A 66,424-nucleotide genomic window follows, 5' to 3' on the forward strand; every position below is an offset into this window, starting at 1 on the left:
ATTGGGAATGCCCAGTAGTGTTCAAAGAACAGAACGACGCTAACATGTTTATTGTTCATTTTCTCTTATTTATACTCAATTTCCTGGCTAAGCCGTACGATAATAACACAGGATGTGTTTATTTATTTAATTGAAGCTCTCCTTTTAAAATCTCGACCTTCAGCCAAAAGAGGCTCCCAGAGCGGCTTACAGGTATTAATGATAATTCTAACTCTGCCTGCAAGTTTACAACATGGAAAAAAAAAACACTCCACAAGAAGTAAAGTGGTTGTGAGGGAGAAGGGAAAAAACAAAACCCCATTCTTGTAGTGAACAGCTAGAAATGGAAACAGTTCCAGGAGAGGAGGAGCCAAAGGTCTTTGGTCTCTCGACGAATCCAGTTGAGCGGCTCTGCTTCCCTTCTCTCCCTCGTCTGCACAGCTTCATGGTATTCCTGTTGCTAGGCGACAGTTGCGGGATGAGCCGGATGGAATTGGACTCTCAGCAGAACCAATTGAGAGGCTTTGCAGTCCCATCTCTCACTCCGCTATAGTCTGATAGAGGAGCAAGAGATTGGGACCACAAGGCCTCGCCATTGGCTCTGCTGAGAGTCTAGACCCATCAGTCTCATCCCGTAATTGTCACCTGGCAGCAGCGTAATGTGAACAATAAAATAAAGGAAGTAAAAAATATCAGTTAAAAACAGCAAGAAGAATGAAACTCCACCATCCCTTATTAAAACAGGCAAGCACTAAATCTTGGTAGCGAAATAATAAGACAGCTTATTTAAAGGGAAGGTCTTTACCCAAGGGCAGGGGTCTGCAACCCGTGGCTCTGGAGCCGCATGTGGCTCTTTTACACCTTTGCTGCAGCTCCGGGGCGGATACTAGCAAGGGGAGGAGGCGCATTGTGCGCCCCGACACTTCCCACTGTGGCGGGCACTGTACTGGCTGTGACGTCGCATGGGGGCAGTGCGTGCATTAGTCACGCACCGTCCCGACGTCACCTTCCCGCCCGCCCGCTACATTGTAAGGGGCGTGTACGCTGGTCACTGCATTGAAAGGGGGCATGTACGCTGGTCACTGTTTTGAAGGGGAGTGAAGAACACACACACACACACACACAAAAAGGTAACTTGTTAATTTAACGTTTATTTCTATGAGGAGGAGTAATTCTGAGGGGTCAAACGAAGAAATAATAAAAAGTGACAAAAAAGTTATTTTTATAATGACGAGTTTTGCGGCTCCCAGGTTTTTTTCCCTTCGGAAACGGGTCCAAGTGGCTCTATTTGTCTTAAAGGTTGCAGACCCCTGCCCAAGGGTCTTACTACACACAAAGTAGTTCTTAAGTCTGGCAACCACCTGCAAGGCTTCCCAACAGATTTTTAGCCCTAGGAGGGAGAACACAGGATAATTAAATTACTCCTGAATTTATTTCCCATCAGCCAGCACTCGGTTGACTCTGCCGAGAGACTACATTTGACATCTTCTCTCTCTGGAACTGTAGCTATTTCAACTGGTCATTATAAGAACCACATCACTTTAGAAACTGGTGATTGAGTTTGCTTTTCCCCACCCCCTTGGGGGTTGTAGCCTTTAGGTTGTAAGCCTGTAAGGAGACACTGTTTTAACTGACTTTATGTAAGTCACTCAGGCTGAAAAGAGGGATAATGTTCTTTATTTTTTTAAAAAATTATTATAATGAGTTTGTGCATCTACAGTCGTACCTCGGAAGTTGAACAGAATCCGTTCTGGAAGTCCGTTAGACTTCCAAAACATTCGGAAACCAAGGTGCAGCTTCTGAGTGCCTGCAAGAAGCTCCTGAAGCCAATCGGAACCCGTGGAATCTGCGTCAGAAGTTCAGGTTCCAAAGAACGTTCACAAACTGGAACACTCACTTCTGGGTTTGCGGCGTTTGGGAGCCAAAATGTTCGACTGGCAAGGCGTTTGACTTCCAAGGTATGACTGTAATTTCAAATAATGCAACCATACCAGCATGCAAACCTCATCCTTTGCAAAGGCATAATTCAGCAAAAGATGGTCACAAGTAAGTCCTACTGAGATGGGATTTTGTCATACCCAATTTTGTGCTGGAGTGGGCACCTAGCTTGTATTTTTTTATTTTTTATTTTTGTATACATGCGTGCGTGGGTATGTATGTGTACACTATACCATGAAGTCTTGAGTAAGTGGACAAATACAAGTTTGAAAAGTGGTGGAGATTCTCCATCAACACAGATAATAATAATAATAATAATAATAATAATAATAATAATAATAATAATAAATTTATTTGTACCCCGCCCATCTGGCTGGGTTTCCCCAGCCACTCTGGGCGGCTTCCACAGAGACAAAAAATACACTAAGATGTCGCACATTAAAAACTTCCCTTAAGATGTCTTCTGAATGTCAGGTAGTTGTTTATCGCTTTGACATCTGATGGGAGGGCGTTCCACAGGGCGGGTGCCACTACCAAGAAGGCCCTCTGCCTGGTTCCCTATAGCTTTGCTTCTCGCAATGAGGGAACCACCAGAAGGCCCTTGGCGCTGGACCTCAGCTTCCGGGCAGGACGATGGGGGTGGAGACGCTCCTTCAGGTATACTGGGCCGATGCCCTTTAGGGCTTTAAAGGTCAACACCAACACTTTGAATTGTGCTCGGAAACGTACTGGGAGATACTTCTGAAACACGATGGGGGTGGGGTAGATGGTAAGACTGACAGCTGAAGAAGTATACGCTTCGTGAGTAAGCACATCTGTCATACGAATGTGGGCTCCTGCCTGAGGAAAGAAACCTGCTATGACTCCTTTCTTTGCATTGTATCCACTTCAGATAATTTTTCCTTACCACACTGCTGAACTCAGATTCTAGTGCCATTGCAGTCATTTATTTGTAATCTTGGTCTTTCCTTCTTTTCAACATAAAACATAATCAGAAGGCTCAACTGCATGTGTGTACAATAGAGTGGGGATTTGTTTACAGGGAAGGTCATTTTAAATCAAAAATTAATGCAAATATGCTCACCATAGGGGTTTGACATATTGTAACTTTGCTACAGGGCCTGCAGGATGTTGTCATGTGAAGATTTTTGTTGGCGCTGTTCCTTCGAATTCTTTTGGAGGATACTGTTATTCTGCTCATGAGGGACACAGCTTTGCACAAATGTGCACCCACCCCCCTCCCTGACCTTGTCAGCCTATATAAATAATTAAACTCTAGCAGACAATTGAATGGGCAATGCCAATGACCAAAAAGTGAAGTGGCAGCTATCAAAATTTAAAAGATCACTTTGAGCAGCTTCATCATCCACAGAAGAGAAAGAACAACAATATGTTTGATGTGAGATTTTTTTAAAAAAAATGTTTACTGGTCATGTGCATGTGTGTGAATGCACATTATTTGCACAGAGATTGCTCTTAGAGATTGCTGTCACAGAAATCCCCAAAAGTGAGGTCTAAACTGGATTACTGGCCCTCTCCTGAGGCTCAGGCACTTCTTGGATCCCAATTTGATCTGCCCCGTACCACTAGGATCCCCGCCCCCAGGGTCATTCAGCTCTTCCAACTTCCTGAGATCCTCCCATTTTTCCTCAGGATCTGACCATCCCCTCTATGACATCTCCACCGGACACATGACGACCCTCACATTTCCCTGGCTGAAGCAAACATTGGGTTTTTATTTTCAAACATAGCCAGATGAGAAGTGTGGTTAGGCCTGACTGCAATACTGTAAAGACTATAAAATGCTGTAAAAACTACTGCATAGTTTTGATAGTCCCTGTTCTGTACGAACCTCCTCTTGAAAGATGCTTTCACTTCCATTGATGTTGACAGGAGGGCCCAGCGGTTTGGCAATTTTTTAAAAAGTATTTTTTTTATTAATTTTTCATTAATAGCAGTCCAGTGGCGGCCACATTAATACAATACCAAATCATACCAAATCATAGTACAATCAAAATAGCCAATTAATCAATTCTGAATTAAACATTTTTGGATGCCTCCCCGTGTTCCGGTTATCAGGAGTTAATGTTATTCCTTGGTCCTGCTCCAGTTCTCTTAATTAGTCCAAATACAACAATTCCGATCTTAATCCTTTATTTCAGCAGCCACTGGCGTGATGACTTTCGTTCGCATTTTACAAATCCATATCCATTAACTTGCAAAGGGAATTTATATCTTGTAGTTTTCTGTGTGAAATATTTGTTTACATTCATCCTTCATGTTGTAATCAATCAGTCCTCTTCAACATTGCCCCTCCTTCGAGGACTCAATTCTCCTTATGCCACAACTTCTCCATTTTGCCTTTCCCAAAATGAAAGTATTCCAGTGTCCAGCTGTGACTCCTGGCATACTTCCAGCATTTGTCTTCTTTTGTTTCTTTCCAATCTTCTAACAAGCTGGTGTCTCGCCAAAACCACAATACAATCAGAGTTAGCAGCCCAACAAGACAATGACAAAAATCTACTAACGGCATACAAATCAATATAGCTAACCTGATCCAAAACACCCACCCACCCCACTCACACATGAAAACAAAAACCACCACAGCCAACCACAAATGAACAACCACACCCTAGGCCAATCCCAGCCTCCCTCACCACCAAAGGAACACAAGTGAACAGCAAAGAACCTGCACAAGCAACGCTGACACCAAACCCTACATATAGTAAGCAAACTAGTAACACCATCGCGCAACCCCACCCCACCCATCTTCCCCCCCACCTCTTTCCCCCTTTTCTTCCCAATGTCTCAACAAATGAAACTGATTTGTAAAAATGTTACACGGAAAAAAATACATACGAGAGAGAGACATTGCACACACTTTTGTAAATCAAGAAAATATTTAATAAAAAAATAAATAAATCAGAGCTAGAGCCCTCTTTAGTAGGCAAGGTCACAAATCATCACAGTATTTCACAGTATTTCAAGTACTCTGTAAAGAAAATTACAAAGTTCTTGTTGACTCTGTTGACTCCCTCTTGCATTCCATATATAGTTGTAATCCATTAATAATTTCATTCCATTAGTAATTAATTAATCAATTTGTTAGTTCTTCAAGTGAAGGCTTGCCAAATCATATTGGCAAAACCTATTTGGTGTTTCGCAACTTTCCGACTAGTTGCAGGACCTTAGCCAGGCATAGCAGAGTAAACGCAGAATCCACAGAAGCAATTGGCGACTTGGCTGCAGACAGGATAGATGAAGCAGGAACCAGGAACTTGTAGTTAGGTGTTTATTATATACAGTGGACTATTTACAGGAACAAAACAGAACACAGATCTTTAGCTAGCTCTCTCATACACGACTCACAACTCCAACACTGACACTCGTACTAACGCACATTCCAGTTAGTAGGCCATTAATCATTATTCCTCTCCTTCATCCAGAGCACGTCTATTTCTTAAGTCCAAATTCAGATCCATGTTAAAAGAAACAGAAGTACCTCTGCTCATGGCAACTGCGTTGGGGAGTTTCCAATACGCGCAGTGCTATGCACTCTGTGTCCCTGCCCTGCATTCCATCGTAGCGAGAGGCAGTTATCAGACGATCTGCGAGTGAAAGCTCTCTCCCCCGACCCGGGGGGGGGGGGCTTGCAAAGATAATTACTCCCAGATTATCTTTTATTAACTGCATGGCTGGCACCTGCTATAGTGGGATCTGCTGTTTGCCATGGTGGCAGTGCCGGAAATTGCAGTTTGGCAAATTAAGGCTGAAAGTTGCTATGTTACAGAAAGAACGAGAGGGAGAAAAACATTTCTCTCTGACAAGCGAAGGACTTGATCCAGGACCTCTCCTAAGAAGTTCTGCTGGGAAGGATTCCTAAGAAGTTCTGCTGGAAAGGATTTCTGCCTAGGTTTCAACGCTGCCTTTGTGTTGCCAAGTCTATCAGTGTTACTGCAAGTCTCACAGCATATGGAATTTTGTTTTGATTCCTCTTCAGGCTTCAGACCTAGGCTGCAATCCTACTGAATTCTAGAGGTCTTATTTTGTGGGTAAATATGTAACACAAGTCGTTCACAGCCACTGGAATTCAGATTCTAACCTCACCCACTCACTCAAGCCCCACTGAGGATTAAACTGCCTGTGATGCCTGCCTCTCAGACATATTTCGCATCCGCACTACACATTTAAAACATTGTTACACTACTTTAATGTTCATGGCTTCCCTTTACGAATCTCCTCAAAGCCCAAATATTGAAGGAGGCGCCAAGCTGGCCACAGGACAACCCATGTAATATAACTGAAGGCAAGAAAAGAAAGGCTTCTCTGACTGTCCACAGTTCAAACCCTTAATAATGGAAGAACCTAACATCTGCTTCTGTATTGAAATATGGACAGAAAAGGTCAGATAATGGGGGGGGAGGAGGCCGACACCACAGTTGAATTTTGAGACACTGCAGGACAGAATGACTAGAGTGGCAAGAGATCTTATGTGGGTGGCACTGATATAGCTAAAAATATGAAAATTCGTTAGCAGTTAATTTTTCAAAATTCAGACCCTTGGAGCTCTGATGCTTGGGGACAGGTGACCTAGATTTGTTAATCAGGCTTGCCTGGGGCCCAGCTGCTGGGGATCTGCAATGCTCAAGCAGCCAAAACATTGATTCTTACTTGGCTGACCCAGAAAGATACCAGATTGGCTCAAGCACAGAAAATGGGATTCCAAGACCCTAGAAACCGGTGCCTCACTGAACATTCACACCCTCAATTACACTTTGGTGGCTGGTGATTCTTCGGCAGTGTACGAATAAAAACGTACTCTGAGTAGCAGGGTTGGTCTGAAAATGTGTGCACTGTGTTCTTCTTGGAGAACTTTTTCCAAAGTTGGCATCCATAAAAAAATAAGGATGGGCGGGAAATCTCCTTTGGTTTTAATTTTAATGCAACACTGCCTAATTTGAACTTTCAGCCATGTCTGCATAAGTGTGCATTAACATGGCAGGGTGAAAATATAATGTTGAAAATGCATTTTTATGGGGAAATCGCTTGTGAAAATGTGCACCAAGAATCCCTATTCCTGCTCATTCAAGCGAAAGCACCACAGCACAGGTTTTTTCCCCCCTTTTTTCTTTTTAAAAAAGTTTTTAAGAGTCAATTTCTAGACAAACAGAAGATATACCATTCCTGAACCAGAGCAGATCAGCCAGATGAGTGACGGAGAATGGGAAATATTAGCTGAAGTCATTTTACCTCCTCTTTGTTCCTGTAAGCTATTTTAAGAGCAGACAAATTCACGCAAATGCCTAGAAGTCTCCTAGCTGTCTGCCCTGAAAGCATTCTGCACTAATGGTTTTCAGCCATGAAATAAGTGGCATTTTTATTCTATCAAAACGCGCCATTATTTAATCACCCTGATCTGTTAGTGTCGCTGGTGTCCCCAAAGTCACAAAAGGGCTCTCTCCTCTCTTGCAATTGCATCCCCCAGATTTTACTGCTGGGGTGTATTCTTAAAGCTGAACAAAAGGGCACACACTTTGTACAGATACAGACACACACAGAAACAGAGAGAGAGAGAGAGAAAGGCAAGGTAGTTTTGTACATTTCCCCCTTGGAATGTGCATTCAGTTCTGTTTCCAAGCAGTAAAGAGAAATGCTTGGGAAGGGAGAAGAAAGAACAGATAGGAAAGCTAGGTTTGGGAACCAGTAGAGATCTAGTAGGTTCTCACTGTCAACACTGGGGGTGCTTCAACTGCCCACTTTTTCTGTTCTTTTCTTTTCTTTTTTGCTGTTGCTGTAATGTACTGAAGTTCTCACCCTGGGCCAGCAGGGGGATACTGTAGATAGTTTTCACTCAGGTCCACATATGCAAATAAGGGATTGAAAGTGACGCTCAGTGATTGGATAGTTACAGAAAATGGTTACTGTTGCGTTCTAGTGGAGCTCTATATAAGCAGGCTGGCTGAACCCTTCAGCTCAGTTCTGTTCTGGCCTGTGAATAAACAAGAGCTGTTTGAAGAATCGCTGTGTCGTCTGATATGTTCGCCCACAACTTAACAATTGCCACTATTGCTGCTGCAGTTCCTGAGAAAAGAAGACTCTTCTAGCCAAAAGAAATGTTAAGTCAATGCACGGTGTTTGGTTTTGTTTCAACGTGGAATCGACAACCCCGGACTGCCCGCCCCCTTCAGTTACCAAATCAGGGGTGAGGAAACTGCGGCCCTCAAGATGTCAGACTATAAATCCTACCATTCCCAGCCAGCATTGCCAATGATCAGGGATGAGGGAACTGTATAATTGTCTGCAGAGACAGCAGCAAAAGCGAAAGAGGTGGCTCTCCACCTGCCTCACCACTTCCACCACCATGAGGGAGGTGTTCCAGCACGTGGATCTGCCACTGGTGTTCCTGTGCAGTGCACCATTTTCTGCTTGGCTCCCCCCATCCCCTTTGGTTTGGCAAGAGCTGGGGTGCGGCAGTGGCAGCAGAAGTGGGGCACAGTGCAGCAGGTCAGGAGATGGCAATTCCTGTTTTGCCTCAGGTGGTGAAACGGGCTGGGCTACCCCTACTTACCTGGGAGTGAGCCCCCTGAAGTCAATGCGATTTGAGCAGTTGTGTATAGGATTGCACTGGAAATCTCTGAGTGAGGATGGCAGTGTGGGCATCTTGTCCTGGCCAAATGTGAGTATAACAGTGCTATTTTTGTAGAAAAAGAGGTGCCGGAACTGAGTTCCAGCAAGTTCTGGCTGCAGGGAACCAGGCAGAGGGCCTTCTCGGTAGTGGCGCCCTCTCTGTGGAATGCCCTCCCACCAGATGTCAAAGAGAACAACAACTACCAGACTTTTAGAAGACATCTGAAGGCAGCCCTGTTTAGGGAAGCTTTTAATGTCTGATGTATTATAGTATTTTAATATTTTTTTGGAAGCCGCCCAGAGTGGCTGGGGAAGCCCAGCCAGATGGGCGGGGTATAAATAAATTATTATTATTATTATTATTATTATTATTATTATTATTATTATTATTATTAAAATGGCTATGAAGCCCTGCGTATAAATGGCTACGAACACCCAAGCACTGTACGTTATACAGCCTGCTATTACAGCTGTAGTTGCTGCTACAACTTTTGAACAGATCATATTTTTCTACTACATCTTTAACCAAAAGAACAAGCACTGCTTTCCCTTTTAAATTACCAGAGATGAGACTGTTGCAGGGTAAATGAATACAGTATACAAGAGGCAGGGGAGGTTCAGCAATGTGTAACAGTGCTGGCTGTTTTGGTGGTTCAGACAGTGATGCTTAAGAGAGTTACAAGCAAGTCCCTGTTTTCATTTCCGAAATGCTGTGTCGTTCGTATGCAATCAGGACCCTGCTCACATCAAGGTTCTCTTTGAAATCTCTTAAGTCTTTGATGCAAAGCTCCAGAAGAGGAAAGTCAGCCCAGACGTTGTGCTAATTGGAGTCTCTGCAGAGTAATCACCTTGGATGTGGAAATAAAAACTAAGGATGTGATCAAGGTAGACAAGAGGGTAGTAAATGAAAGAATGAATGAATATTACCTGTCATTTCTTTATAGGTGGGTGACTGTCGATTCATACGCATATCTCTCTTAATTTGTATACAGGCAATATGCATAGGAATATAAACTGTATTATACATACATCACACCTCCTGTAGTTTTCCTATAAATATTATCCTGCCTCCAAAAACCTCTCTTGGGAACTGAGATAATTAGGAAAACATTTGTTTTACGTTGAGTAGATTAATGAGACAATTGTATTCTGAAGCCTATTCGGTTCTTCTACAAGCATGAAAACCTGTATTCATGCAAATAGCCTGTAATTAGGAATGAATAAAGCATGGAAATCAGTTGCAGCCAGAGCCAGCCTTAAGCAGCTCAATGGCCAAAGTGAAAATATTGGCACTGCACACATTACAGAGGTTTTGCAGCAGATCCTGACCATCAACCACAACACAAACAATGAAAAAGTATGTAATGTGTAAAGAAACTCTGGCTAATGGAAGTTCCTCACTGCATTGTAATTTGCAGCAGTAGAGAGCCACTGAACTCAGGACCATTTTGTAGTTCCTGGACCAGATTGCTTATATATTAGTCCTTTGGTCTAGAATTGTGCCTTTAAACAAAAACCTCCTTCTTGCAGGTTCAGCTCATGCAATTGCTTCCTATTCCATTCAACTGCAAGTAATGCCCTTTAATTCATCAGTTTCTACCCAAGGGAGGATTACTTGTTTGGTTGGTGAATTTCACCATTTATTTTATATCAAAACAAGGAAACCAGCATTAAAGTCCTTTCCTGATAGACAGAAAATGAATACTTAAGGGTCAAGTCATCACAAATCCCCCAGCCATGCCAAACAGGACTGAACCTGAAAGAAGGGAACATTTAATCAACAATATAGAAGCCCTTTCCTGTAAATGACTTACTTGTGAGTAAACATGATACTTGGACGTGGGAAAGAGCATTGCTAAATGATATAGCAGTATATTAAGTACTGGGAGGCAGTGCCATTTAATTCTGCTTCCAGCTAATTGTGGGAACGCAATGCTTTCACAATGTGGAAGCACTAGAGCTCTTTAGTGGTACCCAGCCATTCTCTTTCAGATTGAAAATATTTCCACATGGAAAGGGCATCAAAGTAGAGCAGTGAGTCTTCTGGCATTTTCAACAATTTGAACTATAATGTATACCTTATGCATTATCATCAGGAAAACACCACACCTCTGAGAACAGGTAGCATGCCTAACTACCAGACTGTGGGAACCCCAACGCCCCCAACCCCCTTCACCTTACCAGGATTCAGCCCCATTTTTTGGCCCCCACCCACCCCACCCCTCGGTGCTTCCAGGCAAGGCTCCAGCACCGTCACAACCTCCCCTGCTTGTGATGGATGGAATAGAGAGAGAGAGCTGGACTGTCACACCTAGTTGCCTGCTCCTTGGGAGGAGGCCAATATGCAAATAAAAACTTTCTCTTTTTTCCTGAAGAAAGGCCACATCCTTTCTTCTGGATTTTTCAGCGGGCTGCGTGGAAGAAAGGGGGAGAATCAAATAAATGTGAAAAGTCAGGGAGGATGCTGTTTCGACAAGCGGTATCGGGGGGGGGGGGCAGCCCAGCATGGGAGGCTGGGGGTGAGTGCAAGTCAAGGAGGGGGAAGGGTGGAAATAATGTTTTGTGACTGGAACAAAAATAGCGAGAGGCCCCCTTGGACCAAGGATATTGGCTGCACAACAGGCCAACCTAACCAGGAAAAAGAAATAAAAGGTCAGCCAGCTGCTCAGTCAAGGCCAAAAGAAGCAGGACAAAGGGAGGGAAGCTGCAAGTTACAAAGAAACTCGAGGAAGGAGGGGTGTGTGTGTGTGACATGTCACTATTTGGTGATCTCCTACTCTGCAACCCTCTGCACAGTTATCTGGGAGTAGGCTCCATTGTGCACAGCGACACTTACTTCTGAGTCAGACTAGCATGCATGAGAGCTAAGCTCAGCCTTGTTTTTTCAAGCAAGATACATTGATCCATGTCAGGAATCCATAATTGCTCTCATACAAGAAAGTTTCCAGTCCTTTCTGCTCATCAGGGTAGGGGCACTGTGAGGCACTGAAAGGTTGTTAGTCACTGCCCCATGACAGAATTTCCAGTGGGCCACTGAAGATGGCAGGTGGCTGGGGATGGTCTCACCAGTACTGTGCTTTGCAGGGCACCCAACAAACCTGTAAGCAAAATTTTAAAAGGGTGGGTAGGAGATCTGGGGTCCAGTGCAGAAGAGGCAGGGCTTAGGTACCCTGTTAACTTTCACATATGCCCAGCAAGGAAGGACAAATCTTCCCATTTCAGTTCATCGTTTTTAAGTACAGTTCTCCACATTTCCGCATCATGCTCTGTGTTGTTGTTTTTAAAAACTTATCATGAATATTCATCAACATTTTAGTGTTAATTTCCCACCACAATATATACATCTCTGTTCTGCAGTACAGTGGTACCTCAGGTTACAGACGCTTCAGGTTACAGACGCTTCAGGTTACAGACTCCGCTAACCCAGAAATTGTACCTCGGGTTAAGAACTTTGCTTCAGGATGAGAACAGAAATCGTGCGGCGGCAGCGGGAGGCCCCATTAGCTAAAGTGGTACCTCAGGTTAAGAACAGTTTCAGGTTAAGAACAGACCTCCAGAACGAATTAAGTTCTTAACCCGAGTTACCACTGTATACATATTTTTGCCAAGCAATTTCCCCTACTGTTATGCATATCTTTATGCTATTTTCCAGTAACATGCACACTTTAGCCTAGCATATGCATTTTTGTACACATTACTTGGCAAATGCATTACTTGCAAAATTCAAAGAAGTGTGAATTTCAAAGCATGGCTGTGTTTCAGGTGATGACGTGTCTTGACCCTCCACTTCAGAGCAAAGATCTGTCTTAAATGGAACCGTTGTTTTCTGTCCCATACTCTCTGCACGTTTTCTAAAAAGATGCTAATATGCAAAGATTCTGGGAAAGCGCAGCCACACTCTCATTCAGTAAGATATTAAGTCCTCCTGTTCAGTTCAGGTTGTCTATCCTTTTGAAATGCCAGAGGAAGCAAACCAGTCAACTCTGACCAACCCAGTGACAAGTTTCTCTAATGCCCGTTGCTGAAATCACGATGATAATTAGATTTGACAAGAAACTGACGAAGTCCAGCCAAGTCCTAATAATAAATATAACAGAAAAGAACTGCATGCTGATGACATCACTGCTGAAGCACTCTATTAAAGCTCCAATTCTTAGGCTCTGCCTTGTCATTCATTCCCACCAGATCACGCTATGACAGCAGAGACACCAACAGTCAGCTCTTGACTGCAAGTGCTGTGGAAGGTTCTCACAACATGTTTACAGGGAAGGCTTCTGCACATGACAGCTCATATGTGTGCGACTTGGGAGCTTTGCAAGTGATTTTTAACTGCAACAATGGCACAGTTGTTACTGCATCTTCTTTCCAGGTTATGCTCTGTTTGGGTGTGGGTATGTGAAGGTATTTTCATAGCATATAGACTTCAAGCAACCTCGAAGCAGCATAACTGATTTTCTTTCCCTGTAATTACCTTCACAACAACCCTTTGAGGTAGGTTAGGCAGAGAGAGAGAGAGAGAGAGAGAGAGAGAGAGAGAGTGTTAGTTGCTGGCCAATGTCATCCTGTGAACTTCATGGCCAAGTGGGGATATGAAGTTGGGTGTTCATACCCTGAATCATAAGGAAACCATAAAGAAGGCTGATCGCCGAAGAATTGATGCTTTTGAATTTTATGGTGCTGGAGGAGACTCTTGAGAGTCCCATGGACTGCAAGAAGATCAAACGCATCCATTCTTAAGGAAATCAGCCCTGAGTGCTCACTGGAAGGACAGATCCTGAAGCTGAGGCTCCAATACTTTGGTCACCTCATGAGAAGAGAAGACTCCCTGGAAAAGACCCTGATGTTGGGAAAGATTGAGGGCACAAGGAGAAGGGGACGACAGAGGAGGAGATGGTTGGATAGTGTTCTCGAAGCTACCAGCAAGAGTCTGACCAAACTGCGGGAGGCAGTGGAAGACAGGAGTGCCTGGCGTGCTCTGGTCCATGGGGTCACGAAGAGTCGGACACGACTAAACGACTGAACGACGACGACCCTGAATCAGCAATGCAATCGCTATACCATAGTGGATCTCACTACAATTCTCTGTCCTCTTCCAACTAATGTGCCTGTTGCTCTTTCGGCTGCAAATGTTACGCAGAATACATATGTGTCCTATTGAAATGAATGCAAGCTACATTCACAAATGTACTCACATAACAACAATAATGTACCATAACAACAATAACCCAGAAGAGCAATGTGTTGACTTCTACAATAGGACCCTAGCTGTGAAACACCCTACTTTGATCAATAAGCTGGGACTTAAGATCATGAGTTTTAGGCACCAGGTAAAAATGTTCACCTCCTGCCAACCTAGCAGTTCGAAAGCACGTCATGTGCTGGCTCCCTTGGCCTATAGAGTGAGATGAGCGCGCAACCCAGAGTCGACCTAATGGTCAGGGGTCCCTTTATCTTTTTGAAAATGTTCACATTTGCTCCTGCACTTTAATTCGGTTTTTTTAATTGTGTTTATCGATTGCTGCCTTTAGGAATTTAAAGTGTTATTTATTATTGCTACTATTTTCACCATTTTAATATGGCTTCTAGGTTGCATTTTGCTAATATTTTCTTTTCTTTTCCAAACCATCCTTTATGTTGTAAACTGCTTTGGATACTTTAAGTCAAAACGGTGGCTTATACGTACTTTAAATCAATTATGCTCTAACCCTATTATGCACACGCACCTGAGAGTAACACCAACTGAACCCAGTGGGACTTAATTCTGAGAAGACACACATAGGATTATAGAGTTAATAAATAAATGGCTTTATAAAGTAAGCTGTATTGAAAAATTATTTTGATGACATGGGATAGGAATGAATTTTTAAATTGTATTTATATCATATATTTATATTGTATTTGCATCACAATATTTATATTGTGTTTATATCGCAGTATTTATATTAAATATATAAAAGAATGATTGAGACAGTAAACAGGAATCTTGCAATATCCTTTTTAAAGAACATACTGTTGAACGTGGGATGTGTGTGTGGCATAGAAATTAACAAAAACCTTTTGATTTTCTGGAACCCCTATTGTATACCGGTTCTTTCCAGAGAACAAAAAGTTTCATTAAAATAAAAGCATTGTGAATGTTTTAAGGCATACGTTAAGTGTGAAGTCATTTCTGGAAGACTAGTTACCTAGGCAACTTAACCATTTTTTCCCTACTCCTCTCGTTATGTAATGTCAACATACTTTGTTCCTCTTTTCCCTCTCCCACCTTTAAACCACAATTGTAATCGTAACCTCATTTAGCAGCTCAGTAGTCCCTACCCAGACTTCTTTGTCCTCACCAACTCACCGCGCTGCTTGCAAAAGCCCCCCCAAAAAATTGCACCTGGAGTGATGGTTCCCTCAGCCCCACCCTCCACACTAATTCTACGCCACCGCAGCTAGCCCTGCCTGATATAGAATTATAAATTGTGGCATATTAGTCGGAAACAATCTTTTAAACTTACATATAAGCCATATGTCTTTCGTGGTCATTGTCCTTTGGAAAATCTGTCGGTAAGCAATGATAATTGTATTAATAAACCTTCCTGCCCCACAGGGATATGTGCAAAACAGTGGGACCAAACTGTAAGTCTCACGCTGTGCAATTTCTTAAATCAGTTCTACAAAACAGGCAAAGTTGCTGCTTGTCAAGGAAACTCCATCAGCAGTAAGCATTTAATTAAATGTTACCGACAATTAGTGCGTTCTGCAGCTAAGGTCACCCTGCCAACACAACAACTTCCCAAACAGCAGTGACTATAAGAACCTGTCAAATGCTTTGTGTTGTTGTGTGTGGCTCCCCCCTCCCCCCCAAAAAAACCACACAAATTGGTCAATTTTGAGAAATACGTTTAAAAGGGGAAAGCAAAATGTAGCTTTTAAAAACTCAGACAGGAATGGAAAATGTGTGCTGAAATCAGCAGCCCCACTGAGTTTATATATATGACCTTTTTATAGCCACACATCAAGAAGGAGGAAAGGAGCTGTTTTAGAAGGGGGACAGTAAACAAAGGCTACAGTCAGGAATGTTGTTTTCGCAGCCTTGGATCTGCTAAGTAAGTCCTGATTCCTGTTCTTTCAGCCCTCAATTTCCTAAAGTCCCCATACAAAGCATTACTCATCATGAGCGAAGCAGAGCCAAAGACGTTTTTCCGTGTAAGGCCCAGTGATGGCTCGTTCTAATAGCTGTTTGTATTCTGTCTGCTTTGCCTGGTATTCTGAGGCTAAAGAGTGTTCAAGGCAATAGAAAGTATGAAGGCGTTTTAGCTGAATGGTAGAGCAAATCAGTTTTAGGCTGTTTAAATGAAATGGAATCTATTTATTTTAGAATTAAAATGAATACTTGGGTGGTATCTTATTCCATGTGCACATAGCAGAGTAATGGGATCTTCTTACCCAGGGTTGGAGAGGATGTAAAGAATGGGGAACCATGTTTCTATGTGGTGTTATGTGAAGAAATTACACCCTTCTGGAGGGCAACATTAGAGGAAATAAGCAAAAGAACCACATCCTGACATCACATGTATGACGTCTTGAGGAGCCAGGGGGACAAGCCTAGCACCCTCTGAACACTGAGCGGGGGAAGCCCCCTCAAAAAAACATTGGGGGTGAAATTGCCTTGGCCCGTAGGAGCCAGTGCAAATGATAATACAGTGGTACCTCGGGTTAAGAACTTAATTCATTATGGAGGTCTGTTCTTAACCTGAAACTGTGCTTAACCTGAAGCACCACTTTAGCTAATGGGGCCTCCTGCTGCCTCCGCGCCACCACCGTGTGATTTCTGTTCTCATCCTGAAGCAAAGTTCTTAACCCGAGGAACTATTTCTGGGTTAGCAGAGTCTGTAACCTGAAGCATCTGTAACCTGAAGCACCTGTAGCCTGAGGTACCACTGTATATGAATCTTATCTACACTTCTGTGGTATGTGTGTGATGATAGTGCGCACACAGCAATCTGGGTTATGACACGTAACAGGTGTAGACACTCCAGGGCAGTCTGGAATAAGTACAGCAGTGCGTTCAGAGAGCTGGTGACACCGAGGTGCCTTTAAAATCACTGGTTTGATTACAGAACCTCAGTGCAGGCAAAAGGCGATTTTAACTTGGTTTCAGTACTTCCAGGCGAGAAGCAGATAAGTTGCACGGTTTTGTGGTATTGGGAAAACACAACCAACCAAATTTACTCCATATATGGCTTCAGTGAAGCAGAATCAATAGGAACTCTTTCCAGAAAGAAAGAAAAAACGCAACATAACATTTCAAGATTGCAGTTCTTGCAGGAGATCTATAAAGTTCATTTCTCAGACCCGTCTTACAGTCCCAGCGCAATCAATTGGCCTGAACACAAAAAGCCGTTTAAGAATTGAAGCCATAGAAAAGAAAAATGTATCTAGCTCTGAAACCAGGCAGAACTGGATTTCACACTTTGCAAGAAACCAATCAGGGCTTCAGTGCAGAGCACAACAATTCACCCAAGACAATGTAATGTTCAAGACCTAGTTGCACAAAGGGACCTGTCAAGTCTTGAGTATTAACAATGTAGGGTTTTCTTTGGCCCTATGTAAACACCATATGCACAACTGGGTTTGTGAGATCTTCAGCGGCAACCGGGCCACAATGGAAACTCCAAGTGAAAAAGAAAGCCCCAAAGGCAGGGAACTTGACAGCTTGAGAAACGGACAAAGGAGGCCACAATTGTCCTGTGACAATGCATCACACCACATGGAACTAACTCCACGGGGACTTCACCAGTCAGCTGCCAAAGGAAAAGGGGCAGACAAAGAATTAACTGAGCCCTGCATAACAGCACATTGTAGGCAGCACACATTGCTCTGCCGTGAAGAGCAACACATTTGAATCGAGGAGATTCTATAGGTGAATAATGAGCTGAGAGTCGAATCCACAATGCAAAGAGTGGTTAACTCTGGAAGGGAAATGCTGTGTTTTCAGATGTCTTCCTATCATTTTCAAAGGGATGGTAAAGGGGCACATGGAATGTAGGCACCCTTCACAGGAAATTTTTATTTATATAGCTATTAGCCTTCCTCCAAGATGTTCAAAGCAGCATATATGCAGGGGCGTATGAAGTGTGGGGCGGAGGGGGCAGGTCGCCCCGGGTGCCACTCTGGGGGCGGTGACAAGATGGCCCCTGCCTCCTCCCAGCTGTAGAGTGGCCAAGGGCACGTGCAGTCAGTATGGGCGCCGCTAGCACGGTGACTGTACGGGCTGCCGCTTGTGCGCGCCGTCCATATGGGTGTCCGTATGGGCTGCCATGCATGCACACTCCATACGGGATGCTACACATGCGCACTCCGTACAGGATGCCGGTCACCCGTATGGATGACATGTGCGAGTGGCAGCCCGTACGAACGCCACGCAAGTGGCATCCCGTACGGAGTGTGCATGTGCGGCATTCCGTACGGAGTGCGCACGGGATGCCACACGTGTGCAGTCCAAACAGACATCATGCATGCGCCACCAGGCAGTTCGCCCCACCCCTCAGTGTCCTGCCCCGGGTGCCAGAGAGGATTCCTCCATCACTGCATATATGGCAACCCACAACACACACACACATTTTAACCTTGCTCATGGGTGGCCCCAGAAGGGAGCAGGAGGGCAAGTGCCTACCCAACAACTCACACACCTAGAAATATAATTTGACCCTTCTGTGCTCTCCCCTTTTTCTGGTGCCACTACTCCTCATTACAGTCTTGGTAGATGGACTAGGCTAGAGATAGCAATTAGCCCAAGATCAGTGACTTTCATGGCATGGCTGAGCAGAGAATGAAACCCAGTCTCTCAAGCTGTCAAGTCCAGCAGTGAAAGCTGGTCCATCAGAGAAGATGTGGGGAACCTGTGGCTCTTCAGATGTTGTTGGACTACAGCTTGCATGATCCCTTGGCCATTAGCTATGTTGACTGAAGATGACTGGAGTTGGAGTCCAGCCACAGGTTCCACAGCCCTGCTATTTACTTTCCTAGGAGTCAGTTCCGTTCAACTCCGTGGGGTTTACGTCTAAATAGACATGTATAGGATTGCATTGTCAGTGTCTGGGTCAGTAGGGATATGTTCCACTATGCAAAAGTGTCTGTCCTGTTTGTTTTCACAATGTGTCCACTGTTTATTGCGCTTTCATTCTTTTATTCATTCATTCAGATTCTAGATGGCATTGTGTCAAGTTATTCTTGCCCTACGCTCTACAGGGAATTTCTCTGTCACTTTCCTTACTGCAAAAAATATCATTTTTAAAAAAGGAGTTTGTAGCGCAAGAGTACCAAATCTACCTTTAATTGTGAAATTTAACATTGCCAGCATATAATTGAATCCCATATGATTGATTGAATGACAGTCTGGAAGTGGCCAGGGCGCATATCACATACAATGATAGCTCCATATCATACCACTTTCAATACTTTGTGGGATGGTGTTGGAGAATGATAATCCATTTCAAGTCTCAGACTGAGAAATCTCCTTGTGAACCTTGTCAGTACAGCTTGTCTTTGTATGGTCACGTTGACCCATTGAGTGTGCTCTAGTTCTGACCCTGAGCAGGTGGTTGGGCTTAGTGGCCAACTCTTCCTTTACCTCCATAACTAAGAGTGTAAGGAGACTGCTGCTGGATCCGGCCACCATCCTGTCAGATGCCTATGGAAAACATGAAAGCTGCGCTGCATTCACTTGGTCACATTATCTGATATTCCTGAAGTTATGAAGGCAAGACGTTTTCCCGTGCCAAAATCACCTAACTGATTTTTAAAAAAGTTTTGGGGACTACCAAAGGTGAAATTGTTCTGCTCCACAATTCATAAAATGCTCCACAAGAAAATAAATAAATCAGGCTTTCATCTAAAGTTTTCATCTATCAGCAAGGAACAGGCAAGCACACAGATGTTAATATCCCTTGAACCCGTGGCAGTTCAGCAGCTTGTGTTCTTTTTAAGTACTTTCAGGCATAATAAAACTGGCCCTTGATGAGCCTTGCGCAGCACTTCCCATTGGAACAAGTACTGTTCAGTGATTCTTTGATAGCATTGAGTATTCTCACTTAAATATAAACATTGAATAACATTTCTCCAGAGATATACATGATCTAAAATTAGCCTATTCATTTTTTGCAGACAGTTGCTGCAGCTGTTCCACAAGGCCACTGAACTTGACAAAGGGAAATCTGGAATGCTATCGACCGAATGAAGACTCTAATGATTTGTCAAAATAAAAGAATTGCAGTCCTTAGTGGGCGTCTGAGAGTTCAAAATCTTTTCCAAAGCAAAAGCCAACACTCTACCTAAGCAGCTGTGCAATCTGATCATATTTCCTCAGAAATAGTTCACCAAATGAACACAGCACAGAAAGGGCTTTACTTTCCCTACTCAGTGCACCATACTCAGTGCTGGGGATGCTCTCAAGAGATATCATGGGGAACCAGTTTGTCCTGCAAGGTCTTGTGTTGGCATCCCTAACAGTTCCAGAGCCAGCGCACTGAGTATGCCTTGCTTGAGAAGCAAGACCAAGAGCTTTTTACACAGGTTTCCCCAGGTGGACCCACACACACACAAAATGTGCTTTTATGTGCTTGGCCTAGCTTCTGGGCAAGGCCTACTTGTGTCAGGAGCCGGAGACAGGAGTAGGTCAGCAATAAAAACATCAGTGTCAGTGAAGTTGTCTCTTTATTCAAAGAAACCAAACAGCTCAGGCCTAGTGATCCCAGTCACTCTTCCCATTATGTCTCATTCCAATGAGGCAGTTGCGGGAATTGAAGGCCTCCGCCTTCCCACCGCTCTCTATGGCTCCTCCCCTGGGTCCTTCCCCAGCAACCTGAGACTCCTTCGTCTTGTCTCTCTTTGCTCTGCCTTCTTCATTTCTCTCTGTGTTCTGGGAGGCCAGTGGGAAGGGGAGCTGGTCACAGCAGGTGGAGAAGACTCCCTGGATTCTTCAGCAGCCTGCCTCATTGCTGCCTCTTGGTTCCCCTCCTCTTCAGCCTCTGCTTCTGTCTCTGAGCATGGAATGTTCTCTGCCACAGCCTATTCCTGCACACTAAATCCTGTTGTCTCTTCAGCTTCCAACATCTCCTCCTCCCAGTCTGCTCCCTCTTCTCCCTTTGACAACACAGCATTGTCCCACCACCAGTTCCCTGGCTCTGAGGCTTCTTCCGGTGCCTCCCTAGCTAGCTATGGGGTGGCTCCAAGAGTAACGTGATTTTGGCTATGCGTGATTTTCATATATACACGTTACCCTTTGAACCAAACACCCACCATATGCAGGCCAGCTGTATATGCAGTTTATGCACATTTTACCCTAGTATATGCATTTTTGTACACATTACTTGGCTGGAGAACTGCATTGTCAAATTCAGAGAAGTGTACATGTCAATGAATGGCTGTGTTTCTGTTCTCACAATGTTTTGGGAAACTGCAAATTAACTTTGAATGCAAACTGATTCAGATTTCTCTATATATGACCGCTGCATGTAATTTTAAACTGTGTTTATTTTTCCAGATACATTTAATTTATTTATTTGGTTTGTGAACACTGTGAAACTGAAAATGTACAGTGTGCTTCTGACCTCCATTAAATTTGTCCATTAAGTTGTAACTACTGCATCCCAATGAAGATGTGAGCTGATTTAAATGGGGGGGGGGGAGAGAGAGAGAGAAGAATGACGGACATTTCAAAATATAAATAATCCAGTAATAGAATTATTAAGGAAATTCTTTTTAAAGGCCAAGAAAAGAACAGCAAGACAGCATTGGCTACACTGAATTATTATTATTTATATCTAAATCACCAGTGATTTTCAAAATACTTCACCGATTCTGGTAATGAACCAACACAGCTGAACTGCATTTAAGCCTCATTAATTTTAAAAGGGCAGATCTGAGTACATGTTGCTCTTCTTGACCCTAAGAACAATCAGATGAGATAAAAGAGTTCTAATTTTACAGATTAAAAATTTAGGCAGAAAAAGGTGACACCTAGCTCAAGCTTCCATAGCGTGTCCATGGTTAGGACAAGGGTGCCATTTCCACTTTCGAATAGGAGAAGAAGAGATTTCAAAATGGCTGCCTTGGAACTAGGTTACGGTGGGGGGCGGCATTTTCTTACATATATGAGCCTGCCTGAGTGGTGAGGTCTACTGCAGAGACCATTCTCTCAGTCCCATCAACAACTGAAGCTCATTTGGTGGAAATAGGAGAAAGGGGCCTTTTCCCATGGCTGTAGCTGAGATTTGGAACCCTTGTTGTTTTGAACCTAAGTTTTCAATGGGTTTACTCTGAGAAGACCTGATTTATTTCAGGTAAACCTCTGACCTGCCAAGTTTATCTTGTCTCTTTTATTGTTCCATATGAATAAACCATGAAATCAGAAGTGGCGTAGGCTTAGGCGGGGTGAACACGAAAGGATTAATACAGAAACTCTGGCATATCCCTTTCATAGAATTGTAGAGTTGGAAGGGACCTCGAGGGTCTTCTAGCACAACTGCCTGCAATGCAGGAATCTCAGCTAAAGCATTCACGACAGGTGGCAAATATAGGTGGTGTGGGAGCTAAATAGTTAGTCAATCGCTTCTTGATGCAATATCATCTTTGGGGGATATTCTGAACAGAGGGAATGATCATAGAAAGGGCAAGATTCCTTCCCAGTCAAGAATGTTGTGGTCCATGCATGAAAAGAAATGGCATAGTAATAAAATACATAGCTGAATTGGGATATTGCAGGTGGCGCTGTGGGTTAAACCACAGAGCCTAGGATTTGCCAATCAGAAGGTCGGCAGTTTGAATCCCTGTGATGAGGTGAGCTCCCGTTGCTCGGTCCCTGCTCCTGCCAACCTAGCAGTTGGAAAGCACGTCAAAGTGCAAGTAGATAAATAGGTACCACTCCAGCATGAAGGTAAACAGCATTTCCATGTGCTGCTCTGGTTCGTCAGAAGCAGCTTAGTCATGCTGGCCACATGACCCGGAAGCTGTACGCCAGCTTCCTCGGCCAATAAAACGAGATGAGCGCCGCAACCCCAGAGTCGGTCACGACTGGACCTAATGGTCAGGGGTCCCTTTACCTTTACCTAAATGCATCTTGGGATTCTGGACATCTCTTTGGAGATCGGATGCACAAGCAGTGGATCTGGGTTGTCTGTTGGAGTGGTGTGCCTCCACCCAGGATCAGCCTGTATATTCACAAATACACAGAGGTGTATTCATCCTACTAATCCTTCAGTGACCGCTCTCCAAAGCAAAGCAAATCAACATAGGCCCTACATCCCTAAAACTTCTCACCATCAGTGAAGTGGTTTCCATGAAACAGTATACAATTGAACAAGAATCTGCATCCCACCACTGCTCACAGTTAAAATCTGCACATCTCCATGTGGCCAAACTATGCACTAAGATATGCATTTTTTGGGTGCACTCTGCCCATAAGGTACACCCTTTTGGGTTACAGAACTGCCTTGCCAAATTCAGAAAGCTGTGGGTTTTTTTCAAGAGATAGCTGCATTTCGGTTGATGTGTCAGCTTGGGAAGTGCAAGTTAAATGTGAACAGAGAAAAATTTCTCCTCCCTCCGCTGTCTTCCCACAACTCATCTACCAACACAAGGTAGACCACAGAGCACCACCAGCAGAGAGCAGCAAGTACATCGCAATAAGAAATGCTGATGACTCCAGGCACTTATAATGGAACAGAGGTGGGGAAACCAATGCATACTGAAGTGTAGGTGGGTTCCCATGAGGCAAGACACAGTAGTAACAGCAAGAACCTTTACTGAATAACACAACTGGACAACAGGGGCAAAACAGCTGCTTATATATATTTCTGAAGGCCTGGGCTACTCCCACTCCCAACGCGATTGACCGTCTAAACTTCCAAGCTACGAATCATATCTCAGAGTTTAAGGGCCAATGACAGAGACCCAGATCCTGAAAGGTTCTGTGATTGGATATCATGTATCGAATCAGAACACAGGCGCTCAGAATCCTTAGTCTAGACTCAAGCTCAGGCAAACACAGACCACTGGAAACATAACACATACATGCCTCCATTTTATTTATTTATTTTATTTTATTATTATGTCATTTATAACCCACCTTTCCTCCAGGGAGCTAAAGGTAGTGTATGCAGTTCTCCCCTATTCCAATTTTATCCTCTCAACAAGACTGTGAGGTGCGCTAGGCTGAGAGGCAGTGACTAGCCCAAGCTCACTCCAGGAGTGTGAATTTGAACCTTGTTCTCCCAGGTCCTAGTCCAACTCTCTAACAACCACACCACATTGGCTCTCTGCACAGAGCTACATACCAAAATATATATCACACCAGGGATATTAGACAAGGAAAAGATCTACCAGATAATTGAAAGCAGCCGCCCTTTCATTAATGCCATGTTTTTATCTACTTATTTTAAAGTCTGACTTCTTCTGACATTAGTAATTAGAACCTCATTTTTGCTGTTGTGAAATGCAGCCACCCCCAAGTTTGTACTGCTGAACAAAGGTAGCTCAGTGGCCTGTTTTCCTATATTGGATATATTTCCCCCCTACCTCCTTGTACAATTCAGAAGCCAACAACCTTTCTTTCCCCCCGGCAAATAATTTTTTTTCCGCTTGCAGATTATTTCCATTTCAATGTTCTGTTCCACACAGCTGCGAGCTGACTGTAATTTGCCATGGCCGTAGTCATCATGATACGTAAAGAAAAGTGCAGTTGATCTAGCAAAGGCTCAGCAGAGGAACCGCTGGAGTCTTTTAAGCAATATCATGGCTATGAAAAAGTAATTGACCTCCTTCCTCCAACAGCTGCAGACTAAAATAGGCTGTCTTTACCCCTGTGCACAGGTCAGAAACAAGGAGCCACTGCACCATTTCTGTAGTCCATATCAGAAACCAGGCCCAAGTTAAAAGATGCTGCAGCCATACTTGAATATGTAAATATGTATTTATTTATATTTAATCCCAGGGCTTCGGACGTCATGCATTCAAATCAGGTATTCTACCCAACTGGGTTACCAAATGTCCCCTAATATATTAGTCACATAAATATCCAATATGCTTGGGTTATGACATTCCTACATCCATTTGGCTAGGCTTCTCCAGAATACCTAAACCCCAGGCTGGGAATGTGTGTGCGGGTATTTGAAACCCACTGAAATCAAGAGGAGGAGCTCAGGCATGCGATCAGGTGAAAGCACAGATTAAGGCTGCAGTCCAGCAGCTACATCAATGCATCCACTTTGCTCTTGGCATTACCTAGGCACCTGTGTTGCACCTGTGGTTCCCAAGCATGTTTTAAGTGCCATTGATAACAACAAAATGAATGGGACTCAGTAGCACTCAGTTGTGCCTTGATTGTGCCCCTTATTTGCTGGCTTAGAGTTAGAAGATAATCACCCACCTCTGCAAACTGAAAATCACTCTTCTTTAATGTTCTCCATTGGTTCATTTCCCATATTGCTCTGGCAAAGCTTTCATGTTGTTTGAGGATGGTGAGAGCTTAATACAAACCGGGGGGGGGGCGGGGAGAGAAGTTTGCTTCTTCATAAGCATCTTATTATTCTGGTGGGTGCTCTAAGACCCTCTTTAAACCTCCGTGGGTGCAGTTTATGCAGGCTTCTGTTGTAATGGAAGACTAGCACATAACACGAAGCATCTTATCAGTCCTTTCCGCCATCCCTCCCCTTCAACGGGGTACTACCAACTCTCTTTTTTGGGGTTGCAATGAAAAGGTCTACCTTGATTGCTGGAGATACTTGATTTCTAAATGAACTACTGTTCTCGGCAACTTTGACACTATTCACTGGGAGAATTTGTGACAGTTTGATTTTGTTATTATTTTTTCATTATTTAAATATGTTTTTTAATTGAATTGTTGAACTACTTTGTTGTTTGCTGCCCTGGGTTCCTTTGAGAGGAAGGGCTGGAATAGGAATAATAATAATAATTGTTCCTTACTTCATAAAAGTTATACAGCACTTTTAAAAAATCCCTCAAAGTAGTTTTATAACAATAATATGCAGGATTTGATATGAGGTAGCAGATATGCTTCCTTGACTCCAGCTCTATTCTGCTTCAGGGAATTGAGCACCTGTGGCCAGGGGTGGACCTTGATAATATGACGCCTTGTGTGTGACCAAAAATTGGCACCCTTTCCCCACCTGCAGCCCTTTTGCCACCTTCCCAAAGATAGGAAAGGGTGGCACTGGGTTCTGGGAAAGAGGAATAAGGCTCTGGCAGCATCCTAGAGCCCTTGTTTCCAAAGCTGGGCAAGCACTAACTAGGCTTTGAGAAGAAGGCCTGAAGGTACCCCCTTGGCTCCCATGCTTGGGGGAGGGAGTCCTCTGCTGTGGCCCTTCAGACATCTTCTGTTTGAGGATTTGCAGGAGCCCATAGCTATTGCCCCCGCTGCCAGTGGTAACTAAACCTTTCAGCATTTAGCACTGGCCATGTTGTAACATCACATGAGATTATGCATTGAATTCCATGGACGGTCTTGTGTTTTTTGGCATCTGTGTTGAGAGACAATGGAGGGCGCCTCCAGGGGTGAAGTCAAACTACTGCATCAGCAGCACCAGCTTCCCTGGGATGCAAGCATGGGCAGTCTGTAGGGAGGTCCTGGTCTACCCCTCTCAGCCTCGCTGATGTGGTCCAAAGGAAAGCAGAGCAATACATTTGGCACCATCTTGGCTGCAGGAGTTGCCAGGAGGAGGAGTACAAAGCACCATCCAACCATCTTAGGGACTCCACTCCAGATTTGTGTAGGGTTTCCTCCTTAGCTTTTTCTTCTCCCAAAGGCATCCCACAAGGTAGCTGAGGTTTAGGACCAGAGATTTCCTCCTAAATGGGCTGCCTTCCCAGGCTGACAAGCTATCTGCCCCTTACTTCCCTCTACAGCACATGCAGAAGCTACCTTCTTGACCACTGGACTCACTATTGGTTTTGTCTACTCAACCTGCCAGAGACTGTTTTCACACACAAGTGAAGTCATTGACTCACCAAGGGTTTGAGACCTATCATCTACCTTCACCTGGTTTAGCCTGCCAGTCAAAACCATTTCCGGGATGTGGCCACTGCCGCATGTTGACAGCTTCTAGGAGCCACAGGTGAGAACTGAGTGCAGGGTAGGGACCAAAGATGCACAAATGACCCCAGAAGGAGCACGACATGTCCCTCACCAGAGGCACTACCAATGTGCTCGGCTTTGGGACTGTACCATGTGTGCCCTTTATAAAACAGTGAATTCATGGGCTCCTGGTCAGGGTAGTGGAGGCAGAGAATAAAGAAAAGCTATCCTTGCATGATCCAACACAGCACAAAAGGCTGAAGCACGGAAACTGAAGGCCATGTTTTCAGTGTGCTTCTTTCCCTTGCCCAGAATACAGGAAGGCCGATGTGTTACAGACATTATGATTTGTACAAACAAATCCCTCACACCTTCTCAGTTCATATTTATATATCTTTTTCATCTAACGGTTTACAGCAGTAAGCAGTAGATGTCCCCCAACCCTCCTCAATTTTGGCTTCCATACCCAGAATAGTTTAAAGCCGGAAATTCTATCATTTTTTATAAGGCACTTTCCACATCCCTCGCTTGAAGGTCACGCTGATGATTATCTCCAGTATAACTGAAGAACCGTGTAATTACAGCGAAATGTCACCTAGAAGAATAATCGCTTCTAGTCAAACGTCTCAGCTAGAAATATGCTGCTGCCAGTCTCCACTTCTAGAATAAAGTTGGAAGCAACAGGGAAAGGGTGTGGGGAGAGATTGGACCTTTTCCTTCACAGCAGTTTTGTTTTCTTCCAAACAGCGTAATCTGTTTTGGTTCCGAAATTGAATTACTTAAGTAGCTTGTCCCAAGATCCCTTATTTGTACAATGTTCCATCTCCTTGTGGTTGCTATAAAGTTACGTTCCGGCCCTCTCTGATTAGATTTCATAGCGAGCAAATTACAGCTTCTCCTTTCGAAAAAGCACTTTTGCATTAGTCACGAAGATTAGTAACACTTGGATCAAAGGATATCTTTACAGAGATCCTCTAGACACGCAGAGAGCTAGCAACTTGGTGAGGAGATGCAGAATTAATCTGGGACATAAGGACTATAATCTTTATCTGCCCCACCAGGCGCTGACTCTCAAGTCCTTTTGTTTCCAAGCTGTCTTAAGCACATGTGTCTGTGGGCTGGTTTGTAGCCCAGGGTTATCAGCAGTAGCAGAACTTTTTATCTGAAACAGATCTTATATTATCTTTAATCCTTCTAGGACTCCAGAAAGCTATTTGAATTTGCTGTAGGAGAAGACAGAAGCATTTATACCAAAGGAAGCTAGTTGTGGTCCTTGGGCAGTATGCATCTAGCACATCCCATCTATACAGTAATTTCTGATTCTTCAAAGAGACTTTCCCCCCTCCTTCAGGCATCCATGCCCTGCATCCTCACCCAATTTGTTCTGAAGACACCAGCCAGAGCACCAAGGGGGCTCTACCCCCTACCTCACAGGGAGAACATCGTGGGAAGTAAGAGGTCAGTCTGACCCCATTGATTGGCCACCGGCCAGCAAAGGGGCAGCTCTGCTGGTGCTTGCTTTCCTCTGGGTCCCCAGCTTGAACTACAACTCCCTTTAACTCTGACACCTGGTCGGGGGGCTGCTAGGGGCGCATTGGAATATGGCCGACAATAGCATCTCTCCGTCTCACACGAGGTAATTAAGAGGCTCATATGGGTGTATGCAGCCTCCCTTGTTACCCCAAGGGAATGGGGAACACTGCCTCACCTGCGGTTGCCATAAATCACCCCCTGATTCGAAAGAAGGGGTGAGGGCACTAGGCACACAGCCCTTGTGTGGGACGTATCTCCCTGACGCTGTCTCTGATCGCACGGCCTGGTTGCAGGAGCTCAAAATAAACAATTAGAGAGAAGCAAATGCACATATTTCGAGTGAAGATAGGGAGATAAGACTGCTAATTGAAGTGATCTTTGTGAAGTGGTGCGACGGGCTGGATTCAACAATAAATCAAGAAGAAGATATATCAAAGGATCGGTATGTTGGAACGGGACTGAAAAGGGGGGGGGGCTTTTCTTTTTTTATCTTATGTGAGTACCTAACAATCCTTCCCCCAAGAAGAACCGTTGCAATTACTGATTACAAGCAGGAGTATTAAGAACTGTGTGGAAATAAATTACTAATCAAAGACATGGCTTGTGGGAATATCTGGAAAGGAATGAAAAGTCTCTGTGACGCAGTTATAAAAAGAGATTTGTTACGGCAGGCCTGACTACAGGATGATCGAGGGGGAGGAGGACCATGGCTTGTTCTTATATCGGACTGTGAGTTTGACTTGGCAGGGCCCCCTGAGATGATTCAGGAGAGACTGGCAGGCCTGTGGGAATTAATGGACAGACTTTGGGAATGTTTTGTACGGAGGTGCAGAAATGGCGTCTGTCTGTCTTGATATGGCTCTTGGAGGAGTGTAAAATCCACACAGGATATAATTGTTTTCAACCCGCTTGTGGAGACTACCAGAGGTCACAAAGAAAGGAATATATGACAACAATAAGAAGATGGGGAAAATAACAAGGAGAAGATTGAACAGAACTGTAAATACTATTTGGACAGAACTGTGAACATCAAAGCAGCAGCAAGAGAGATGTTTGGATCCCTTTCTGAGCTCGAAGCATGGGTACCCCCAACAAAAATTTAAAAAATTGGCTGTGTAATTTGGAATTAATATGATGTGATTTGATTGGCTTGTTAATAAAAATTATATTTTAAAAAAACAACTCTGACAACTGGTCATGATAGCAAGGGATAATGGGAGTTGAGAAGGCTGCTCTAGATGTTGTTGGATTATAATTCTCATCATGCCTTGTGACTGGCAGTGTTGGCTGGGAATGATTGGATTTGGAGGCCTATGACATCTCAGGGGCCCAGCCCTGATTTAGACCACACATAACAGAGTTTGGCCTTTCTACAGGCAGTTTGCTCCTTTTGTTTAGAAGGCTATTGGAATTCCCTCTAGCCTTGCGGGGGATTATAGCTATGGCATTACTTCTCTGGTCTTAATGGGCACTGAGACAGGGAAATAAAAGAATCACGCATGAACAACACTGTACTTGAAAAGCTACCATGTTATGATATAGTGATTAGAGAGGATCTTGTTTCTGTTTCTATTTCCTCTTTCTTTCGCTGGAGAAGCTTCTATCCCTGCTTTGTGACTTCTCCTACTTCTTCTGGTCATGGGTGAAGGGTTCCAAAAAGGCAATTCAAACCTCTTAACTTTTTGTGCATTGTATGGAGCAGAATTTTCTCATGGGCTGCTGTTCACAGGATGTCCTGTTTATAGTTTTCCGGGTTTGGTGCACATCAGCCTTTCCACATGATAAGCCAATCCTGCCCCGATCCGGCCTTTTCCTCTTTGCTTCACTTACAAAGCTGCTTGAGCCTTCCAACGTTGAAACTCCGTCGTGAAGTGGGGTTCTGCGAGACCAGAAGGAAATTTGAGAGCGCACACTATAATTTGCCGGAGGAATCATGCTATTTACATGTGGCTATAATATAAGCCTGCCAATTTATTTATTTATTTTGCAAGTGGCTCGCCGGCAGCAGCAGGAGCGTTAAGCAAAAAGTGCCTCCCACAAATTCCTTGGATGACCATGGAAATCGCTGGGTGTAAAGGCTCTCACGATGTATAATAAAGGGGGCGGGACAGAACTGGAGTACTTGATGTGCAGAAAAAGCTGCCCGGGCTGTCAGAGCCGCTGCTGGGAAGCTACAGAATAGATATAATTACAACCATTTGTTAGCTCTTTGGGCAATAACCCGTACTTGCATAACAGCCCCAGCAACTCGTCTGTAAAGTCTGTTATGGCAACAAACAAAGCTTGCTAAGGAAGTGCTAGCATTTCCTTTTCCCAAAGAGTGGAGCAAGTTGAAGTCAAGTTTGTTTTTAATCCAACCTGAGGCCCTTCCCTTCAGATGCTTTTGGAATACACCTCTCAACATCCAGCATAGTCAAAGGTCAGATGTGATGGGAGTCCAAAAAAATCTGGGAGACATCAGGCTGGAATATTATTATTATTATTATTATTATTATTATTATTATTATTATTATTACTCCTCCTCCCATCTGACTGGGTTTCTCCAGCCACTCTGGGAGGCTTACAGCACATAAAAAATGGTAAAATATCAGACATTAAAAGTTTCCCTACACAGGGCTGCCTTCAGATGCCTTCTAAAAGTCCAACAGTTGTTTATTTCCTTGACCTGATAGGAAGGCATTCCACAGGGCAGGTGCCACAACCAAGAAGGCCCTATGCCTGGTTCCCTGTAACCTCACTTCTCGCAGTGAGAGAACCGCCAGAAGGCCCTCGGAGCTGGACCTCAATGTCCGAGCTGAACAATGGGGGTGGCTTCTTCAGCTATACTCGGCCAAGGCCGAGGCTGCTTCAGATCTAAGAAGCTAGAAAAACTATGATCATTGGGCAGATATAGGTCCATGTTTTGATTTCCTTCCAAACACCAGCATGTTGCTTATGCCTTGTCTGCTTGGAATGAGCTCAGAGATTCCTCCTTAAGAAAAGTTCGAGGCATGTGCAAACAATGTGTCCCAGTGAATTTTATGGTTTGTTTATTAATTTATATTCCACTTATATCAGAACCAGTGAAGATGGTGAATGTCCTGTGTGAGTGTCTGGAATGTGTGGATGAGGGTGAAACCAGATGCAATGTTAAATGTGTCTTTGCATTTAACATGCATCTTTTTAAAATGCAAATAGCATCCAATGGAGGGCACTGGCAATGATCAGAATCACAGAAAGCAGAAAGGAGGGGTTTAACACTTTCCTCTCCTGCTGTGATCCTGAGGAAAATTCCTCCTTTGAAGATGCTATTTGCTTGCATGGAATTCCCTCATGAAGTTTATTTTTTTTATTCTTTTTTAAAAAAACAATTGACTTGCATTTCTGCGTAATGCCTGAAATGTCGCACAAACACCACACGTCACTGAGGCAATAGCACTGGCGGAGGAACAGGGGTGCGAAGGGAGTGGACTGCCCCCAGCACCACTATTCTGGTAGGGTGCCATCACGACGGCCCCCCCAGACACATGCTGCACACACCCCTGAGCACCAGGCACCACGCCCCCACAGGCAGCATGTCACACCCCCAGAATGCGCACCACACCCTCGCAGGTGGCATACCATGCCCCGGGATGTGCACCATGCCCCGCAGGCAGCACACATTGCCCCCGCGGGCACCAGCTACGTCCCTGCCTGTTCTCCGCCCCCGGTAGCGGAGCATGCAGCTTCGCCACTGGGCAATAAAAAGTGAATATTGCATCTCTATGGAAATGGACAGTGAACAGCATATCGATTGTCTCCAATCGATACAAAATTGTATTACTGTGGCATGATTTTTATTATCCTCTCGCACATATACTTGTTTCCAGGGCAGGCGGAGAATGTGCTGTGGAACTTCACGACAACAATCCTCTTTTGCAAAGAGCAGAGGTTCGCTGCCTTAAAACATTTCCACACACAATTTGTGCGCAAGCATGTAAAGTCCAAACCCTTTTCGAAACTGTTTTTCTGCTTTAATGCAGCAAGAGGGAGGGTGTCAGATTCCCTCTCCCCTTCAGCCTTTAGAACTCACATGATTATTTGCTGCTATCACACGCACAGAACTGGCATCAGATGCTCTTTTTCATGAGTTTTCATGAAGATGTCGAGCCCGTGTGCAGCAGCTGTGAAAAAAAGGCAAATTCCACGTTAAGGATCATTAGGAAAGAGATTGCAAATAGAACTGCCAATATCACAATGCCGCTGTACAAATCTATGGTGCTACCGTGCTTGGAATACTGTGTGGGCAGCTTGGGTAGCCTGACATGAAAAATAATATCATAGAGCTAGGAAGCTGCGGCCAAAGTGATCAGCTGAAGGAATTGGGGCTGGAGCAATTCCCCTTTGAGGGCAGGTTACAACATATGGGGCTGTTTGGTTGGGGGGGAGTGAGTAAGGGGTGGCATGAAGTATAATGGTGTTATAGATTGGGGGGACCCTCCTAAACCCTAGAAATTAATAAATGGTAGGATTTTGATTATTTGGAGTATTGAAGGGAAGACTGCACGCCAGTGGAAAAATAAAAGCTAAGCTTCCTTTCCAAGCTAGGACATCCTGGGATAGATGTATTAACATGGCAAAAGGTGTTGATGGCCCATCTTGGACCTGGGCAGACAGGAGGTTACCAGGGTAACTGGGTGTGAAGTCACAGGGAAAGATGGTCTTTAGCAAGGTGTGCTGGGAGGGAGGGAGAGAGAACATGGGGAGATCCATTTTGGGCAGGCTGGCTGAAGGCTGGCTGGGAGAGATGCCTTAGTTCCAGTGCTATTGTGCTATGGGAGCTAGCTCTTCTTGAGGTGACAATGGTGTAAGATCGGGACTCCCTCCATGCAAACTGAAGGTCGAAATATGTGAATAAATCATATTTCTTAAAACTACAACAGTCTCCGCCGCATCTTCAATTCTCCGAAGGAGCATAAACCCTGGGTGAGCACCTGGAACCCCCTGGAGTCTTGCTACCCCTCGGGAGTGGAGGTGGCACCCAGCTTCAATAACAATATTACATATGGTGTGGCTTAAGTGGGCAGAGGTAGTTTTTACACCCTCTCCATAATACTAGAACCTGGGACCATCCAGTGAAGCTTAACATTGGAAGATTCAAGACACAAAAGACAGTGTGTGTAGTCTACTGTATGGAAGTAAGAGTCGTCACATCCATTGCTCCACCCACTTCCCCCCTGTGGTCTCGCCCAACACTGCCATGTTGGCCCCCAGCTGGTTCCCCATGCTGGAATGTGGCCTTCAGGCTGCAAAAGCTTTTCCCTTCCAGGTGAAGCAGACATTTTGCATTGTTTGTTGTGGATTATCTCGCGTCACCTCCACCACTTAAATGACACATCAGCGGAGATGTAGTTCATCACTTCTAATACAACATGTGGTTCTGCCCACGCTAGGTCCTTATTTGATTGTGGAATGCTTTGAGTGCCGTTTATTTTTAAAACAATGCGCCAATATTTTCAGTGCAGCTTATATGGGAAGAGCCAGTAGGCAGAACTCCTACGTACAGCTTCATTTCAGAACTTCGCACCAGCTATGCCAGCCAGCAAAAGAACCTGCTTCTCACAAAATTGCCACTCTGCATTCATTAAGCTGTCAGTTGCTCACCAAACTCTTGGATGTCCATAACGTTATTGCAAGGAGCAGAAAAAGGAGCAAGCAAAGCTATTATTATTCTTAATAAGAAAATTTAACTTGTTAGTTGCTTAACACAGAAGGGAAAAAATTCTCTAAGTGACTTACATAAATCTCTTTATCGTTACTTACAACTTTTGTTTGTACCTGCCAGATGTGGAAGTGAACTTGCCCAAAGAGGAACTGACTTGCCCAAGGCTACCCATAAGATCTAGAACCAAGGTGAGATTTGCAGAAGTGGCCAACATTTCTCCACGCTGTTTTAATGATCAAGGCACTTTTTGGCTCAAGGTTTTGCTCGGCAGAGCAAAAGTGACTGTTTATTGTTCATCATCCTTAAGTCAATTGAGGTCTGCTGCTCTGAACTCTAAATAAAAGATGGATGGGAATTAGATTAAACATCAAAGCCGCAAGAGAGTGCCCTGTGTGTGTGGCTTAGTGCAATTAAAAAAAACCCTGTAATTGCATGCGTTTTTTAATTAACCAGGCCATGTCTTGCAGCAAAGCAAGCCTGCATGACAAGACATTGACAAGACATTATATTTATACGCAACAGTAGCCGCAAGGCTATTTATTGTGAAAAATTGGAAAAGTGGCATAATACCGCCAAAATAGAGTGGCTTGCCAAATTATTGGAGTATTACAATATATCCAAAACAATGGGAGAAATCGGAAGGATCTCAAAAGAGAAGATAGACAAGGACTGGAAGGTGTTTAAAGGATATTTGCAAAATCATATTGAAAAATCAGAACTCCTATTAGAATAAACAAGTTCTGTTATAAATACTGAAATACTAAATAAGATGGATAACAATGTGTAACAGAAAAAGAAGTAGAAAGTTGGTTTAAAAGTGTGTGAAAGAAAGTAATAGAAGTGGAAAGAAATTGCAATTGACTAGATTGGAAGTCTAACACGAGGGTGAGGTGAGGGATGGTGGTGGGAAAAGGAAGTATGTGTGGGATTGAGTGTGGGTATGTATGAATATTTTTAAGGACTGTATGAAATGTATGTTTGTTTGTATATTCGTAATATGTATGTATTAATGTTGAATTATTTTAATAAAATAATAAAAAGCCTGCATGACTTGTAGCCCGTCAAGCCAAACGCAGTTTATGTATCATGGCTGAGATGCTGCTGGATGGGGGAAGTGTTGCCAAGCACCTAGAAGACCTCAATATATGGGTGGTAGGCTGTACTCAACTTAGTGGATTATAAATTGTGCCGCTCAGTTGTAAAGCACAGACTGGCCTTCTCTTAGCTGCCCTACAGAACACAAGTAGAGAGCTCTGTTGGATCACCTCAGTGGCCCATCGAGTCTAGCCTGCTGCTCTCACAGTACCCAACCAGATGCACGCAGGCAGGATCAGAATCCAACAGCGTTCTCCCCTCCTGCAGTTTTAGCAGCTGGTAATCAGAGGCACAGTGCTTGCAACTGTGGAGGCAGAACATAAAAGACTCTGGAGGTACATTAGTAGCCACCGATTTATCCTCCACAAATTTGTCTAATCCTCTTTTAAACCCATCCAAGTTGGTGGCCATCACTGCCTCTTAGGGAGCAAATCCCACAGCTTAACTATGTGCCGCGTGAATAAGGACTTTCTTTTGCCTGTCTCGAATCCTCCAACATTCAGCTTCACTGCATGTCCACAAGTTCCCGCATTATAAGAAAAGGAGAAAAACATTCTCCAGCTGCTTTCTCTGCACCATACATAATTTTATAAACTTCTATCGTGTCCCTTTTTACTCACCTTTCATATAAACCAGGGTTTCCCAAACTACAATTCCCATAATTCCTGACCACTGGTCCTGCTAGCTAGGGATTATGGGAGTTGTAGTCCAAAACCATCTGGAGACCCAAGTTTGGAAAACCCTACTCTAAACTGAAAAGCTCCACGTGTGGCAACCTTTCCTCACAGGCTCTTTCATTTGGTTGCCCTTTTCTGCAAATTCTCCAATATCCTTTCTTAAGGGGAGCTGACCAGAACTGTACACAGTCTTTCAAGATTTGCACAATTGAATTGCAGTATGGGCAGCTTTATCTCCAGTCCCTTTCTTAATGATTCCTAGCATGGGATCCACCATGAAGAAGAAGAAGAGGAGGAGGAAGAGGAGGAGGAGGAGTTTGGATTTGATATCCCGCTTTAGCACTACCCTAGGGAGTCTCAAAGCGGCTAACATTCTCCTTTCCCTTCCTCCCCCACATCAAACACTCTGTGAGGTGAGTGGGGCTGAGAGACTTCAGAGAAGTGTGACTGGCCCAAGGTCACCCAGCAGCTGCATGTGGAGGAGCGGAGACGCGAACCCCGTTCACCAGATTACAAGTCTACCGCTCTTAACTACTACACCACACTGGCTCAGTTGCCACATGCTGGGTCAACACCTTCCATGAGGAAACGTAGACCTGGAGGGGCAATTGTGGTCCTCCAAGCTTTTCTGTCTAACCTTTGGGAATCCCCCAAGGCCCACAATCCCTTCTGCTTCTGCTTCTTACCTTCCTCAAGAATCTTTGCCTAGCTGGAAAGTGTCCTTGAACTCTGATAATAATGGAGGGGGAAATAGAGAAGCGGGTGGGAGTGTCTGTAGAAACTCGTGGACTGTCCAAAAGTAAAATTTGCATTCATGGCTCCACCCGTTGTCCTCTGGCTCCACTCAGCACTGGCATTTTGGACCCCAGAAAGCAATTTACCCCTCAGACTGAAAAAGGTCCCCCAGCTACAGAGTAATGAGCTTAAGGAAATAGATTTCTCAATAAAAGCTTTTTGTATTACTGTACCATGTCTCAGAGCAGAACTGTAATCCACACTGTACAGAACCGACACTAACTGCCTTCTCCATGGTACTTGCCAGCAAAAATATATAATTAGCTGTAAACTCTGAAAGGCCCAATGAGTCTATAAAAGTGAAAGGGCTGTCCTAGCCCTCATCAGTTGTAGTAGTTCTTTAATTGCCATGCATCCCTAATGCAATGAGGTTTCTCACACAGCATGTGCCCTTACTTGTTAATTTCACCCTAAAAAAAACCCCAAAGCCCACCAAGATCTAATAATATTTCCATCGCATTGTCCTTTTGTCGCCACAGATGTGATTTAAAGGAGATGGGGCTGGGTGCTACAAACAAAGTATCCTGCACTTTTGTGGGGAAATTAACTTAATCGCTTCAATGTTAATTGTTTTAGCTACACCAGATTGACTAGGCAATAAATGGTTCCCCCAATTTTCTTCTTCAGCAGAGCAAGAAATTAGACAAGTTGAAGCAAGATAATAATCAGCAGGGGAAATTATTATTTTCAGAAAAGATGCCTGGAACCCAGAGAATTAAATCTCCGTGACAGCCAAGACGTGAATATTAATTGAATCTCAAATAATTCTTTTTTTTTTCAATTTACCGTACGCCTGACAAACAACAATCACAAGGTGGTGGCTTCAAATCATTTGTTTGATTCCTTCTCTCACTTGTTTGCTCTTTCAGATGGCTGTAGGGCAGAGGTGGCAAGACCTTAGGTTTTTGCAGTTTGTTTTTGACTGGATCCTTGCAGCCCATCAGCTACAGGAAAGTGCAAAATGGTGGTTCGGGGTGTGTGGATGTACATGCAAAGGATCATGTCCTCCTGAATATACCAGCCTAGACTGTAAGATCTTCCTTAGGCCCTTCTACAGGTTCTCCTGCCTAACTGGTGAGGCGGCTTGGCCTTAGAGTGAGGACCTTCTTCAGTTGTGGGGTCCTAATTATGGAATATCCTCCCCCTACAGCTCACTTGGCACCGATATTAAGATTTTTCAGTGCTAAGTGAAGATTACCTCAGGCCTTTGAGAACCATACTTCAGTCCTTGGAACAAATTATGTGCAGCCTGGTTTTAGTTCTTGTTTTTGGAATGATCTTAAACAGCTAATGCTGTTTTTTTTAAAAATATGGACGTTGCATTGATTTTTCTGTTTTGCCTTTGTTGATGTGGTTTGAGTTTTGCAAAAGAAAAAGGAAATCCAGAAGAGTACGCATGTCAGTTTCTTGCAGCAAAAACAATCAAGGAGCCTTGAGGCGCCTTAAAGACAAATGAGTATCATAGTATTTGTACCCTGCAACCATACTTTTGGGTTGTCAATAACAGACATTGTGCTTCGATAAGACATTAAATATATAAAAATATTATTCATTCCTCTTAAATCTGTTAGTCTTTAAAGGGACTGCAAGATTGTTTCTGAATTTTGTGTAAACCATCAGAGGGCATTGTTAATGGGAAGTCAATAAATGTCCAAATAAATAAAATCAATAGGTTGCAAGCCTATGCACACCACTGGGGAGTAGGTCCCATTAAATTAAATAGCACTTACTTTCGACTAGACATGCATCAGGATTGCACTGTTAAGGTTAAACAACAGCATGCCTCTCAAACACATGGTCATCTTAGGAATTTATTTCCTGAGTTCACTGCCCTTTCACAGAAAAAGCTACTCCTGGCTCTCACAAGCAACAGGGAAGAAATTTGATTCAGTTTGTATTTAAAGGCAACCTTACTTAATTTGCACTTTCTGAAATGACACACAAACCGAAACACAGGCGTCCCTCAAAATTCACATTGCAATGCAGTTTTCCAGCCATATATGGTGGGCAAAAAAAGGATTGTGCTATGCTACCATGAGCAACTCTATGATTCTATGATTCTATGATTCTATATGTTAGTGAAAACAGCATGGGAAAATGCACTACATTAGACAAAAAATGAATATGTGTACACTAGGAAAAATTTGTAAAAAAAATAAAATTATGAATTTTCACGAAAACTTTAAAAAAAAATCACAAACTGATGTGGAGAACTGAACTTAAGATTGGAACAATGAGAAACTGAAAATGATATATTTGCCTCACACGCACATCCTCACACTTTTTCCATTTCAGCAAACTAATTTAGCGAGGCGGGTTGCTGCTACTGTCAAACAAATTTGAATCAGAAAGCCTTGCTACTCTACCATTCTACACTGGGTCTAGCCCTGCTGCAGAGAAGGTGACCAGCCCCTCTGCCAAGCCCAGTCGATGGCAAAGCAAACATTTCCACTTCTCTGAGCTTGCCTTCTTGGCACCGACCTGTCTTACGGAGGATGATGTTGTCGTTTTGTGGGCTTGTGTTATTTGTTTGTGGCAAAAGATCTGAGCCAGAATGACAGCAGTGAACCTACAGGACACGACGCATCTGCTATACATGTAATATCCAACAACAGGGGATTGAGGGGACGCCACCTCATGTCATTTCTCCTCGTTCAGCTGCTCTCAAGGAAACAGAGTTCGCTATAACAACATTGTCAGGGCAGCAGTCAGTGGCAACAATTAGCTGTCAGTTGAATAGTTCTTTCCAGCACTGCCTGCAGAGAGATGCAGGCAACTGCTATCACACTTTCGAACAAGAGCATACAGCTCTGCAGTAGCTGTGATCCTCTGGACTGTTTCCTCCTCTGGAGTGGAGATCTTCTGGATCACAAGATGTGATCCACCCAGACAACATCAGTCTTTCAGCCATTCCTGACGGTCCATTTAAGGTTCAATAGCAGGCATCTTCTTTCCATTGCACCTCTACTATGAAATGCCTTTCCTTCTGCCATATGTACAATAGCAGCCATCAGTTGCTTCAGATGCCGTGTGTGTGTGTGTGTGTGTGTGTGTGTGTGTGTGTGTGTATTTGCCCAGGCTTTTCAGACTCAAAATAGCAGACTCAGGCTGCAGTCACATGGCAGTTTATTCTGTTTTCACAACTTTTCCCTAACTGTTAAGTTCCACATTATGTTTGAGCTTTCATGCAATCTAAAAACCACTTCTGGAATTATAGTGGAATGCTGCTCAATTTGACTGCTCTTTTCCATGTTATTTGCTTCCAGGGGGAAATCCATTTGCAAAGAATGTGTTATATTCCACAATAGTTCCACGATATGCCACCATAGTTCCAGAGCTGGCTTTTACATTGTTTGGAAGTTCATTTGTAATGTGGAAATTAATAGCTAGGGAAATGTAATGAAAATGGAATAAACTGCCATGTTGTCATATACTGTGGAATTGTAAGGGATCCGAAGAGTCATCTAGGCCAATTTCTTCAGTTGTCTTCAATGCAGGAATCACAACAAAACAATCCCTGACCTGTTCCTATGCATGCTTCCTAGGGAATAATTGTCCCTGAAATAAATGGGATGTTTTCTAAGTAAGCAGGGGCACCACCTTGCTCTCAGGATTGTGGGTGCCCACCGCCGCAACATGGACTGTGGTGTCTCTCTCACACACACGCCTACAGGTAGTGTGTGTGATGTCACACACACTAAGTGTAGGCATGTGTGTATGACATCACACATCCGCATTGTGGTGGCCAGTAGTGGCAACAGGTCCTCTTCCTCCTCCTCTCCACACCCAGCAAGGCACCCTTTTCTGCAGGGAGGGGCTCAGGCTCAGAGGCAGAGAGACCCTGCGTCCGTGTCTGAGTCCTACCCCCCACCCCCACCCCCCAAAAAGGGTGCCTTGCTCGCTGGCTGCGGATGGCAGAGATGAACTGCTTCTCTCTCGGAGGTAGTACTGCTGCTGCCTGCATGCTTTTCTCATTGACTTTGTGGGTTCCCAGCCCCCACAGTTATATTATTATGGGTGCCCAAGCACCCATAGCCTCCTGGAGTTGGCTCCTATGTGAGCAAGCCTGCACCAGGCTGTGAGCCCAACCGTGATTCATATCATGTTCAGCCGTGTTTAAACCTACTAAAGTGGATTACATCTTTTTTTCCAAGTTAGGTTGCCAACTGGCCAGGAAAAACAATGTTATGTACTGAGTTGAATAGGATCCAAAATGCAGCAGTCTCTGATGGTCCACAGGAGCCACCCAATCCAGCTCCAGGTGGAAGTGAATCCGCAGCCTGATTGGCCTACAGGAGAAACCCGGAATTAGCCAATCACGTGGGGCCCATTGTGTAAATAATGTATATAAAGCAGACATTCAGGGGGAACTTCCATTCCTCCTCACCACTATGAGCTGAATAAAGAACATGAAATCCACTGTCGACTCCAAGTATATATCAAACAACAACAACAAAACAGCTCTGGGTTACTCCTCTGCCTATATATATATATATATATATATATATATATATATAAAGATTTTACAAATTAAAACAAACATAACAATACACACACACACACACACAAACAAAGATAACATAAAAAAGAACAAGTATAATTTCAATACCTTATTTTCTTAAAACTTATTTCACCGACCTCCTCATACCTCCCCTTTCTGCGTTCCCATTTCAAAAATTTAATTCAGCAAATCCTCACCCTTGATTTTATCTAATTATCATCCTTACTTTCCTTTCACTTAATCTTTACAGCTGTACTCCATTTAGTTTTAAAAGCCACATTATTCTAAAATTCATAAATTTTACAATATTTCTTAAGGTAGTTCTTAAATTTATTCCAATCTTCTTCCGCCGTCTCTTTTCCCCGGTCTCGGATTCTGCCAGTCATTTCTGCTAGTCCCATATAGTCTATCACCTTCATCTGCCATTCTTCCAAGGTGGGTAAATCCTGTGTCTTCCAATACTTTGCGATGAGTATTCTTGCCGCTGTTGTAGCATACATAAAAAAAGTTCTGTCTTTCTTTTGCACCGACTGGCCGACAATGCCCAGGAGAAAGGCTTCTGGTTTCTTAGGGAAGGTATATTTAAATACCTTTTTCATTTCATTATATATCATTTCCCAGAAAGCCTTAATCCTTGGGCACGTCTACCAAAGGTGAAAAAAAGTACCTTCAATTTCTTTACATTTCCAACATTTGTTATCAGACAAGTGGCAAATTTTTGCAAGCTTGACTGGGGTCATGTACCACCTATAAATCATTTTCATAATATTTTCCTTTAGGGCTACTCCTCTGCCTTTTAACAGACTTGATGGGCAGAGGAGAAGACACATTTGGGCATTTTCCATTGCATGAAACCAAACATCATCACCCTGCTAATTACAGGAACCTGGTCAGGAGCACACAACCCTCTTCAAAGGGATTGGAAGAATAGATTGGGTCTGTTGAAATAAATGTCATGTCTCAAATGCAGGCGCAGGGACTGCAGAAAGACACAGCGATGCAGCAAGGCCCCAGAGCCTCTGCCGTCAGCCCCAAAGGGTTTGCTCCAAATTCACACCCCTTTTTCATTTGCATGTATTGCAGAGCGCATGTTGCGTGGCACTACTAAGCCTGCTTTCATTCAGTTCAGCGGCAGAATGCTCTCTGACCATTAAAACGACGCCACGCTGTGTCAGGCAGGCTCTTGTGGGGAGATAATACTGCGCTGCTCAAAAGCAGCATGCAGCGAAAGAAAGGGAAGAAGACAATTATATCAAAAAGCTGGGGGACCCCTCTGGTTCACAAAGCCCATCTAAAACGAGAGTGAGAGAAAGAGATAAATATTTTACTCTTAGGTTGTGAATTGCCTAATGCAGAAGGAGCAGCATTTCTGTGAAACAGTCAGGTAATTGGAAAGTTACTTCAGGGCAAATGGAGCATTTTGGACTGAGCTCCTGCAGCAAAGGGAATAATTTGCTTGCATGTCACCAGCTAGCTAACAAGCTCACTGTGTTAGGGGCATGGCCCAGCAGTAGAGCAGACCCCCCTACATGCAGAAGGCTCCGAGTTCAAACTCTCCCATCACCTCTAGTCTTAAAAGGATCCCAAGCAGCAACTGCAAAAGACCCCTACCTGATACCCCAGGAAGCCCCACTTAGCCAGAGAGCACCAGACTGTGCCACCTTGATGGCTTGACCCAATTTCTTCTTCTTCTTTAGTGATCACTCGTAGCCGAGTAAGATTGTCTTCCATAAACCTGGTTTTAACAGTGAGTCCCTAAGTGACTGTGGAGGCCAATTCTGGATCCACACGTCCTTCCACAGTGGGGACACTGGTTTCTGGGCGGGAGCAAATCACGGTGTGGATTTACCAAGCTTGCCTTCCTCTTAGCATATTTCTCCCTTGCGTCCCGAGTTCAAGTGTCTTCAAAGCCCATGACACCTTTGGTAAAGGCTGTTCTCCAACTGGAGCGCTCGCAGGCCAGTGTTTCCCAGTTGTCAGTGTTTATACTACATTTTTTTAGATTTGCCTTGAGACAGCTTTTAAACCTCTTTTGCTGACCACCAGCATTACGCTTTCTATTTTTAAATTTGGAATAGAGTAGTTGATTTGGAAGACGATCATCAAGTATCTGCACAACATAACCAGTCCAACGATGTTGATGTTGAAGAATCATTGCTTCAACACTGGTGATCTAGGTAGGTCACCTCACCTTGTTAATTTTTTTCCTGCGGACCACTTGAAAATTGCTGGCTTCTCAGTGGACATCTGAAAAATAAATTATATTCAGAGTAGTATATTGGCACAGCATGCCTGACAGGACCATCTGAAGGTAGGCAGAAATTCCATTAAACAATCCTTTGACTGGAGTGCTTGCTGGTCTTGAATTCAAATGTTTTTATTAGAGGCATGGCCCAGTGAGACCAAATGATACTCTTCATCAGTGCTTTTTTTCTGGGGGGACGCAGGGTTATGCACACCCCTAAACATTTTGTGAATCTAAATTTGACCACATTGAGGGGCAGTATTTCAATATGAGTAGGAAAATGAGAGTAGCCCTAAACATTATTATTATTTTTAGAAAAAAGCAGTGCTCTTCATTTTGTTTTTTGTTCCTTTTTTTAAAGAAGAAGATCCCTTTGAAGAACAGTCTTCATTTATCAGCATTACTGCATTCTGGAACTAGTGCAATCTTAGATAGCCAAGTCAAATAGATGAGGCACAATTTTAAAAACCCCCACAAATGAACTAGAGTAACTTACATGTAGGTCTGTTACGGACAAAGGAGGGTAATCAGCCAACACATCAGAAACGTTGGCCTTCTGAGCTTGTGTTCTACGTTGTAAGGACTTGACAACAGCATAGCTCCAGAGCGAAGGAGATCGCTCCTCTACAGAGCATTATATGCACACACTACCACTGATTTCTATACACCCTCCATTATACAGGGCTCCCAGTGCCATAATAAGGCAAGGAAACCCCATTTTCTAAAATTTACCAAAAATAGCCAAATAGATGGTTTTATTTTGTTCCAAAAGGTAATAGAGAATTGTGATTCAGGGATGAAGGGGAGGGGACCTGACTGAATAGGAGCATGGATGCCATAATCCTCAAGATGTATCATCATGTACTCAGGATACCACTCCCAACTGAAAAACCAGGCGTTAACAGCCCTGACAAAGGGACCAGACCAGGTATTGTCAGAGGGAAATGAGACCCAGGAAGAACATATAAAGGTGCCAAGGGATGCCTTCCTGACAAAAGGATATGTAGATATTTTCATTAACTTGCTTGAAGTGGGTACTTGAACCATGCATAATTGACAGGGTCGTGTCTGGATCTCAGATTTCTGCCTGACACCACACCTTTTCTGTGACATACATATGATATTTTGATAATGCTGTGGGAAATGTATTGTGGGAAACTGTGGGAACTCTTAAGAGCTCATGTGCCCTTTGTTTTGGGCTTACTCTTCCTTATTTTGCTTGGGAGTTGGAACCTTGTTGCAACAATAAACGATGAGGATTTCTAGCTGCTGTTTTGCTTCAAATTTGCCTGGCAAATTTCTTGTTTGAACCTGACTGATTCTGAACCAGCACGGCTAGACCCTAGCAAAGTTGGGAAACGGTTTTAGTACCATACCCCAATATTTTGTCCTTGTCAAGGCCTTTCAGTGAACTGGAGAATTTTCAGTCTAAATTAAAGCTGATTCTTAAACCATTTATTATCCATTCTTAAAAGCTTTCAGATTTTGTTCTGTGGACAGGAGTAGCAAATTCTGGCAGATGGTGTGTGTGTATGTGCGCGTGCATGCGTGTGTGCGTGCACATACATACATTCATGCATACATACAGGTCAGGTGATCATAGGTTTTGGGCAATGACATCATAGACCAAATATGTGCCAGCCCTAAATATCCCTGCATACCAGAGGCTCCCCACCTCTCCTATAGCACTTCGTAATATAGCCAGAAAATAGTGGTAGTAGCATAAACCAGCTTAATTTAGAATCTAACATCAAGTTTAACACCAGATTGTTAAGCTAGAATTGTTTGGCATGTTTCTACACTCTCAAGCTTTGGGTAGAGAAGAGTTTCTGAATGACCATGTTAATTCAACCCAACACTAGAGTGTTATGCTGGTACGTTTTGTCCCAAGACTAACATCTAGACATCTAAACTGCAAAACATTCTGCTAGAGCTATTAATATTAAATCTTTCAGGAAAAGGTGGGATATTTTGGCAGCGTATGTTTGTTTCCAGGGGACAACCATCCAAAGAGGAAGTCGAAGATCCGGTCTCCAAATACAAACAAGGAAATCTTATAAACTGTTAGGCACAGCATTCTTATCTGAAGAAGAAAGTAGCTGGATTGTTTCGTTTTTAACAACCACAATTCATTTTTTAAAATGTTTTGTCTTTTTAGAAAACACAATATTTTAAAAATGTTCTCTCAGTTAATGATCGGCGAGGATCTGCCTACCTGGCTGTGTGTGTGGAGTATCTTTCAGAATAAGCAAAATCTTTAGGCCATTTTATACAGAAGCAAAGCCAGGTTAGCCACCAAATTAGACTTAGGATTTCCACCTGTCCCTAGAAAAACGGGACTGCCAGGTTTTTGGACTAAAGTGTTCCCTGTCCCATTTTCCCATTTTAACTTCAAACAGGACATTTTCCTCCTGTATTCAAGCTCAGCCGGCCCAAAATGGCAGTTGCATCGCTGTTGGTGCAGCTGATGAGGAGCAGAGCGACAACAGAGAGAAGGGAAAAGGAGCAACCTCCTCTCTCTCTCTCTCTCTCTCTCTCTCTCTCTCTCTCTCTCTCCTTCCTTCCTTCTCTCTTGCTGGTGCTCCTGCTCAGCATGGAGCAGGGCCTTGCCACTTGCCCCCCTCCACCACCCTGACCTGACCTCTGATCCCCCTCCTCTTCCTCTACACTCGAGTCTCTTCCAGAAGGTTGGGGCTGCCACTCAAGTCGACTGTGGGAGCCAGCCGTCTACCCCTGGCCCCTGCCTGTCTATGTGAGTTGAAGTGAAGAGTGGGGCCAGGGTGGTGAGGGAGGTGGGAGGCCAAATGTGTGGGGGGAAAACCACACACACAAATGGGGGGAGGATTTGGTGCCATGAGTGTGATCCCCCCAATCCCCATGCCCAACCTGTCCTTTATTTTGCACAGCTTGTCCTGTATTTTGCCTGACCAAAGGTGGCTACCCTAGGAACACTGACCAATGCAATGAAGCCAGTTGTCGCTCTCTGGTTGAGTCTACCTGTATGGATATATGTGCTAGCAAAGCCATGCTTGTCACAGTCAAACTTTATGTTGATAGGTGCACACTTCAAAACATATAAAGGATACATCTATGGCTGGATGAACAAGCCCCATATCTCCTGTGCTCCTCTGACGGGTTGTACCTTAGACGAATCATATCCTAGCCTCATCTTACAGATAGATATAGGCTTGCCTGTTAAGAATTTGGGGGTGTTAAGAAGCCTATCTCAGTTGAACGGGCATCCCCTATGAACAGAGTAATAGAATTCCAAGATATTCAGCGTTGTGTGTGGTCCAACACTGTTTCCATGTAGCATAGCTTACACTTAAAGTTCTCCACAACTTCTTTATGCAGTTTGTTCCATTGCTAACTTTGTTCTAGCAGAAAATCTTTTCTAATCTTTAGCCATGATCAGCACGTCCTGTTTTATATAGCCCTTGCTTCTTATTGACCTATTCACGTAGGATAGGATGAACAGCTGCTGCCAATCTTATAAGGAACCGCCTTGTGGGATGACGACAACAACAACAACATTCCACTTAACTACCGTTATCTCTAAATGGTGTACTCATAATACAATACAGAAGAGTTAAAAATCAATTAAATTATAAAATTTGATTTCAACTAAAATGACTGCTCTAATAATAATAAAATAGTATTCAATAGGCGCTGAATGTTCAGCAGGGAGGGAGTTTGGCAGACCTCAACCGGAAGGGAGTTCCATAAAATAATACAGAATGTGCAACTCCTGGTGGTTATGAGCCATGCATCCAAGCTATGTGGGGTCAGTAACAGTGACTCCCCCAAAGACCTCAGTGATTGGGCAGGGATAGAAGGCATCAGGCAGCTGGGTATCTTGGACCCCAGTTTTTAAGGACCTTGTACACTAACACAAGAATCTTGAAGCTGATCCGATAGCATGTGGGCAGCCAGTGCAAACTTTTGAGCACTGGAGGTCTGCATTGCCTGTCCTCCCATCCACAGTCTAGCTTCAGTGTTTTGTACCAGCTTGAGCCTCCAGCCCAACTCAAAGTGTGATGGACTCATGTTGGTGGAAACATACTAGGCCGTTGGAACAAGCGAGCCATGCCACAGAGCACAGAGGACAATGTTTCTTATTGAGACAGAAGTTAAGACTCAAGAAAATGAAAGCAAAACCACTCCAGCTGGAGAAAGAAACAGATTTTGCGTTGGACATAGATAATCTCATTGATCTTGATGCAGTTAGATCTAAGAACATAAGATAAGCCCTGCTGATTCACACCGATTTAGTCCATCATTCTGTTCCCACAGTGGCCTTTACCTTTGTGAATTTCTCTAAACTCCTTTTAAAGTCATCCAAGATTGGTGGCCATCATTGCAGCTTCTGGGAGTGAATGCCTGTAGTTAAGCCATCTGTTTAATAATTGCATTTTGGGACACAAGGTTTAGCGCCAAAAAAGAAATAGCACCCGAAGACTCCAGCGTCAAAAAGGGAAGCCAGTTTCCAGCTTCCTTACATTACTTTTCTATATTAACATGCAAAATCTTTACACATCCTTAGTACAAAGAAAGGAAGAGGAGTTGTGTTTAGAACCAGGGAAGGATTTCCTTCCCCCGTAACATCCCTCTGCACTAAATCACTTTTCCATATCACAAACAAAGCACAGGAAGGGAAAAGATCAAACTGTTTCCAAGAATTTTTTCTCTGGCTCGGTTTAGACAGTGCACCAAACCATGGCCAAAGAAGCTTAGCCATTTTCAGCTAGCAAGGCAGAATCAGAGACCATGACATAAAGAGGTTCACAGACTTACTTTTTTGGGATCACAAGGCCTGAATTGCATTAACAAACCATGGTGCAGTAGCATAACCCATATTTCCTGCTAAGCAGATGTTTCACCCTACTGCCATGCATGGTATGATGCACATTCTACCCCTTAGAAGTGGCTTCCCTCTCTGACAAGTCCTTCCTTGTAGACATGGTTCATGTTCCAGAAGTCTGTAAACACCTTCCAATTAGTGTGACTTTCCATCCTGAAGGGCAGGACCTGGGAAAAGCCATAAATATTTCCAGTTCATGGCAGTACAACCTCCTAGAAACAGGCCAGGGGCATGGAATCAGTGGCTCCACAGGTGTTGTTGGACTGCCATCATTCCAGTGGCTATGACCACTGGGTTGATGGGTGTTGGAATTCAACAACTTCTGAGAAGCTTTCAGAGATGACCCCCCACCCCACTAAAAAAAAAAGATGTCCACTTTGTAGAATTTACTCAGGATACTCTCCACCATTTTTCTGTTGATATTTTGCAGTGGTTGCTGTTTCATACACATACAATGCCACAGCACAACCCTAAGTCTGGGGCATTATGGAGGGTGCAAATTCATAGCAAAAGCCTCAGCAAAAGCTAATGGTGAACCTCTGCCGCCCCCGCCCCCACCCTTGAGAAACTGCTGGAAAAATTCTCTCTGCGGAGAAATTTGGTGCAATGGTTCCCCATGTGTCTCTGCCCACAGTCAGGCTTGAAAATTACAAGAAGCCATTCACGCACAACTCCAGGTTAAACCTTGTTTCCACATTGATCAGCAGTTGCTTTCTGCTTAAAGAACTGTTCTGTAACTGCCATGCTATTTTGCTAAATAAAAGACAGTTATTGCTAATGAAATTTTACTCACAGCGGGCTGCAGAGATCAAACCGCTCAATTTGTTTTGGGAGATCCATCGAGTTTATGCTTGCAAACGGGTTGCATAATAGGATTAACTGGAACGCTTTTCGATTAAATTCCATTATTTATACGGAAAATCTATACTACCACTGTTGAAACAGGACACAGGTTGTTTCTCATGTTCTGAAAGTCTGCCAAGGCAGTTCACCTCCAAACACCAACTTTTTCTTTTTCTTTTTTTACTCTAGGGTTGTATTCAACATGAAGGTAAAGGTAAAGGGACCCCTGACCATTAGGTCTAGTCGTGACCGACTCTGGGGTTGCAGCTCTCATCTCTCTTTATTGGCCGAGGGAGCCGGCGTACAGCTTCCGGGTCATGTGGCCAGCATGACTATGCCGCTTCTGGCAAACCAGAGCAGCACACGGAAACGCCGTTTACCTTCCCACCGGAGCGGTACCTATTTATCTACTTGCACTTTGACGTGCTTTCAAACTGCTAGGTTGGCAGGAGAAGGGACCAAACAACGGGAGCTCACCCCGTCGCGGGGATTCGAACCACCAACCTTCTGATCAGCAAGTCCTAGGCTCTGTGATTTAACCCACAGCGCCACCTGCGTCCCTGTATTCAACATAGAACTAAGGAAAACATTCTGTCAAGAGCACAGGGATTTCTCCTTCTGCAATTGAATGTTATTGTCCTCCCCTCCACTGCATGCCCCTTAAATCTGTCCTGGGGATTCCTCCAACCCTCCAGAGCAGATCTGGGTACAGTGCAGGGAGCACATATGGAGAGGAATAATTAATAATAATAATAATAATAATAATAATAATTTATTATTTATATTCCGCCCATTGGGCTGGGCTTCCCCAGCTACTCTGGGCAGCTTCCAACAAAATATTAAAATACAGTAATGCATCAAACATCAAAAGCTTCCCTAAACAGGGCTGCCTTCAGATGTCTTCTAAAAGTCTGGTTGTTGTTTTTCTCTTTGACATCTGTTGGGAGGGCATTCCACAGGGCAGGTGCCACTACCGAGAAGGCCCTCTGCCTGGTTTCCTGTAACTTGGCTTCTCACAGCAAGGGAACTGCCAGAAGGCCCTCGGTGCTGGACCTCAGTGTCCAGGTAGAACGATGGAGGTGGAGACGCTCCTTCAGATATACTGGACCAAGGCCGTTTAGGGCTTTAAAGGTCAGCACCAACGCTTTGAATTGTGCTCGGAAACGTACTGGGAGCCAATGTAGGTCTTTCAATGAAGTCCCTTTGCACTAGAGCAGCGCACGGAAATGCTGTTTACCTTCCCACTGAAGTGGTACCTATTTATCTACTTGCACTTTGATGTGCTTTCGAACTGCTAGGTTGGCAGGAGCTGGGACCGAGCAATGGGAGCTCACCCCATCGTGGAGATTCGAACCACCGACCTTCCAATCGGCAAGCCCTAGGCTCAGTGGTTTAGACCACAGCGCCACCCGCCTCCCTTTTTCAGCTATAGATCATCAAATTCTGGTTGTTGCAATTAAGATTGGTTTGCAGGTTTTGCACAACAAACCTCTTTCCCGTCCTGTAAAAACAGAAACAAAACCCCCTGACTTTTGGACCAGGTGACTTTTGGACTAGCCGGGGTCCATTCCAACTCTGCCATCCTGCAACTGCACTGGAAAATGTGGGATAACCTCTAACCTCCCACAAACAAATCAAAACAGATGCTCATTAAATAGTCGGTGCCTTTGAGCTACCTTGCAACAAAATCAGGATGAATGCTTAGTAAACAGCCAATGTCATCTGGAAGCAACCTGAGACTGGAACAAAACTTTCAGCGGACATTGGTTTCAGATCACAGTGCACAGGTGCCCAGTGGTGTTTGCAATCTTGCTGACGGCCTGCCAAAACCAATCCCATTTATCTTCCTTGCAAAAAGAGTGTGCTCATTTACTTTGTTATGCTAAATATTTTCTGTAATAATGCAATGTTTTTTAAATATTATGCATCCCGCCATAGGCTGTTTTTAAGGAGAGAGGACGGGGGGAAATTGCAATGTTAAATTAAAATTAATTATGTTTCCAGTTGATGCAGCTCATCACTAGAAAGAGCTAAAATCACATTAAACCCTTTCCTAATGCATTCCTTCTCAGTTGCCGTACAGCAGTTGCCATAGAGATGTTGAGTGCTTGCTAAATGACAAAGCAGCATGTCTACAGCACTGTGAAAAGGAAGGGGAAGGTGTTGACAAGATAACTTCTCCAGGAAGGTGGGGACTTAGGCTTTGAAGTCGCTTGGCAAATGTTGCTGCAGGCAAAGGAGATCCCATTTTAGACCAAGTGAAGTTTGTAGTCAATTATGTATTTCTTTTTTCATTATTAACTGTGAAGGGCTACAGCGCAACAAAATGCATTACGGTATGTGGGTCGTGAGGAAAGACGGTGGCAATGCAAAGCATTACATTCAGGTTCCAGATTCATTCCCTGGCATTCCCTGGGCAAGATTCCAGTCCGAAATCCATGCTACCAATCTATGTAGTGGGTAGCTGGACTAATGGTCTGGTAAATGGCAGCTCAGCTATGAGGCAGCTGGTTTCTATACAACAGCTTTGTTGTTGTTTAGTCATTTAGTCGTGTCCGCCTCTTCGTGACCCCCTGGACCAGAGCATGCCAGGCACTTCTGTCTTCACTGCCTCCCGCAGTTTGGTCAGACTCATGTTTGTAGCTTTGAGAACACTGTCCAACCATCTCGTCCTCTGTCATCCCCTTCTCCTTGTGCCCTCCATCTTTCCCAACACCGGGGTCTTTTCCAGGGAGTCTTCTCTTCTCATGAGGTGGCCAAAGTATTGAAGCCTCAGCTTCAGGATCTGTCCTTCCAGTGAGCACTCAGGGCTGATTTCCTTAAGAATGGATAGGTTTGATCTTTTTCAGTCCATGGGACTCTCAAGAGTCTCCTCCAGCACCATAATTCAAAAGCAATACAACAGCTATGTTCTTATAAATTAGAAACTGATTTATATCAATTTGATAACAGGGAGAATTTTAAAAACTTAAAGAAGGGATAATTTCCAGGAGCATATCTATGCTTGTAGAATGCAAACTGTACTACCTACCCCCCCCCAAAAAAAAAAAACCAACAACAACAATTAGCCATCAAACCAAGAGCTGGATATTTTGCTGTTCTAATGGTTTATAGATCATTTCACTGTTTCTCCAGCACTAAATTCCAAACATAACTGAAGTCATTATTTGCTACACCATGAACGTTATAAGATAAGCTAATGTTAAATATAGGCACCAAACACTACCGGTCTAAGATGCTGCTGTTATTTAATTATGTTGTCATTCAGTCATGTTATTTTACATCTCCAGGCCTTTTACCAGGCTCCATTTATAAGAACTGGTGGTGTTGGTCATATTATGTCCTTTTCACATCAAGATGGCAGACTGGACTGTTCCAGACTCCACTGATTTTAACTATATTTGGCAGGAAACTAACAAATGACATTATCCATTTACAACTCTCAGTGTTCTTCTGTTCCTCAGAATTCTTGAGCAATGCTGAGTACCTTCCACTAGTCTGCTAAATGCGGTGTTTTTGAAAGCGGTTTGTCTGCTAGCTATGCATATGGATACTTCTTAAGTTATCATAAATCAAACAGCAGGTTTCCATCTATGTTTAGATACCATTGGGTGCCATTTTGAATCAAGATGGTGGGCTGAACCTTTCAAAACTGCAGTGATTTCAAAACTATGCTGATTTTTTTTTTGGGGGGGCGGTTCTTATAATCCCTGGGCAAAGGCTGCTAATTGTAATATAAAGAGAAATGCACCATTAATCACTACCCCAGTCATGAACGATTTCACATTATAGCAACTTGTCAATTATATTTAGACCCTTTAATGACATTTGTTTTATCCTCGCCGTCATCCCAACTACATCTTTATTCAGAGCAGGCAAACAGAAGATATAAAACAAAACCAGAGAGGCAAAACAAAATGTAGCTCTGCAAAACTCACCCACTATAAAATTAGCCATGGCCCAGGGAGCAGCATCTCGCTGCTGGAATGCGCATAGCTGCTTAGCAACAACAAAGAGCATCCACTGTTAAACGGGAACTGCTTATAAAGAGTCTGTCAAATATGGTAATCTCTTGTCAGAGAAGTGGAGGTGGTTTCAATTAACAAACAATTCCAGGCTTGTTGGAAACACAGCAGAGCCAAAAATAGCATTCACAGACAGGATCAAAAGTACTGTAAATAATTACCGCTGGTGCTCATTTGCAATGCAGCCCCCTTTTCAGCAGCCTCTGTGACCCAACTGCATATCGTTCTAGTATTCCTCTGAGATACCTTGGCCAATTCTGACCTAAACCTCTATCCCCGCCTGGGCTCTGCAAGCTGCTTTGATCAGACGCCCTAATTGACAGCGTTCATCAGTTACTTGCAAAAGGCTCTGCCACAGCGACCCTTGAGGGTGGTGCTAAGTGCTCATAGCAGCATGATGAAGGGAGGACACAGACAACTGTTTTACCAAACGATCCTGCCTTGGCAGCTGTCATTCGCAGAAGTTGATTCTGTTACTTGCAAATGTGGAATGCCCTCCCAGGACAGGTCTGCTATGTTGGTTTTGTCTAATTAGTGTTAGAATTCCTGATCTATGATCGCAGTCATGGGATTTTTGTCTTTCACATGACGGTATATGTTTTGACTCCACAGAGTGGGAAGTGACGGAGATAGGATGTTTGTGTTACTGTGTTCCATGAAGTGGGACTGTTGTCCTTTGTTCTTTTTCTCTTTGCTGTCTGGTGCTAGAGAGAGAGGGAGCCATGTTGCAGTGCTCCGTGTGTGTTTATATGTAAATAAAGTAGATTAGCCAAAATGCTGAGTTGCTGAGGTCTGTCACACAAGTTGCTCAAACTCTGCGGATCCCTAAGTGTGCCGGTGTTGGTTGGCATCGGTCGCTGTCAGGTTCGGGTTGAAGAAAGTTTATGAAGCTCCTGAACGCTCAGCCAGGAGGGGGAGAACATGTCAGTTGGGCATGAGTCTCTGCCAGAGTCCTACTCGAGTGTAGGCTGAACTCCTGACAATTAGCCAATAGTTAAATTTGTGAGGGCTACTTAGGAATGGGGAGAAATTCAATTCCATTTGCATTCAAAGGTGAACTTGACATGAACACAAGGGAACATTCCAGAAGCATCTTCCCCCAGCGCTGAATTAAGGGTGGTGCGGGCGGCTTCCCTGCACAGGTCACTGAGCCAAGAGGGATGAAAAGAGTGCCCTTGAGAGCATGCGCCAAACGGAAGGCAATAGGCAGGAAGGCATTTTAACAAACTCTATTCCAAAGGGAATCATTGTGAAAATAAAAACTATTGGGGGGGGTGTTTTGCACTGAATGTTGTCCTCACTCAGTGCACGATATTACCAAATTTCATTGTTTCTCCTCCAATAGTAGCGTGATCAAGTACAAAATTTTATTTAGCCCCCCAAATGATTACACAGACTCATCTACACAGCTGCAATTAAAACATTTTAAATGTGTTATAATGTGCAATATACAAATGTGACACTAGGTGGTGACAGCGGGCTATGCAAAATTCAATGCATTTTTCAAAACGTTGTTTTTTTAAAAAAAGCATTTCCACAGCATTTTTTTTAATATGTTTATAGATTCCAGGCCATTGGTCCATCTCGCTCATTATTGTCTGTACAAGTTTCGTTAGATCCGTGGTTCCCAAAGTGGGGCACACGCCCCACAGGGGGGCAATTTGATTTTTAAGGGGAGCAATTCAAGAATGAGTTATTAACTGTGAACGGCCTTTTAGGCTTCCTCCACATGAATAAGAGTTCACTTTTTTAATTATATGAAATATATGTCACGGGGGGGGGGGCATCAGGGTTTTAGAGATGCTTAGATGGGGCATGGCCAAAAGAAGGTTGGGAACCACTGTGTTAGATCATCCCCACATTATAGGCAGTGCTTTTTTTCAGCCCAAACTCACTGGAACTCAGTTCTGGCACCTCTCAGGTGGGCATCATTGCCATTATAAGAGAATAAGGGAGGCTTTCGTGGTGAGCTCCAGCACTTCTTTTTCTAGAAATATAGCATTGATTATTGAACTTGATTTTTTTTTATTGATTTTTTTTATTGATTTTTTTCTTCTTTATTAAGGATTGGAAACTTCCGATGGACTTTTTGCATGAAAGAAAGAATGAACTTTTAATATCTAGATTTGAAGACTGAAAGAATATTGGCTTATAGAAAATAGAACAAATGGATGTTAATGAGTGCATTTAGCTGAAGGACAGAGAACCAGAAGTTTTATTACCTTTTTAAAAATCTATTTTCGTTTTCTTTTCTTGCTGTCTCTTTTTCTTTTCTTTTCCTTTTTTCTTCTTTTTGCTTCTGTCCCCTTTTCAATTAGATTTTAAAAGCATTTCTTTTGTTCCGGTGCTTTATAAAAATATAATTTGTATTGGGTATGAACTTTTGTACATCTTTGGATAACTATAAATAAAAATAGATATTTACAGCGAGAGAGAGAAGAATAGAAACTTTGGATCCAGCTCAATGAAATAGATGGGCTTCTGTGCATTTAAAAAAAAGTTATTCATTTGTTCTTGTGTGGAACCCATACTTCTTTCCTTAAGACTGCCCACCCTTTATGCCGGTATCACAATTCTTTCCATGATCCATACCCCACTATTTCAGTGGCAAGAATATAATATTTTTGCCCAAATGATGAAGCGATATTTATATTGTGAGCATTTTAATGGAGTACACATGCATGGAACCCTATTGAACAGTGTCTATGGCACCAATAATGACAAACCCACCCCCATCCTATATTGACACAATTTGGGGAACTTTTAAAATCTTTCCAGTTATTCTGGGTGTGTTTTTTTTTTAATGCTTAATGGGTCTGTCTTCTTTTCAGGCAGTCGCTGGCGGCAATGTCAACATTTGCTTAATTGCATTTTATTAAAATAAATGCACCCACTGGCTCAGGCAACAATCGTGTTCTTTCGCAAATCAAGTTACTGTGGAGATAAACGCAATAAATCCAAACTGCAAAACAGATTACCAATTTTCACTTGTTTGCTTTGGGGGATTAAGGCAACCCACAGCTATTGCTCTGTACGAAACAGACTGTGGCTACAATCCGATTGGTTTCAGATCGCCACTGAGCAATTTTCATGCTTGGGAGAGAGGTGGGAATGTGTTTTGAAGTACAGCTGGTGATGAACATCAGGCTAAGATACTGGCTCTCTACTTTCCGCTGTGACATAGCTATCTTGCTTTCACTCGTCGGCTTCCCCAGTTTAATTTTCTTAGTTTAACAATATTTACATACCGCTTGGTTGTGAAATAAAAAATACAAAATCTATACACCGTGTACAAAAAAAAGTAAGAGAGCAATCCTAGGCACAAGAATGCAAGCTGGTATAAAGTATGCCAACATAAAGTTACGCCAGATCCAAACTTCATTCAAAAAAAACCACTTGGGGGGGCGCAAAGGTGCCTCAGCTCCTAGGAGCCAGCGCCTGTGGCAGGGAGGGTAGAGCTAATACATTCTCTCATCCCTCGCTGTGTGTTAAAGGCAACACCTTTGTAGCACAAGTCTGAAGCCCAGCCCTGATCTCACCTTGTGCATAGAGGTGAGACAGGAATCATATCTTACCGACACTCCCAGAGACTTAAATTGGGAAGCTTTTGTGACATTTTAGTTCACCACACACACACACACACACACACACACACACATATATATATATATATATATATATTTGCTTTCGTATATATATATATATATACACGCAGGTGGCGCTGTGGTCTAAACCTAGGACTTGCTGATCTAAACCTAGGACTTGCTGATCAGAAGGTCGGCGGTTCAAATCCCTGCGATGGGGTGAGCTCCCGTTGCTCGGTCCCTGCTCCTGCCAACCTAGCAGTTTGAAAGCACCTCAAAGTGCAAGTAGATAAGTAGGTACCGCTCCAGCAGGAAGGTAAGTGGCATTTCAGTGCGCTGCTCTGGTTCACCAGAAGTGGCTTAGTCATGCTGGCCACATGACCCGGAAGCTGTACGCCGGCTCCCTCAGCCAGTAAAGTGAGATGAGCGCCGCAACCCCAGAGTCGGTCACGACTGGACCTAATGGTCAGGGGTCCCTTTACCTTTACCTTTATATAAATAACCAGGGAGTCCCTCTTTGAAAAGCAATATTAAGATAGTAAAGAAAGCAGAAGCTACACTATCCGCTATTTTTGCAAATCGCTTGGGATAAGTAACCTCTTACTTCAAGCATAATTCCTGGATGGCCATGCACATACACAAAAAAGCTTGCTGTAGTAGATGGATCTCCTTGACAACATATAGCATTAGACTTTAACGATCTGTCAGTTGCTCCTGCAAAGTGAGCTGTTATTGACTTGGAATTGCCATTTAATAAGAACTCGGTTTTCTACCTGTCAATCTATCAACAGTTCTAGTTGGAATTTAAACCAAGAGGTTTTTCCAAGGGCTTTTGTTGGGGTTGGTGGGGGAGGGGAGTGGTTTATAATACAGAAGATGACCAGGGATGATGGGAATTTATTCTAGAAACATCTGGAGGGCCAAAAGTTCCCCACACCTGTTTAAGGTCATCTACTACAATCCTCTGTCAATGCAGGAATCTTGCAGCTGACAGAATTCTTGAAAGACAGCCATCCAACATCTGCTTGAATACTTCCAGAAAAGTGCGTTGTATTCTTGAAAAGCCTCTTTTAGTCCAGGCAATGCCCAAATGACTATTTTAAAGCTTAAACCAAATAAGTGTTTTTGAGTTTGTTTGTTTGTTTGTTTAAATAAAGTTTTCAAAATGAGCCTCAAGCTTTCCCTTCTCAGAGGGAAAGTTTGTCATGACAGATCTGCTGTGCAAACTCCCTGTGCTAATATTGCTTACGGACTTAACACATTACACAGAAAGCATATACAAAAAGAAATATGTAGGGTTTACAAGCTAACGGCAAAAACCCCAAAAGGATTTTAACATATGTTAAGGAAGATGTTAACAGCTGTGACTGACAAAAGAAGAACTAATGAGTCAAGCAACACAGCTTTCAGCATTAATTTCCTAATTAAATTAGCAGAAGAGTTGTTAATGAATTTGTTCCAGCTTCCCAGGAATTTACAGCTTCAGCTGTCAGCCCCATCAAGACTTACCACAGTTTCTTAGCCCTGCAAGACTTTCCTACTTGTTGAGCTCCGAGGACCTTTCTGCACAAAGCGCATCTTAACTCTTCTCTTTGCGGATACTTCTGAATGTCTCATCTACAGCCACAGAAGTGCAAAAGCTTTCCTGCGTGTTATGAATAGCTGTGCTATGGGAAAGATTTGTGTGCTATCATTTCCCACCTGAAAAGAAAGCTTGTGTGCAGTTCCTTTCTGTCTTTTAAAAGACAGTGGTATCTCAGGTTACATACGCTTCAGGTTACAGACTCCGCTAACCCAGAAATTGTGCTTCAGGTTAAGAACTTTGCTTCAGGATGAGAACAGAAATCGGGCTCCGGCAGCACGGCAACAGCAGGAAGCACCATTAGCTAAAGTGGTGCTTCAGGTTAAGAACAGTTTCAGGTTAAGTACGGACCTCCAGAACGAATTAAGCACTTAACCTGAGGAACCACTGCACAGTGGTACCTCAGTTTTCGAACGTCTCCACTGATAAACATTTCAGTTTTCAAACACCATAAACCCAGAAGTAAATGCTTTGGTTTTTGAACACTCCTCGGAAGTTGAACATGCCATGTGACTTCCACTGAGTGCAAGATCCCGAGGCCTAGCTGTCGGCTATTGAGTTTTTGGTTTTCGGACATTTCAGAACTCGAACAGTCTTCCGGAACGGATTACGTTCGAAAGCCAAGGTACCACTGTAAATAAATTCTGAGGCAACAAAAGAATACACAGCAACAGCAGTTCTCATTTTTCCCCACATAAAACAAAATTGCTAAGTTGCCATCAGACCGTTGTTCTCCTATAGCTCCACACTTGGATGTTGAGAAGATTTTGATGGGATTGGTAGTTCAGCAACATCTGGAGGACCAAACTTTCTGCACACCTGGTCTGGGAGGGGACGTGGCTGATGCTGTGGTCTAAACCACTGAGCCTCTTGAGCTTGCCAATAGGAAGGTCGGCAGTTCAAATCCACCCTATGGGGTGAACTCCTGTTGCTCTGTCCCAGCTTCTGCCAATCTAACCATTCAAAAGCATACCAGTGCAAGTAGATAAACAGGTACCAATGTGGTGGGAAGGTAAACAGCATTTCCATGTGCTCTGGCACCCGTCACAATCCTCTGTGAGCCAGTAGCGGTTTAGTCATGCTGGCCACATGACTCGGATAATTGTCTGTGGACAAACACTGGCTCCCTTGGCCTGAAAAGTGAAATGAATGCCGCACCCCATAGTCGCCTTTGAATTGACTTAACAGTCCAGGGGTCCTTTACCTTTTTACTGGTCCAGCAGTCCTTTAAGTAATTTGATCCCAAACCATTTACAGCTTTAACAGTTAAAACCAGTATTTTGAATTGGGCTGGAATTTCACCCGTCCATCGTAACCCTGCGGCTTGTGCATTCATAGATTTCCCCAGTTATCTGGAGGACCAAAAAGGTTCATTTCTGTCCCCGTAAGCAGACAATATGCTGTATGATCCTTTCCCCCCTATTTTTTGATGTTATCAAAAGATTATAGCATTTGTGCCTATAACAGTGTCTTTCTAACACAGAAGATGAAAGCTCTGAATGGAATAAAACATATACTAGTACCAGTTAACGGTATTTCTTGGAATATCAGTCAGTCAAACTGGGAGCATAAAAATGAAGCATCAGCATTTCTGGATCAGTCAAGTGGTGCACGGAAGATTCATTTAATGTCAGATCTGAAGTTTTCAAAAAAAGAAGGGAAGAAACCCTGCATATACTTGCTAATACTTCCAGTTTGATCTTAAATTATTCATAAGTTGGTGGGGGGGGCGAAGGCTGAAAGTTGACATGCAAAAGCTTCAAAGATGGAGGCAGGAGGAAGCCATGCTCAGTTTACTTTAAATGCCTTTCATCAATCCACACTGAATATTCAGAACCTTATAACCCAAAGGGCTGGTGAAGTGGAAATGCTACAAGAGAAATTCCCTCACATACAGCCCTAAAGATATCTGCACTTTGAAGCCTGACATGGACAGAGTATTAATTCAAATTTCTAGCTCCGGAGCATCAAGGGGATGAGATGACAGGGCTGGTTATTAACTAGCTACATTAAGAGCAGCTGGGAAAGTAATCTGAGCATGCTCATTCGCTAATATTTTTAGTAGCACCTAATGAAGGCCATTTCCTTTGTGATATCACAAAGCATATTCTCCTTATCTTGTCTTCTCACTGTAAAATGTTGTTGGTGACCGACAGCGAGTGGGACAATTTGCTTAGGGGAGATCGGTGGACGGCTCATTAATGCACAGAGTCCATGCAATTACGCAGATAAAACGGCCTCATTAAAAGGAAAGAATTCAAAGGCACTCAGCAAAAGAGTCACTGATTTTGACATTTAACTCATGTTGCGTCACACTTTCCTAAGAATGGTGGTACGACACAGAGAATGGCTTGAAAAGCATATAAGGTAAAGGGACCCCTGACCATTAGGTCCAGTCATGACCGACTCTGGGGTTGTGGTGCTCATCTCACTTTATTAGCCGAGGAAGCCGGCGTACAGCTTCCGGGTCATGTGGCCAGCATGACTAAGCCGCTTCTGGCAAACCAGAGCAGCGCACGGAAACGCCGTTTACCTTCCCGCTGGAGCGGTACCTAGTTATCTACTTGCACATTGACATCCTTTCAAACTGCTAGTTTGGCAGGAGCAGAGACCGAGCAATGGGAGCTCACCTCGTCGTGGGGATTCGAACCGCCGACCTTCTGATCGGCAAGTCCTAGGCTCTGTAGTTTAACCCACAGCTCCACCCGCGTCCCTTATATAATGTTTATAAGGCATATAATGTAGTTCTATTCCTCAAGTGAAGAAGACTTTGACCTGTTTCAAAGAAAAGCAGGATGCACATAGGCGAGGGGTGGGGAAATAGTAAATACACAAATTGTGATATTGACAGCAGCCTTTTCCAATGGCCCTGCTGGCTAGGGCTGATGGGCGTTCTAGTGCAAAATATCTGGAGGGCATCTAGATAAGAGCTGTATTTCAAAATATATGTCCATGTAAATGAATGGGCCACAAAAAAAATTTCAAATGGGGTCAGGGGTTCAGAGATAGAGGCACAGGTGAGGGAGGAGACGGAGAGCGACGAGGAAGAATCCCAGGACAGTGAGGAAGAGGATGACAATGACTCGAGATCTTCCATGAGTCTCTCAAGTGAATCGGAGGATTCTCAGGAGGGGGCGCCCCTAGTCAGGACAAGGGGGGTCACAGGGGGGACCTGCCAGGAGCAGGGAAGCAACAGGGAAACCCCGAGCGGGAGTGGGAGATCGGGGCCGGCTTCCCAGCAGGAACGAAGGGAAGAGAGGGGGGTTCCCAGTGTGACACACGGAGCAGAGCAGGAAAGAGACAGGGGAAGGAGATCTGGGGAGAACGTCCTGCCGGAAGAGGCGGAGAGTAGTACAGGGAGTAGTGTAAGTGTCAAAAGGAAGGTCAGGGGTAGCGAGCGCGCGCCAAGTTCAAATGTGGAGGCGCGCGGAAATGGAGAAAGCCCGGAGGAGGAGCCCAGCCCCAAAGCACGAAGGAGGGGGGAACAGGCATCTCAGGAATCCACTTTAGGAGAGTGCAGGAGGGAAGGAACCCAGGGTGGCAGAAAGACCCTGCGGAAAAGGAAAGACAGGAAGAGGTGGTCTAGCACAAGCCTCTTAAGTTGGTGCAGGGGCGGGACCGATTCAGAGGGGACTTCAAATGTCTGACGTTAGAGACTCGGGGCTGCGCGCCTCGGTTGTGGAACCAATAATGAACTGCAATAAACATCCTTGTATATAAGAAGAGCTTGGCGTTGGTCTTTTGTGAGCTGAGACCTGAGGCAGCCTCTGACAGGGGTCTAACTAGGAATGGAGAAGAAATAGGATTCACTTCACATTTAAAGGCAAGCATGCATAATTTGCCTGTCCCAGAACAATACACGAACCAAAATGCACCCATCCTTCAAAATTCACATTTCCCCCAATTTTGCAGTGCCATTCTCTAGCCAATTATACAAAAATATATATAGCAGGGGAAAGTTCACATAAAAATTGCAGGTATTAGTGAAAATAGTATGCCAAAAGAGATTGTATTAGGGGAAATTGCTTACAAAAATGTGTATGACAAGGCAAAATTGCTTACAAAAATGTGTTACATTAAGAAAGATGGACTAACATCTGAAATGCACCACCATTGATTTTCATTTGTTTTAATAATCACAAATTGATTTTCATAAGGACTTTAAGAAGATGTGGAAATATGGAGAACTGAACTTTAAGATTGGAAAAGGGATAAAAAGAGAAACCAAAATTGACAGATTCCCCGATCTCTAAGACTAACCCTCAACATACCTGTGACTCTGGGCTTCCACAACGAAGAGTTTTTTAGAATAAGCATCACCCACCTCTTCTGGGTGTATCTTCTAGTACAGTACCTTTCAAATGGTGCTTCAATTTATTAGCTTGTCATGCCAGGATTTCCTTGTCTCTTGGCTCATCCACACAGGGATCCGCTCTAAGACGATGAAGTTAATAGATTTGGGGGATCTAGTAAAAAGAAAGTAGATCTCATAAGCCCGGATTTCACCTGCTCCTGGGCTAGAACTTTTCCCTCTGCCACCTATTTTCTGTGTGCAGGGGCGGAGGGCGGGAATTCCCCATGGAGGAACATTCATTCCTATGTTTCCCCACCTGTAGACACACAAACTTACAACATCACCTGCTGTGTTTGAGAACTAGGTCCTTGGCTTTCCATCGCCCTGCCCCAATCTTATTTTGTTTTGTTCTCTGTTTGTCCTCAGAACAAACCTCTTGGTTGCTAACCTATGACAATGCCTAGTTCCTGACTTGGGTGACTTCTTTGGTCCTAATCCTGGGACAAGTCCAAACTGTACAAACAAAGATTGCCTGTGAACCAACTAGCAGCACGCGTGTCACAAAAAAGTAGTCAATTAACTGCAATTCCCCCAGAGTAAAATATAGCAGAGGATAAACCACTGGCAGGACATTTGCGTAGCTTCCTTTAAACATGGGAATTTTTATTCATAAATATATTAGAACCTCCCAAGGAAGAGGTATTGGAATGAGATGTTAACTGTCAAATTTGATTATTATTATTATTTAGGCTTTTCCCTACCATTATGGCCACCGTTATTCTAGCTGCAGAGGTTTTCTTTCTGTTACTTTTCCCAGTGAAATTTGCTGCAATTTTAGTCTTATTGCCTTGCTTCTTCGGAACGCTGTATACTGTAATTAAGCAGTATACAGATTGTTCAGGTTGCCTTATTTCTACTTATGTTTGTTTGTGTATGGAGCTTGCATGGAAATTGGAACACATTTTCATGTATATTCCTCCTAATTCATTTATTTGTGTATGCAATATTGCCAAGTATAATAATAATAATAATAATAATAATAATAATAATAATAATAATAATGATAATTTATTATTTATATCCCGCCCATCTGGCTGGGCTTCCCCAGCCACTCTGGGCGGCTTCCAAAAGAATTTTAAAATACTATAATACATGTTTGCAAACAGTCCCCTAACAGAATGCATTTGTATCTTCACAGATACACACACTTATTTGCCTGCACTTTTCACCAATATGTACATTTTTGTAAGCATTGTTTGTTTGGAGAACTGCATCACAAAATTCAGAGAAGTATGAATTCCAAGAGCTGTGTTTTGCAGGTGTGTTGGCCCAGGAAGCAAAGATTTTGGAGGTTCACATTAAAATGTGAACTGAACTCATTCTGCACCCGCCCCCATCCCTAGTTAAAACAGCCACAACATTATGTAATCATCTAAAACAATTAGAGGAGGAGAAACTTTCCAGTCTATTTTGTCTAGAGCTCAGCAAGATCCACAACTCTTAAGAACACATGCTGGGCATTTCACATTTTTATAGGAATGTTGGCCAAAAATAGGCATCCAGACATGCTCCACAACACTAATGAGACTACAGTTACGAACGGAAACTTCTGAAAGCATCAGGTCTGCAATGGTCCCAACCGCAATGCGTTCAAAAAGGATTATGGCAAAAATGGTTTTAAAGCACTAAGTCTGAAACCATAGAGACGGGAAGACTCTCATAAGTCATCAAGAACAAATTCACTGCTGGAGCAATAATGTGCATCAGGACTGCCAATGCTAGACAGCACTCTTTGTCATGAATGATACGATGTCTGGATAGAAATCATTCACCCTGGGCAACACATTACAGTGGTTTAAGTGATGATTCGTGTCCAATCTTAGTCATATTAGTCATACACAAGTCCATTGATTTCAGTGGGTCTCCTTTGAGCATGATTTAGTTGGCTATCATCCTAAATCTCCACAGGTAAAACTCTGCCTTGAGGTGAGGAGGGAATCTGAACCCCCAAAACAGATGAATAAAAACTGCACAATCATTCTGCAGGAAACCAATTTTCTACAGATAAAGACTCCAGATCTTTTCACTTTCTAAATAAATTTGAAGGCTCACAGATGCCTTTCTTCATTAACAGCTTCAACTGTTCCATGGAGACCTAAACTTCTGTTTTGAAGAAATCCCATTTTTTTGTAACAGCACAGTTATGGTTTGACTCACAAGACTGATGGATTGTAGGAAACATTTATTGATGTAAGGGCTGAGATCCTCAGATCTTTCTGTTTGGTTTGGTTTGTTTGTTTGTTGTTGTTTTTTAAAAAATCAGTCTAAAGGTAAAATTGCTTCTACTGCAACCCTTGATGTCACCAGTACAGACCACAGCTCTTCCTTCTGATGGTAATGACTGGGTCTGGAAGAATTTAGGCATCTCTACCCAAATGATGTGGGCTAGCCATTTAAATTAAACGAAGGTGAGGGATCAGGATTCTAATAAAAGGCCACAGATAATAAGGAAAATGATATTTACCAGATTTCCACCTCTTGATCCAACTTCCATAACCAACCAAATCCTCTTGCCTCTATATCCAGTTTTTACAAACAAGAGCTTCTGCCTCATGTCTGAATGTTGTTGTTTAGTCGTTTAGTCGTGTCCGACTCTTCGTGACCCCATGAACCAGAGCATGCCAGGCACTTCTGTCTTCCATGTCTGAACACCACTTGCTAAATATGTGTGGGACAAGGTCTTCTGGATTGTAGCACCCAAGCCCTAGAACTCCTTTCTTTGAGAGGCCCATCTCACCCTTTCCCTGCTAAATCTTCACAAGACAATTGTCTTGTTCAACAGAACCTTTAATGAGCAATAATTCATTCCCACTGACTCAGCTGGGTTTTTTGTTTGTTTGTTTAGGTTTCTTTCTTGTCAACCTCAGCCAGCATGGCCAGTAAACAGCGATGATGGGAGTTGTAATCCAACAATATCTGGAGGGACACAGGTCGGCATCCTTCCTTTTGTTACATCCCTGCCCACAGGACATATTCACATTCTTACAAATTGCTGAACACAGGGCTGGATTCAACTAAACAGTTGCATTAGCAGGAGCTGGAGCAATGAGACCCACTAGCACCATGGGGCCTTGCCCCTCTCTCCACCCACCTGCCAATTTTATTTTTGCTCTGGTGGCAGTGGGAGAGTAATCAGAGCAGCATGTGGGAGGAGGAGGGGAGACATGGTTCCATCTGCCAAGCAGAAATGCTTGTGATGGTGGAATGATCGTAATAGCACACTATTGAATTCAACCCTTCATGGAAGCTATGGGTTGCTGGTTTCCTTCCTTCTTCCTAAAAAAGAGGTTGTGTGTCGAGACCCCATAGCCACCCCCTCGTTGGGAAATAACTCACACCAGGACACAGATATTAGGTTTATGTTATTGGGCAACTTTTGGCCACAGCTTTATTGAATTACAGAATGCGAGTGGTATTGGCTTAGGCATTGATTGGACCTGACTATATCTGACTCCTTCCCGCTGTGCAGAAGGTCCAGTAAGGGTAAGCGACCGGTAGGGGGAGCCCTGTCGATGCGAACCAACTCAAGCTCCCCCTGGTGTTCCCGTCGGGGTCGTGTCAAGGCCCTAGCCCCCAGCCGGGCTTCGGACAAGATCAACACCCCCGGATTCCTTTAACGGAATACCCTTAAGCATGGAGGGGCAGGTGATGGCCACACCTTCCCCCCCACAAGGTCAAACAATGCCTAACCGCAACCCTAATAGTGTTTAACTGGCTCACTCCTCGGTTTAAACTGTCCTAGCCACGCCCCCCAGCTAGCGGATTGGGTCGCCGTGCTCTGACATGGCCAGGATCCCCTGGGCAACAGGGGACAAAGTCCCCAGCCCCCGGTGGGGAGCGGGTGGCCATGCAGTTCACTGCAACTCCTCCCCACTGGGAAGTGGAGCGGATTTATCAGTGAGGAGAAAAAATAAGCTCTTTCAGCTTAAAAATATCTCTTGAAGGCAAATATGTGAGAACAATATACTGACCCTCTTTTCCGGCTGCAAGGCAGACCTGATGATTGCCTGCAGCCATTGACCT

General features: G+C 43.6%; 1 long non-coding RNA gene across 2 annotated transcripts; it reads right to left on the bottom strand.

Annotated features, from left to right (window-relative positions):
- Nucleotides 1–21,362: 21,362 nt before the first annotated feature.
- On the bottom strand, nucleotides 21,363–40,046 carry LOC309539658. Of its 2 annotated transcripts, none has more exons than XR_014222922.1 (4): nucleotides 39,929–40,046; nucleotides 33,953–34,172; nucleotides 32,208–32,298; nucleotides 21,363–22,742 (listed from the first exon to the last, which is right to left on the bottom strand). It is a non-coding gene; the product is annotated as an uncharacterized lncRNA (long non-coding RNA). The 2 variants fall into 2 exon arrangements; XR_014222923.1 differs by lacking the exon at nucleotides 21,363–22,742 and adding an exon at nucleotides 30,020–30,327.
- Nucleotides 40,047–66,424: the final 26,378 nt, after the last annotated feature.

The sequence above is a fragment of the Podarcis vaucheri genome (assembly GCF_965113315.1).
Source record: "Podarcis vaucheri genome assembly, chromosome: 8".
In the NCBI taxonomy this organism is placed as follows: Eukaryota; Metazoa; Chordata; class Lepidosauria; order Squamata; family Lacertidae; genus Podarcis; species Podarcis vaucheri.